General features: G+C 35.8%; 2 protein-coding genes across 2 annotated transcripts; one reads left to right on the top strand and one right to left on the bottom strand.

The window, feature by feature from the left end:
* Positions 1–42,883: 42,883 nt before the first annotated feature.
* Smp_057120 (hypothetical protein) lies at positions 42,884–60,268 on the top strand (the record flags this gene model as incomplete). The annotated part of the gene is made up of 13 exons (XM_018794068.1): positions 42,884–43,076; positions 43,113–43,233; positions 44,256–44,478; positions 45,540–45,818; positions 47,499–47,762; positions 49,576–49,807; positions 50,794–51,095; positions 51,326–51,931; positions 52,497–52,714; positions 53,376–53,763; positions 56,267–56,545; positions 58,340–58,666; positions 59,808–60,268. The coding sequence occupies 13 exons, from the start codon at positions 42,884–42,886 to the stop codon at positions 59,868–59,870; spliced, it is 3,495 nt and encodes a 1,164-aa protein (XP_018648517.1). The 3' UTR covers positions 59,871–60,268.
* Positions 60,269–64,297: 4,029 nt separating this feature from the next.
* Smp_200960 (uncharacterized protein) lies at positions 64,298–64,894 on the bottom strand (the record flags this gene model as incomplete). Its single annotated transcript, XM_018794067.1, has 1 exon — positions 64,298–64,894. One exon carries the CDS (start codon positions 64,892–64,894, stop codon positions 64,298–64,300), a length of 597 nt encoding a protein of 198 aa, XP_018648516.1.
* Positions 64,895–72,089: the final 7,195 nt, after the last annotated feature.

The raw sequence follows: 72,089 nt of genomic DNA, 5'->3' as shown, positions 1-72,089 counted from the left end.
CTGAGATTTTCCTGATATTACAGAAGAAAAAGAGAGAACACATCGTATCGGAAATCGTTTTTAGGTTTTCCGTACACCAGAATCAGATCACCTTTTAATCTGTGATAAGACAAAGTGAAGAGATATTACTTTGCAAGCATTTCTGTATATTTTGAACCTTGGAATCCTAGAATTGGTTGGGTGATGTCTTCTATCCATTTCCCAAGAAGCCTGAATCATATTTCAAGCAGAAGTGTCAATTTTAAGTGATATAACTAGATAAAATTAATCCCAATAAGTCTGGAACTTCAACAAGACTTAATCAAGAACTCAAATTCGAAGTACGCAGCAAGAGATTGTATTGCATTATTATTATAGTTTTAAATACAACCTTAAGTATTTAACAGTACAGTCAGTTTGTTGGTTATTTACTATACCAACTACACGTTGATTTTCGGTCTCTATGGCTATAATGTAGTTTTCTCAACTGTTCAGCAATGTGATCTTATTTTCTTCCTTTATATGATATCGGGAATTATCTAAATAATTTTCATACCGGTTGGTACCACTCCTTCTATCGATAGAGGAAACCAGACTAAAAATAAATAGCTTTCATCTAGATAGTCGAACGGGACACTCGGAGAACGAGTTTTTCAAAGTCTCATATCAAATAACAGGCAATATAATGTCTTTACAAAAATGGTAAGTGAATGAGTACTTGAGCTATGATGTCTCGACATAGCTAAGATGGATTACATACGTTAGCCCTCACTTGCACTGGTCTGGCACGCAAGAACACATCTGCGCTCCACTCATACATCACAGGCCCTTCACATGTCCAAATCACATTAGACTCTTAAATTAGTCTCCTTTTTTCTTCTTTAGAGTTGTATTGGATATGTGTCCCTAACTGTATGTCCCTCTTTACTTTTTACTTGAAGTAGACAGATAACTCACTGTACCTGCCGATACCGCTTAACTATGGTCGGTTGCAATGGACGCTCACTACAGTCCTAAAGAGTTGTCAAGAGAACCTCACAATCTCCTGTCTACTATCAGTGATCTCGCATCGTTGGAGTAGATAACCCTGTAGTGGCTTCGTTAATTGATCACCTCCATAGCCTTTACGACATTGATTTCAACGGTACTTGAAATCAAAAGGTAATGAGAACCGGCAACTACAGTTTATTACCGGATGGTGCAGATCACAAAGCTGTAAACACATCAAGCAAACTAGAAGCGGGGAGGCAAATGAGCATATATGAGCAAATACACCGGTAAATTTATGGTCAAGTCTCAAGAGGGAGCAGAAGGCACAGAAAAAGCTAATGATAGAATTTTAGTGCATATATACATGAAGACAAGGATGAGTCATCCAGTGATATCCAAACAGTCAACATTTTGGCTAGAGTCTCTCATGAGATCTAGCGATCATATTAGTACAAAGAAATATTCGAATTGTTACTGTTCGAATAACATTGTCTGTTAACTAAGTTAATAAAAGTGCCTAACCAAAATTAACCATAATCGAAATTCGTTGTAGGATAGTTGACGTAACCCATCAACCCGTTAGGACAGTAAAAAGTCTCATTCGCACTAAACTAATGTGAGATCGTTGCTGTCTATTCTTCATCAGTTTTCTACCTTAACATACAATGTGCTGAATTATCATTAATTTTGTTCCACCATCCATTACCTTATCTATAACTATTATATTACTGAACTTTACCGCCTACGTTGGTACATATTTATCTCTCATTATACCCTAGTTAGTGCCTGTACTTTGTTTGGAAACCCATAATTTATAGTATAATCATTTACACCATTTCATCAATGCTTACACACAGTCCTTAATTTGTGTCACCTAATAAGCTGTAAAATGGTAATTACAGACAATGAACGACATAGTTACTAGCGTTTCTTATCACTACACTGTCTTTTGCTTTTACTTTTCATTCTAACAAACAGTAATCTTCATTCTATCTTGGACTTCCTTTCCATCGTTTGAACACACTTCACCTTGTTACATAACACAACCAATTGTTCTCCATTACTGTATTCTTTTATCTGAAGGCTCTAGCTACATCTCACTCAAGCTTTAGCAGCCAGTATGAGTTTTATCTACCGATCTATCAAATCTGTCTATTCAACTACTACCTGTTAAGCATTGTTGACGATTTGTATTCGAATTCCTTGTTGCTCCTTCGTTTCTCTTTCTTCAACACCACGCTCTCAGCGCATAAGGATACAGCTTCTTACGCCTGAAACAAACATGAAGTACGCATTCTCAAAAGTCTCAACTTATACCAGGCACCCTTTATATTTCCTTCATAACAACTTTCAACTTCTTGTACAGACGCTCAACAGGATGAGAGTTCTAACACAACAATGCTGTGCTTGGACCTATTTATGCGTTTCCCATTGTCACAACATGGACGCGATATCATTTTTGAAACAGATTATAGAGACTGCACTCATAGTGCAATACTAGAACATAAACGTGATTATTGACCCTCTGTGACATCTGCCTAAATGTAATGCCTTTTATTTTCATTGATTTCATGTATTTAACAACTCTACTTGGGAAGCATCTTATATGCAAACCAATGGTGTAAATTACAGAACATGCCCATGAAAATAGCTTGTATCTGCCTCAGCAGCAACATAAATCGTTTAACGTATGAATAATATGTGGCTAATCAAATTAATAACTACAGCGGTGTTATGTAAATTTTCCGTGTGTGTTGAGGATGCAGGAAGAAAAGTCTACCAACGTTAATCACTTCCTATACACTTAAAATTTATTACTTCAGCCTTTATGCAAGTCAGTTCTGTGAATTATAGATCATACCTGTCAAAATGGCTGCTGTACTCTGATAATGAAAAAGAAACTGCTACACACTGAGGGAGTGGTTCTGATGCTGTACAAATAACCATCTAAAACACTCATAAGATAGGGATCATGTGGATCCAGAACCGTTGGAGCATTCTTCAAAACAAGGAAGGTGGGAATCATAATGAATGTCATCCGGTGTTGTGCACCCGCCAATGATATCAAGGAAGAAGACAAAATACAGTTTAACGAGATTCTTCAATCGATAACTTGGCTTAATATTAGTGTCAAAAGACAGTTATTAATTGGTTGGAGATAAGACTCAATGTTAAGAAATAAATTAAGGATTTTTATCACAAACCGACATAAAATATAATGTCAAAATGCTACTTAGCTATATGGATGAATGAATTTCGAGCCAAGATCTGAGACTTGCTATCCTCAACTCAATTGATTCGCTCACAAATTATAAACCTGCTGGTTCTTCACCACAAAAAAAACCTGTACATTACACTGTTAGTCAAAGAATGTGGTATTTTGAGACTGTAAATTTTATTTCACCTGGTTCAAAACCTATTTGCTCAATTCGTTTGACTTCAAAGTGACTGAGTTATGTTGAACAGGATCCACCACCACTGCGATCACTTTTAATGGCCTAAAGACAACACTCGACACTTTATTTCTGTAGTAGATTCATTACCGAACTTCTACTAAAATTTAATAATCAACAACATCTTTTGACTAACCTTCTGTTCATCCCATCATAGAAAACATTTGTAGAGATAACATAATTTCATTGGTTCTTGGGAGAGAGAAAGAAGGTATATTAGCGTGAGGCAGCTAGGACGAAATTTCCCCCAAACCTTGCCGCGCTTAATAATTTGCAGAAGTCCTTGCTCGAAATAAAAGTAACGCATGAAGATTCTAGGGTAGAAGACCCAGAGAAAGATTTTGTTGAGAAGCGCTTTAGAGAAAAGATATAAAAGTCCAATCAGGACGTGACATTTCCTCAGAAGATAAAGCAAATAGGAAGATTGCTTTAAGTGAACCAAAATCTGACGATAAAATGATAAGGGAAAGCTCTGTTCTGTGAGTCTTCGTGCAATTAGGGTTTAGAAGCAGATGTCGTCAAGACCTGTGTCGATAAATCATTCTTTTCAGGAGTCTTCTATGCTCATTGATTAGCAAACAAAATGGTAGAGCTTCAAAACTGCGAATCCGAAGAAAATTTGATGTCGATTCCAGCTAAGGAACATGTCCACTGACAGAGTTGTGTGAAAGGGAATTTGAATTATTTGATATTTATTATGCACAGACAGACTAAGCTGTGGGGGAGGTGAAGTCATCCTGTATCTGTAATGCAGTTTATACGAGCTTTGAAGACGGTAGAACAAGGTTGTGAACTTGTACACTCTTGGTTGAAACACAAAGAGCACGATATTGAACCAACATACCATTGTCTTTAATAAATAACAATTGACGCACTCCCAACTAAGCTAAAATCCTAATCCAAACGAGGAAGAAGCGCCGAAGTATGAAACTTCCATTCATTCTCCATAAACTAAGAAAAAGTAGGAATAGAGTAATTGAAGACATCACTTGATAAATTGCTAGAATTCATAATCACCCTAGCTTTATTCCAAAACGTCTGAGATGTCTATCGGGCTTCACCTACGACACTCGTCTCTTGTTCTGAACTTCTTACTCTCGGAGATGAGGTTAGTCAAATAAGGTATCTTTGAACTATAGGGAGAAGTGGCCTTTTAATTACTTACGTGTGTCACTAAACGTAGAGCATTAGCTGCAGACCAGAAATCTACAGCGCCACTGTTCCGAACGTTCTTTTCAGTTATAGTTGAAGGCTGCTCATTCTCTTGACAGCTGCTTATCGTCGATGCAACACGTTCTTCGTCCTGTTTCACTTCCTATTCCCTCACGGATCACAAGTTAGGCCTTGACTTCTTCAGTGGTTTCTTAATTTCCTCAGAATGCGGTCTATCCGTCTACTGGCTAATTTTCCCAGTTTCCACCTCCACTGCAAGCTGGGTTTTTTTCACTCTCAGGTTACGTTATTGCTTATGGTATCTGAAGTAACAAATGTGGAGTATCCATTATTATTTCTGTTATTATTATTGTTCTTATTCACAAAAATCTTATGGTTACATGAATATTGTGAAGAAACCAATTCGGGTTTCTTCAGAAATGCAAAAATAAACAGGTTTCAGTAATGTTGTCGCAGCGATTTCCGTATTTCAGTTAAAATAAAGAAAGGAAAACGAAAAAACAATAGGGATGATAGAAAAATAATATATCAGGTCCTATGTAATTAAGAAGAATATCAGGTTGATTTTGAAGTAGGAACGGGAAAAAGCATGGAATTGAAATAAAGGAAACGCAAAATACGTAAATAGTTTAATGAGCATGTTTGTTGATATAGGACAAGAATAGACGACTTTGTATGTATCGCAAAATGAATAACAAAAAGAAAAGACAAAAAAGATTATAAAGAAATAAATAAATAAGAGTATAACTTATTAATCCAGTGGACAACAACCTTATTTCTAAGATAACGTGACTTGACCCCCCATTCAGAAGGCCTCAGCAAACCTACTTTATAATCTTTACCTTATTTTTTGTCACTCACTCTATGCTTTCAATAGAAACAGCTATTTCTTTACTTATGCTTATCATATATAGCATACAAAGCTGGTGTTTACGTGCTTAATAACTAGTATGAAATTCTACGAAAGTTAATTTAATACATCTTTTCATTTATGGTCTGTAATTTTCGTAGATAGGCTACGCTATCTGAAATTTAGAAGAGTAAATCAATAGTGAGTTCGAAAAATGTATCGTTTCACCCGTTGGTTAATATTGGTTTGAAGAGATTTTCACAATCGCCTCTAAGCAGTTGACTTGTGTCTGTTAGTGAATACGAATAATTAGGCGGTGTAGACTAGTAGATGTATAGTAATTATCTGTATGACAAGTATTCACATTTACATCCATAAGTGGCAAGGGTATCCATAGTTAAAATTAGTGTATGTGGTGAATAACTAATACAGTTACTCTACAACTATGTATTTCATGCTCTGTTTAAATCTGTTGTAAAAACACAGTATAATTTCACACTGTGTGTTTCAAATACGAATTCCAGCTTGTGTCTTATCGAAGTTATAGATTTATTGTGATTGATATTGTAGCTGTAAATAATTCCCCAATATTCAATATTACTTCGTTGGATAATTTCAAATTCACATTAACTTAATAAGAGCATAACCACTGTGAGAGACAATTTTGCAAATATTCTTGAAATATCTAAAAAATATTTTAAAACTTAATAGCAGTCAACTTATTATGAAATCCAACTATAAAAAATTAGGATTATCCGACGAACAACTGTCGTATTATGAAAAATAGGAAAGTCTCACTACAGTGACCTGCTCAATATATAATCGTAATACAATTTTGTGTATGATAGTGGGTGTGAAGAGTGTGGCGTTTGCTATCATTAATGATTAGTTCTTTGAAATTACAATTTATGGGCGACCTCAGAACGATGCCAAGTTGACTTTGAGAAAATTCACAAACCTTCTATATTCTAATCAGGGTTATAAATTTATGTGAAGAGTTAGAATCGAGGTTTAGAGTTATTAGTTAGGATTAGGAATTATATTTCAGGTTTTTGTCACGAGGTGACATCAGCTATAACAGCAAAGTACTGTTTAACACATGTTATCGGCGTTCATTTGGAATGAGGAGAGATCTAAAACAGTGGCATACAAACCAGGATCAGTAAACGTCTGAGGAGGAAAAACACGGCATTCCAGCAACAACGCATGTATATTTTCAAACTTCGAACAACGCAGTCCCACTAATTTTTCAGTGGCCGTGAACCATCGTTTCTGGGTCTAGCGCACTAACTGTTGGTATCCGGAGAAAGTTTTGTCAGCGCACCCGGTAAAAGCCCTTCAACGAACCACGAGCGCATAATTTCTTCTCTTCCACTAATGTTTTTTCGATAAGACGCGCAAATACCTATCTGGTGTAATCCGTGAAAATATTCAACGGGATCCTCTCTGGGTTGTTGACGATGATGGAGAAATTGAATAGTACTTTGTTGAGTGCCCACAGGCACAGAAAAGCACTCGTTCATTATCCTGCAATTAAGGGTTGATGGATTGTCTGCCCCATTGATTAAGATAAGTGTTGTTCTAGACTTTCCTATATCATTGTAAATTACTACTTAAGAATGGTAAAATAGACGTCTATAGTCTATACAAAAAACTTAACTAAACATTTTCAAATGCTGATTTAGTATTCAGTAGCAACACTAAAAGGGAAAAATTAGTCGAATTCTTTACACATCTGTACGATGCGTTTATATCAAACCAATTTTAATTGATTTCACAACACAATCTACTACTATCATCTGGTACCGCATACATCGTTTTGATCGGTTTTACCATATGAACTTTGCCTGCCAATAAGAACGATTTTACTTATCAGTTTCAAATTTTCACTGAGTTTCTCATGATAATATACAGGTAGGTATATCAAAAATGTCGCATCCTGTGGAAATAACTTATCAGACGAATCCTACTCTTGAGTTACAGCAAGCCAATTGTTGAACATGTTTGGGCAAACATTAAACATTGACTTTTTTGAAACCACATATACTTTTGACAACTTGTATTTTCGTTGTCGAAGATCCGGTCGGTCAGTATTCTGCTATTTTGAGGACCAAGTCAGACACACCAGTAAATTCACAAGCCTGATTCCATACCACTAGCTCCTAAGGAACTTTGTCAGCTCGTTTTAAATAAGGAGAACGTAACAGCTCAACCTACTTAGCTCCATCTTGTAGTTAATATCCAATGACTTTTTGCCCTGGTGCTATTCAATGTCGCTTAATCAATTGTTTTTCATGGCATAGATACGTTCAACATCACGAATAATCTAGTTAGATTTCAAGGATATTTCACCCACACAACAAAGTTGTTAATTGAGTGTTCTATCGAAATTTTCCGTGTATTCGTCGCCGAATCTGCAGTAATAAGTCTGTAGTGACCTACTTTTGTGACGAGAACGTTATTGGCACAATGGAAACAGTTATTATTATAACCAATTGTGCCAGTGGTTGTTTTGCTGTACTTATTTGTTTAACTGTACCAAACGCACTTTTCTTTCCTTTGCCTGTGACCTTGCACGAACTTGCTTACACTCGGCAGTTCCGCTCGTAAAATTTGGTACGTCTCGGTATTCTTTCGATACCACGAGATCGCCAACAAATATATCTTATTGGAACCATTAACAGCCTTCTGATTTTTGGTCTACCGAGGGATCCACGTCTATACCTGGCACATAATCTTCATGTAGTAGTGATCACAGTCAATCGCGACTCCACGACATCTACAGGTCTGTTTCTTGTGATCAGACTGATGGCTAAAGTAAATCTTATACCTAAATAACTTTTTTCATCATCAGTATCTTATCATTACTTCATTTAATCTCTCCTAGAGGCACTATCAACTAGCCAATTTAGTAAAGGACGACTCTTGACTTCATTGTTCACCTTTTGAATTTCACAGTACTTAACTTTGTCAAAGTGCACGTGTTCATTCATCACTCCTCATCCTTACACAACCCACCGCTAATTTACAAATTAATGATACACCTGTTTCATTTATTCGCAACCTGTAATTTACGACGTTACTTTGGCAAATAAATGTTAATACACATGACCAAGTCCTGGACTTTGGAATCATCTTTACCTAAGCATAATTGTAGATTTATGAACCTAATGAATACGTAATCCTTAATTACTGCAAGCAACTGTTGTGAAGCATACATATAATATTTTCGCAAATTACTAGATCGTTTTCAAAACGTTTTTGAATAACACTTGCGTATCTTTTCCACCACAGTCAATTCAAATGCTGTCATTTGTTAGATTAAATCCGGATGCGAGAACCTCTGATTTCATGCCTACAACAATGAAAACAATTAGAACATGAGGGGTTAGTTTCAACATTCCTTGACACCGAAAGTCAAATACTAATCAACTAGTGAATATTGTGCGGCCTTAAATTGCAGCATATGAGAATTCGGTCTACAACTATTCTTTAATTTTATGGACAGCATCTATAAAAGATTATCGGTACAACTTGATACTGAACGTCCATTTCTTGGGGACAGGAGAGGCAGAAATGGGACCACAATGAAAAAATCAGGCCATAACTTGGTGCTGAGAAAAGATTGCAACGCTCGGGTTAAAAATTTAATGATGGTTATTTTCTAGATAACGCCACACGAAACCATAAACAAACTCGAAAAATCTGTATGGGTAACGGCGCAGAACAATACAACCTGCGTGGTAAGATTTACTAAAGAGTGTCAAGACGGGGGTTTGGTAATAATACAGTAACTGAGGCCTACAGTGGATGCTTCGGTAAACATTTAAAACTGTTTCGGAAACAAAAGACATGCCCTATTCTCTAGCATCTACTATAGTAAGAAGTAACGCTTGAGTGTAATAGGAGGAGTCAGAATGGTAAATGGAAGTGAGACCTGGTCACTCACTTTGGGATGTAATGGAAGTAAGGATTAATATATTTGTAAAATCTCAGCGAATGAATTTGTAGCAAATCCAACGTTTCGCCTGGCAATCTGGTCCAAGCTTTTTCAAGGAATTATAATCAAACATCAAAATTATCGAATATAAATAGGTACATGGTTCTTCGTTTCATTGTACACTGAATAGGTCATCCAATCAAAGTTAATAATGTCTAGACTAGGTATATGTATTAGTCTGTAAGAGATTTGTGATGTGAAACGATAAGTGTTCATATAACATATTGTATAGAAATGTAAGTGGTGAGAGGAGAGATTTAATTCACAATATATTGTCTCTTGTCGGGTGAATTTATAAGGAAACGTACAATTTTTAATGTATGATATGAATCACATATGTCACAGCATGTATAAAATGAAGATAAATAATCAAAATAAAAATAAAAGGGTGAAATCCAAAGAGGAAGAATTTAATTTGAAACTGAATATATGTGTCATTTTTAATGTTCCAATTAATTGCTTAACGTATTTCGATAACTGATTATTGGCGGCCTGTTTAAACATCTGGGCTACCTGTTCCTGTCATCTAGATATTTCAACAAGTTATCCAATTTCGTTTGTTTTAATACATCATTATGCCTATTAATCGCACAACCTATTCAGGTGCGTTTCTGAAAAGAGTAAGACATTTCGCTGTAAAGGTTACAGAAAGCCTAATCAGAGATATCGTGGTTGCTGGCAATATGCAGAGAGAAGAATGTACATTATACAGATGTCGATTGACTGGGCTGCTCACTTCTAACTGGTGATCACCCAATATTTATCGTCAGGAAGACGAAGAAGTAAGAAACGGAAATTTCTTGAAGTACTTTGTGGTGAGAATTTTGTATTGTACCAAAAATATAATATTGAATAAAGCTAATAATAATAAAATAAGAATCATTGAATGTAATTGTTGTCACTTAGATAATACGATAAAATGGTAAGGAGTTCAGGTTTTTACTTATTAATGATTAGCTGCCATAAATACTGTGAAACTATTTGCTCTAATTTAGACGAAAGTTCTTATATATGGAAGTAAGGATTGTTTGAGTTTCACTTGAGTTAGTGTGATTGTATAGCAATTTTAGGACAGCATTTGTGTGATCTGTTATAAATATCTACTGTTCCGTCTAAATAGTTTATGTAGTGTTAAGTACCTGCCACTCAGCAACGGTACACTAAGTGTGATGAAAGCCGAGAATACTTACTAACGTCTGACGGTTCAAAATGCAATTCTTTCACTCTCAGTCAACCGACAATCAAGATAATGCACGATACAGCAAGCATATAATATCTAACTACGCAGTTTTACTAACGAAGAAGTGGCGATTTCATTTCACAGACCTGGTTCCTTAACTAAAATTCTAACTTCAGGGTTTCGAGCTTCTCATACAAGTAACTAGGACGTAGTCAAGTCGAACAGGATCTCTGTTTGATCTGTTATAAGGAGTGATCCTAAATTTATCGGATTTACTAATATATTTGTATTGACCTTCAAAAAACTTGGCTGGTCACTCGCTGTAATTCGAAGAGCAACATTTACGATCGATCTCATTTTGGTGTACTGCTACCATCTATTCCGAGATCCATACTAGGACAACGTGATTGAAGGCTACGTTCAAGGCAATTCCATAAAGAGGAGATTTAAACTAATTATGACGAGACTTCTTAGCCGGCACTTGGACCCGCAGACATAGATCCCTATATAGAATTATTAAAGGTTAAGGGAAATGTTAAAAGTTAGACATGTAATAAAAGTTTGCAACGATAATTTCTATCTAACCTTGTCTGTAGAGGCAAAGATTTTGTTTGTCTCAGGCTCCTTATGGTCAGATAATAGGTAACCATTCAATGCTTGTGTGTTTGTTCTCCTATGCTTGCCACTCCTTGTACAGATGTTTAGTCCTAACTTTATTATTTTATTATGATAACCTCTGACATGCTGCTTCAGGTTCCTGCACTATGACTAATACATTGACATCTTGTCAAGGCAGAATGGTAAGTGAAAATTATTAGACAAGAACGTTATGCCTTGAAGCAGTGCATTCTTTTATTACAGTCTTAAAGCTAACAAACAAACTTCTCCCCACTTCGGCTTTCCCTCCATTGTTCGAACCCATCCCAATTTGTTAAACATCACAACTCATTGTTGTTTTACAGAATGTTTTGTCTTCCTATCTCTTAACTACGATTCGTTCTGAAAACGGCAACAAATACAAGCTTCCATGACAAATTTATGCTGTACTGTCTGGGGTTATTTCAATCAATCAGGAAGTGCTGAATAGCTATGAAACACTCAGCAACAAAAAATATTAAAATGACAATGAAAGAAAGACTTCAGTCTAAATAGTCAGCCTTCATATGTCAAATTATTATTTGTAGAGGAGGAAATAGTTCACGTCTATGTATTGGAAGTTACAAGTCTTATGATAAACCTACGAATCGGGGCCTAAGCCTGTATCACAAAATCCTATTGGCTGTAAAGCAATGCTTTGTCACCGTACTGTTAACAAACTTAAGAAACCCAAACTTGAGATTTAGATCAATATTTAGAAAGAAAGAATATAATCTGGCTTTTTTAAACACTCGACTTCGCGCCTAATCGCTCCAGGTTCTTTATGACGCTGCCTGTTCTAGGAGCAGGTATGCTTTGTAAATTATCTTAAGAGTAATTCCAGTCATATACATAAGATTATTGCTTTATCCTCGAGTTTATTTGGCCTTAAATTACTTGATCTAGGATTACAAACTTGTCTATTGTACGTCTTAAAAACCCACTACAGTTAAGATATTTTTATTTAACATGTTTTAAATCATACACTTTTTAGTACAACTAGTTAAAGGACTGACACGCTGTGTGAGAAAAGCCAGTTGCAGCATTTTGTTGCTCTTGCAAAAATAGGCTGACCTTCCCTCTAAATAAGCACATTTTTTAGTAAATGTTAAACCCACTTAAACTCTTGTGGTTATGTGTAAAGATTGTATTTACCGGAGTCCCAGAACTATCCATTAATAACAAGATGTAAGCACTAATGAGTTATATCGACAGATGGTTTTCAGATTATATTTCGTATTTGATGTTCGATATTGAATACGCAGATTATACTCTTCTCATCGAGCACTCGAGAGCTAACCAAAATTTAGAGTTCGACTTGGATCAAAGGACTTCTGCTTGATGACAAAACTGATTGACCATCTTACAAGGCTCAAAGATACTCAATTAATGAAATGGAACAGAGTAATTAATTGGACTAATTTGATAAAGTCTGAAAAATGATTGCAAACCAATGTTTGTCCATGTGAGTAAAACAACTGATGTCAAGATGAATACACTTTAGCGAGACTGTTGAACTGTTCGTATCCCTCATAATGAGGTTGCTTGGGTTTTAAGGTGGGGATTTTATATCGACTTACTTAACTAGATGTATCTCTGACCACTACTAGCCTCTTAATATATATGCTTACTGTCCTAAGCATCTCGGAGCTTCCGACTTCGGACTTGAGGCTATCCGTGATTGTTTGAACTCATATAAGTCTGTTAATTTAAGTAGAATCAATCACAGTTTACTGAAGGAGTGCACAGACCATTTTTACTTCTTTCATGCCACTCTTTTTGGGAGTGCGTAGCGACTGAGGGAAAACACCGGTCTTTAATCATATGGTAATACAGACCGAATGTTTTTTAACCAATAAGATTTACACGAGAGGTTGGATGACGGGTGAGTCGTTACACCCGTAAGATTGCATTTGCTTTTCCAAGGTTCCTACAAAGCAGTGGCCCTAACTATCACAATAGAGAGGGTCAGAATGGACAACAGTGTGACTTCGTCACAGAATAATCGATATTAGACTTTCGAGTTACGCCTATTCAACCATATTATATCAGGTCTATTGGAGCAGTATTGTAGATAAGCTCATGAAAGTTGGCCATGCTCCAAAACCTTATAAGTCCTCTTGTAGAGGATGGACCATCCTCTGATGATAAAGGGACATCCCAATACTTGTACGCAGAGAGGAAACAAATTTCGGCTTCTGGTAAAAGATTTTATTCCCTGCTTTCGGAACTGAAAAGGCACATGGAAAGGTATGGCTTTTTCAGAAAAAACCTCCCCAACTACCCTATCCTGTCGGGATCACAACATGCTCATCCCCCCTAATTGGGCCAATCTTGTCCTTATAGTTTATTGACGGCCTATCATTCTATTACATGTTATTTTGCTCTGCTACATGCACGCGATCTTAAAATATACATAAATCCACGGGGATCGAAGGAAATTAAATTTTAGGTTGTGAATGGAAGACTGAACAAGCAGAAACATTCCCTCTCACAATATCAGTAAATTAAGAGCGCTAAAGGCACTTAGAAGGACGATTTCAGTGTTAGATTTTTCGATGAGACTATAACTTATGGACGACCCTACTACAACTTCAAAGAACCATGTACCTATTTATATTCGATAATTTTGATGTTTGATTATAATTCCTTGAAAAAGCTTGGACCAGATTGCCAGGCGAAACGTTGGATTTGCTACAAATTCATTCGCTGAGATTTTACAAATATATTAATCCTTACTTCCATTACATCCCAAAGTGAGTGACCAGGTCTCACTTCCATTTACCATTCTGACTCCTCCTATTACACTCAAGCGTTACTTCTTACTATAGTAGATGCTAGAGAATAGGGCATGTCTTTTGTTTCCGAAACAGTTTTAAATGTTTACCGAAGCATCCGCTGTAGGCCTCAGTTACTGTATTATTACCAAACCCCCGTCTTGACACTCTTTAGTAAATCTTACCACGCAGGTTGTATTGTTCTGCGCCGTTACCCATACAGATTTTTCGAGTTTGTTTATGGTTTCGTGTGGCGTTATCTAGAAAATAACCATCATTAAATTTTTAACCCGAGCGTTGCAATCTTTTCTCAGCACCAAGTTATGGCCTGATTTTTTCATTGTGGTCCCATTTCTGCCTCTCCTGTCCCCAAGAAATGGACGTTCAGTATCAAGTTGTACCGATAATCTTTTATAGATGCTGTCCATAAAATTAAAGAATAGTTGTAGACCGAATTCTCATATGCTGCAATTTAAGGCCGCACAATATTCACTAGTTGATTAGTATTTGACTTTCGGTGTCAAGGAATGTTGAAACTAACCCCTCATGTTCTAATTGTTTTCATTGTTGTAGGCATGAAATCAGAGGTTCTCGCATCCGGATTTAATCTAACAAATGACAGCATTTGAATTGACTGTGGTGGAAAAGATACGCAAGTGTTATTCAAAAACGTTTTGAAAACGATCTAGTAATTTGCGAAAATATTATATGTATGCTTCACAACAGTTGCTTGCAGTAATTAAGGATTACGTATTCATTAGGTTCATAAATCTACAATTATGCTTAGGTAAAGATGATTCCAAAGTCCAGGACTTGGTCATGTGTATTAACATTTATTTGCCAAAGTAACGTCGTAAATTACAGGTTGCGAATAAATGAAACAGGTGTATCATTAATTTGTAAATTAGCGGTGGGTTGTGTAAGGATGAGGAGTGATGAATGAACACGTGCACTTTGACAAAGTTAAGTACTGTGAAATTCAAAAGGTGAACAATGAAGTCAAGAGTCGTCCTTTACTAAATTGGCTAGTTGATAGTGCCTCTAGGAGAGATTAAATGAAGTAATGATAAGATACTGATGATGAAAAAAGTTATTTAGGTATAAGATTTACTTTAGCCATCAGTCTGATCACAAGAAACAGACCTGTAGATGTCGTGGAGTCGCGATTGACTGTGATCACTACTACATGAAGATTATGTGCCAGGTATAGACGTGGATCCCTCGGTAGACCAAAAATCAGAAGGCTGTTAATGGTTCCAATAAGATATATTTGTTGGCGATCTCGTGGTATCGAAAGAATACCGAGACGTACCAAATTTTACGAGCGGAACTGCCGAGTGTAAGCAAGTTCGTGCAAGGTCACAGGCAAAGGAAAGAAAAGTGCGTTTGGTACAGTTAAACAAATAAGTACAGCAAAACAACCACTGGCACAATTGGTTATAATAATAACTGTTTCCATTGTGCCAATAACGTTCTCGTCACAAAAGTAGGTCACTACAGACTTATTACTGCAGATTCGGCGACGAATACACGGAAAATTTCGATAGAACACTCAATTAACAACTTTGTTGTGTGGGTGAAATATCCTTGAAATCTAACTAGATTATTCGTGATGTTGAACGTATCTATGCCATGAAAAACAATTGATTAAGCGACATTGAATAGCACCAGGGCAAAAAGTCATTGGATATTAACTACAAGATGGAGCTAAGTAGGTTGAGCTGTTACGTTCTCCTTATTTAAAACGAGCTGACAAAGTTCCTTAGGAGCTAGTGGTATGGAATCAGGCTTGTGAATTTACTGGTGTGTCTGACTTGGTCCTCAAAATAGCAGAATACTGACCGACCGGATCTTCGACAACGAAAATACAAGTTGTCAAAAGTATATGTGGTTTCAAAAAAGTCAATGTTTAATGTTTGCCCAAACATGTTCAACAATTGGCTTGCTGTAACTCAAGAGTAGGATTCGTCTGATAAGTTATTTCCACAGGATGCGACATTTTTGATATACCTACCTGTATATTATCATGAGAAACTCAGTGAAAATTTGAAACTGATAAGTAAAATCGTTCTTATTGGCAGGCAAAGTTCATATGGTAAAACCGATCAAAACGATGTATGCGGTACCAGATGATAGTAGTAGATTGTGTTGTGAAATCAATTAAAATTGGTTTGATATAAACGCATCGTACAGATGTGTAAAGAATTCGACTAATTTTTCCCTTTTAGTGTTGCTACTGAATACTAAATCAGCATTTGAAAATGTTTAGTTAAGTTTTTTGTATAGACTATAGACGTCTATTTTACCATTCTTAAGTAGTAATTTACAATGATATAGGAAAGTCTAGAACAACACTTATCTTAATCAATGGGGCAGACAATCCATCAACCCTTAATTGCAGGATAATGAACGAGTGCTTTTCTGTGCCTGTGGGCACTCAACAAAGTACTATTCAATTTCTCCATCATCGTCAACAACCCAGAGAGGATCCCGTTGAATATTTTCACGGATTACACCAGATAGGTATTTGCGCGTCTTATCGAAAAAACATTAGTGGAAGAGAAGAAATTATGCGCTCGTGGTTCGTTGAAGGGCTTTTACCGGGTGCGCTGACAAAACTTTCTCCGGATACCAACAGTTAGTGCGCTAGACCCAGAAACGATGGTTCACGGCCACTGAAAAATTAGTGGGACTGCGTTGTTCGAAGTTTGAAAATATACATGCGTTGTTGCTGGAATGCCGTGTTTTTCCTCCTCAGACGTTTACTGATCCTGGTTTGTATGCCACTGTTTTAGATCTCTCCTCATTCCAAATGAACGCCGATAACATGTGTTAAACAGTACTTTGCTGTTATAGCTGATGTCACCTCGTGACAAAAACCTGAAATATAATTCCTAATCCTAACTAATAACTCTAAACCTCGATTCTAACTCTTCACATAAATTTATAACCCTGATTAGAATATAGAAGGTTTGTGAATTTTCTCAAAGTCAACTTGGCATCGTTCTGAGGTCGCCCATAAATTGTAATTTCAAAGAACTAATCATTAATGATAGCAAACGCCACACTCTTCACACCCACTATCATACACAAAATTGTATTACGATTATATATTGAGCAGGTCACTGTAGTGAGACTTTCCTATTTTTCATAATACGACAGTTGTTCGTCGGATAATCCTAATTTTTTATAGTTGGATTTCATAATAAGTTGACTGCTATTAAGTTTTAAAATATTTTTTAGATATTTCAAGAATATTTGCAAAATTGTCTCTCACAGTGGTTATGCTCTTATTAAGTTAATGTGAATTTGAAATTATCCAACGAAGTAATATTGAATATTGGGGAATTATTTACAGCTACAATATCAATCACAATAAATCTATAACTTCGATAAGACACAAGCTGGAATTCGTATTTGAAACACACAGTGTGAAATTATACTGTGTTTTTACAACAGATTTAAACAGAGCATGAAATACATAGTTGTAGAGTAACTGTATTAGTTATTCACCACATACACTAATTTTAACTATGGATACCCTTGCCACTTATGGATGTAAATGTGAATACTTGTCATACAGATAATTACTATACATCTACTAGTCTACACCGCCTAATTATTCGTATTCACTAACAGACACAAGTCAACTGCTTAGAGGCGATTGTGAAAATCTCTTCAAACCAATATTAACCAACGGGTGAAACGATACATTTTTCGAACTCGCTATTGATTTACTCTTCTAAATTTCAGATAGCGTAGCCTATCTACGAAAATTACAGACCATAAATGAAAAGATGTATTAAATTAACTTTCGTAGAATTTCATACTAGTTATTAAGCACGTAAACATCAGCTTTGTATGCTATATATGATAAGCATAAGTAAAGAAATAGCTGTTTCTATTGAAAGCATAGAGTGAGTGACAAAAAATAAGGTAAAGATTATAAAGTAGGTTTGCTGAGGCCTTCTGAATGGGGGGTCAAGTCACGTTATCTTAGAAAGAAGGTTGTTGTCTATAATGAAAAAGATATTATGTATGGCATAGACTTACAAAGCTCATGACTTCAGACCATAGCCGTAGCACTCCATAAACAAGAATTCACCCTTAAAGGTCCTTGCAACGTAGACAAGGTGAATTAATGAGCTACATCTCGAATATTTTATCTGATCACCGGAACGATTCTCACTGCTTAATAGTTACATCCCCAATAAATACAAATATCTTCGTCATTAGATGTTTCAGTAAGCTCGGGAATTTCATTTTGTAACTGAGTTTATTTATTCTCTACAACCGTTCCTGCACTTTCATCAGTGAACATAGTTACATCCAGATCTATATTTTGGGAAGAATCATTTCCGTGTTCGCAAACCTTTTGCATTTATTGGTCTGTAGAAACGGGCAGTGTTTTTATGGTTCCCAAAAGAATGATTAACTGCGTTAAATGGAAAACTCGTGTAAAATCCAAAAACTGGATCTAGATCGTCGGATGCATGGATGAAAGCACATGGTAAGCCTCTGAGTTTAATAGGTGATTGTAAAGGTACTTTACGACCAAGTGATTATTTGACAAACTTCTATAGATGTTTTAGTCTAAGTAAATGACATACCTTTGGATAGACATAGTCCTTCAACTCACAAAATTTCGGATTACTATAGATCACGACATATTTATGTACCTTTTTCCTTTATTCATGCATTCAGCACCTGCTTCTTAAAAATAAGCGGAATGTGCAACGCAACGCACGACACATGGTTTGAACTGTACTTTTTTACTATCCTGTGAGTTAGTTCCACGATGACCATATTATTTTGTATCAACGGCATTCCATATGGTCCAAACGCCTTCATCGACCTTTCTTTTTTAGTAAGAATAATTTGTGGATAACGAAAAAGTGGAGGGCTGTCTTCTTCAATTATATTTCTGTCGGAATTAAATTTATACGGGAGTAGATTTATATTTATCTTTTAAGACTTTTCGTATATATCAGACAAAGAAATAATTGATATGTTTTAGATGAGGTATCCTATTAGTAAATTATCTGTGAAATTCAGTAAATGTTCCCGCTGATAAACATTACGTAATATTTGTACACGATATAAAATATAATGCGTTTCCGGAAACCTGGGTTATAGTACATTGTCTGAGGCTGGTCTATCCTCAGTGACGAAGGATCACACAGGTATCCCCGCGAAAACACTACCTCGGAAGAACGATAAAAAATTTGCAATCACCCAAGAAAATTCTCCGATCGAAAGTTTAAATTCTATTGCCATCCCCTTCATGGTGGCATCTAGTGTCACCATCTCGTATATATGTCTTTTTAGTTACTCGTGTAGCTATCACCAATAACTACGATATCCGGGCATTGACGGGCTGAAGATAACATATTGATCTTCCTATGTTTTAACTAATACATGCAGACAAACGCTTTTTGTGTTATATGTGAACTCTCATCCATCTTAGATAAAAAGACGGGATTCAGAGTAAATCTGCAACTGTTTTTATGTCTCAATATACTTCTGCGAAAATTCACGTGAGTGTTCTGTAGTACAGAAAAGTAGTTTTTTAACTAGTCCCCGAAACCACACTTACAGGAATAGATTGAGATTGTATACAATATCATTAAGTCACATGTTCTTCCTGAATTTCATAAATTTTATGGGAAGCTGATATTAGAATGCTAGACAAGTTTGTGGATGCACACTCCGACATACAGAGAAGCAGCAATTGTTAGTTAGGGGAGGATTAACATAAACCAACATCCATCAATACCTATAAATCGTTAAATCGGATTTACATTTATAGCCGCTTTTCTTACAAGCCTATAAACAATCTCGAATGTAAGCTTATCAGTAAAATAACTGTCATTTGTTATGTATTTTAAGTGACAAGAAGTTAAACCATCCATAAACAAATCTGTCCATGATCTGTATTTTACAACAAAATAAGATTTTATGGTTTTGACTTACCAAATATTACAAAAGCTTAAGAAACATTTCTAGTCTAATCGTTTGTTTTCAGCGTAGAAATTTCAGCACTTCACGTGCTAGACGAGAAAACACATCTCTGTAGTTCCATTGAACGCGTGATTCATGAAACGCATCGCATGATGTTAGCAACATGAGAAATATAAAGAGTTTGTTGATGAAATCCATCATATCTTCAAATCCGGATTTAATAATAAGCTGTGAAGTTAGTTGTATAAGTCAAAGTAACCATTTCGTTTCTGAAATCCATCTTGTTTTCAAATCATTAAGGAATCTAATGCATTCTGACATATTAAGCATGTTGAATTTTAGTTAAATTATCCCTATCGAGCTAGTCAATAATTCCATTTTGGCTCATGTTATTTATAATACACAGTTAAGCATTTTCAACTATGAGGTTGTAATCAGTATGCTAGTTTGCATATTTGAATATTGTTTTCGTGCTTGTTCAACTTCCGACTTCTGATATGTCTTCGATGATGATTGCAAAACCTTAACATTCGCTTCGATTTCCTTATTCGACTCTATCAAATACTATTGAAATTAGCCATGTAAATGGACTTATTATAATCAAAGATACTTACTATTAATGCGTCGTTAGAGTTCTATCATATCCATCAGCCCTATATTGCGAATTTATGATATTACTGTAATTTACAAAACATATCATATAACCTAATGGGAACCTACTGTAGACGTACTGTTACATCATGTCGTCAGTGATTAGAAGATACCTGTCAAATAATTCTGATATGAAGGATGTCTACACTTTGCATCCTATCTTCATTCAACATTAATATAAATTATATGAATGCAAATATTTGGCTTCATAAATGGAATATATTTTTTAGATTTAATGTAACATCCGAATTTATTACACGAACAATTTGCAACAGAGAGTTTGCATGTAAATGGAAAATAGTTTTACATACAGAAAAATTATAAGAAATGAATACAATTTGGAAAGGAAAGAGAAAGGTGATGAGGACTTTCGCTAGGTTTACTTAAATGTGGCTATTGTAGTATATTGTTAGTTTAGTTCCATAAGCGTCTGTAATCGAATCTTTGAATTCACTTATGTCGTATTATATTGCATGTCAGCTTTACTAGATTCAGTACTGTACATGTTTGTTTATGGAACTTACGGGCTTTTTGATGTATCTACTTATGGTAATTTGCTTTCATCTTAAAAACATTTTGTCTGTAACTTAAAGATACAGCCTTATCATATCAGATTTCTACCGTGTACGCAGTTTGTATTACTACATAGTTGTTCACTAACTATTGGTTATTATGTACATACCAATCACTTAGGATAGATCAATCACATTTGAATATCAAATTTTAGGAACACATTTCAATGGGTGAACTGGGGGAGTTATATATATATATATATATATATATATATATATATATATAGACAGTATGAAAATTTTACAAATTTATTAGTTGCTTATATCTTCTAATGAATTGGTTTCAGTTACTTATCGCTACAGTCTACTTGGTAAAGCTTCTCGACTGTCAGTGTATTCCGCTACCGAAAAGAAAAGCTTTGCTTCTTGGATGTTCAAATGATTTCGGACAGTGGATAGTAGTGAGAAATGATAAAACTGAAGTCAGGGCACCCGTCATGAAGATAGTTATGCAGAAAAATGAAACAGAATTATGTAAATCAAGATGTTTACTTCAGGAAAACTGTACTACAGTGTTTTATAGTAAGGTAAGTTAACGTTCTCCATTACACATTCAGTGATTAAAGATTTAGTTGATATTCAAGTAGTATATCTATTATTATTAAGTGCTTTTAATAATAATTGTTCCTAAGCTAAAAATATTTCGAAGGAATTGGACTATAAGAAATAAAGAAGTGCATTTTCGCCGAGAATAATTTGCTTAAAGCAGTGTTATAGTTGAAAATCTTCCATACAACTTAACAAGGGGTGAATCATAAGAAGTAAGAAATATCTTTCAATTAAATTACATAGTTCTCAAGAGGAATTTTAAGAATAAGATAAACTTTATAAGCAAGTACTGAGACTATATTTCATCATTCTTTGACAAGGTTTTTAACCTGTTATATAATTTATAAACCAAGGAAGCTGTGCCACATGTGTTTCAGTGATATGGACTACGCATTGTTATCAAGCAGATAACTAAATGAATGACATTCTTTGTTATTTCTATGGTTTGTATCATTAACGGAAACTTTTAATTGTTCTATGTTTAAAACTGTTGATCATGCATCCACGTCTGTTGGGAACACAAGTACGTGATATGCATTGATCATTCAGGAGTTAAACCACTAGTGCTATTGGTTGTCTTTAACCTGAGAACCACTGAGCGTACTCATCCTCGTGAAAACTGTCCATATATTCTGCTTTTTGTTTACAGTTCTCAGTATCCTTGTATTGCGCTGGTTTCAATAAATTTTCGAACGTAGAAGAAACGAGAAACATACCTTCTGAATACAACGAACTATATTGTTGTTGTAAGTGCACACTTGCAGTTAATTGTCTTTAAGTCATAACTGTTTATTTTAATATTTCATTTAAGTTACCCATGATGTAAAGAAGAATAGCAATCTAACTGTAAATGTTGATACGGCTGGAAAGTATGGTTTTAGACCGAAGTTTCATAGATAGGTTGAAGCTCTTAGTTGATTAGCAGATTTTACTGCAAAAATTGTATTCTATGTACAGGTGCAAAAAGTGGTTCTGGTTAGTGTTTAATTTTAACAGTCTGTAAGACGAGGTATATCGTGCTTTGCTTTTAAAAGCTGGATATCGTAATTAGAAATATACACTTAAGTAGAATTATAGAATAACAAACTCGAAATTTAGATTCTTACAGTGAAAACTACAAAAAATGTCATTTTCAGAATATAACTATTCAAAATATTTAATTATATGAACGCTTTATTTAATAAAAATGACTAAGAATATCGTCCGTGTTCAAAATGAGTGACCACCCAAACAGTATATATGATGCAATAATTCAGAATTTGGTGAATAACTCCGGTATATATATATATATTTCTTGTCAGTTATTATTTTGAGTTCATTCCAGAAGAGAATCCATACAGTAATTTCATAACCTCGTTTATGTTAAACTAGCGAAAGTCCTCATCACCTTTCTCTTTCCTTTCCAAATTGTATTCATTTCTTATAATTTTTCTGTATGTAAAACTATTTTCCATTTACATGCAAACTCTCTGTTGCAAATTGTTCGTGTAATAAATTCGGATGTTACATTAAATCTAAAAAATATATTCCATTTATGAAGCTAAATATTTGCATTCATATAATTTATATTAATGTTGAATGAAGATAGGATGCAAAGTGTAGACATCCTTCATATCAGAATTATTTGACAGGTATCTTCTAATCACTGACGACATGATGTAACAGTACGTCTACAGTAGGTTCCCATTAGGTTATATGATATGTTTTGTAAATTACAGTAATATCATAAATTCGCAATATAGGGCTGATGGATATGATAGAACTCTAACGACGCATTAATAGTAAGTGTCTTTGATTATAATAAGTCCATTTACATGGCTAATTTCAATAGTATTTGATAGAGTCGAATAAGGAAATCGAAGCGAATGTTAAGGTTTTGCAATCATCATCGAAGACATATCAGAAGTCGGAAGTTGAACAAGCACGAAAACAATATTCAGATATGCAAACTAGCATACTGATTACAACCTCATAGTTGAAAATGCTTAACTGTGTATTATAAATAACATGAGCCAAAATGGAATTATTGACTAGCTCGATAGGGATAATTTAACTAAAATTCAACATGCTTAATATGTCAGAATGCATTAGATTCCTTAATGATTTGAAAACAAGATGGATTTCAGAAACGAAATGGTTACTTTGACTTATACAACTAACTTCACAGCTTATTATTAAATCCGGATTTGAAGATATGATGGATTTCATCAACAAACTCTTTATATTTCTCATGTTGCTAACATCATGCGATGCGTTTCATGAATCACGCGTTCAATGGAACTACAGAGACGTAATTTCTCATCTAGTACATGAAATGCATATATAGGAGATTGATTACACTAATTCTGCATAAAAATTATCAAATGAAACCAATCGGAAATATTCCACGAACAAAAAGCGATGTCGACCTAGAAGTTGAAATATCGATTTGGAAATGAAACAGAATTCATAAATTCATCTGTTTGTGAGTAAATTTACATAGTGATAAATTTATCGGGTTCATGTATCGATTTTAACAATATAATCTGGTGAATGAGTTACACTAAAGTCTATTTAGATATCACTTTCTACATTCCGTAGATACCTAATACTTAGTTATTTTTGTATTTCTCATGAGCAATCACCACAACAGTATTTTAGGACAGCATTTTAATGAATGTCAAATTCATCAAGAATTGATTTCAGGAAATAATGATTTTATGATTTGGGTTTCGACAGTCCAAAACTATAATGCGGTGTAGTGATTTATTCCAATCAGTTTTATTAAAATATACACGGAGGGTTTTTACTCGAATTTTAATTACTTTTGCAAACTTTTCGCTGGAATAAACCTATCTAGGCGTATTGATCATGTAGTGCCGTACTTCGTTAATCATTCACCTCGTTAACCGTTATAATACAAGTCTTAACGGTACATAATATCAGAAGGCAAAGAGAAGCGGCAACTACATTTTTATTGACAAATAACGTAGACCAGAAAGCTGTAAGCACGTGAGCAAATGTAAGCGGGCGAAGCATACATGACACGTAGTGGAGATGGCTGGTAAGCCAACTCGAGAGCGAAGCAAAAACAATGCGTATTGGAGATGGCGGGGAAGCAAACCCATTTTAAGCAAGCGTTAATCAACACTTATAGTCAGACAAAAATGAATGACAGACATATGATTAATAAGATACGTAGTGTGCATACACATACGCTCATATAAAAAAGTAGTCAAGATTAATAAGCGAATAACCAACATGATCAAAATATGACTCATAATGTATAGGTGAATCGGCTTGGCCAGTAGCTAGAATAAAGTATATTGGCTTGACATATAAACTGATACTACAATCACAGCTGAAATTGGATGTTTTGCCGATACTTCGAAAACAGAATTCATGAGAGTTACAAATATGACTAAGGAATAGCTGTTATTCGCATGGATTGATTATGAAATAACGGAAAAGCAAAGTCAAGGTGCTTTGAGAAACCACAGTAGTCTTAAACCCACTTTTTTCAATTTGGTTTCTCAGGCGCCAATAAACAGAAGATTAAAAATCTTACTGACCAGAATGGTTACTGCAGGGAAGCTTAATATCTTGTATATAGCAATTTGTTCTTTACTCTAATCAAAGATCGATATGTACCCTTTTTATGTTACTGGAAAACGTCTACACAAATTTCCATGTACCTGCCAAACTGGTTACATTGCTAGAACTGAAAAAGGGTCTTATTTTTAATACCAAAAACATCTAAAAACATCTCAGGTCAATGGGATTAAAACGTTTCTCGGTTCTATTGTGAAACATCCCTGTGACATGGGGTATCAAGTTAATTTGTTCAAACTTTTCAGGATCGTAAATAGACAGTCTAACCATAGTTATTAGACGTCTAAAGCCGGATTTATGTATTCAAAATAAAATAATTGTAAATTTTTCTTTACCATGGTGACATTCTCATCAGTTAACACATCAATTTTTCTATTTTTATACCCTATTTTATCTCCCTTACTTCTTCCAAGTTCATAAAATTATGTTTAACTGATTGATCTAAACTCATACCTCCCTTAAATGCTGTTAATTTACTGTTAAATAACTTCATTACATAATCAGTTAATTATTTTAGTCCTATGTTCTCTTGTCAATATGTCCGACGATTCAAAGTTCTATCTCATATACTATATTTGTTAGCAACGGTCTCCATACGTCTTCAATGTCATCACTCAACAATGATGATACATATCCAATTCTACTATAATAAGTATGTTAACTTGACAATGGTATCAATTTTAAAACATTATAGATTGCAAGCAACTGATGAGTACCTAACGAGATAAAATAAATTCATACTATTCTACTTAATTCTTTGTTCTTGCTCTCTTAAAGAAATATTTATTAGCTTGTATAACAAAACTTTCAAAATTTATTTATCCTAGTGTTTTGCCTAAACACAAATACCCAATAGTTTGATCTCAACTTGTATAAGAGTAATCCTAATGTTATTACTTAAGATTGGTCAATGATAAATAAAAGTTGGATTATTCCATTTGTAAGCAGTGATTATTACAACCTAATCGATATAACTGACATCATTTTCATGTGAGTTAGAAGTCATAGATTGAGTTTAGGCACTGATAAATGATCTTCATCTATAATTATGCAATTTTTAGACATAATTAGCATCTCAACCAATCCAAACTATTTGTTATTAATACTAAATATATTTTGAATATAGATGAATATCTAATGTGAACAACAAAAATGTTCGTTAGTATAAAATCAGAATGAACGAATATGACACATTATCAATGTGATGTCATTTTAAGTTTGAAACAAATCCAGTTGCCTGAACTTTCTGGTTAGCGTTTTTTTAGTGAGTTGGTTTTCTACGGGGTGGGGTCGCTAAAGCCATGCCCAATCCTCCTTCTTTACCCGGGCTTGGGACCGGCAGTAGCACCCGGAGAAGCTACAGGCGGAGTTAGTTGCCTGAACTGCAAACATAAAATACCATTCCTAAAAAACAATAATTCATTTATATATTAAACATATTGTTCATTATTTGAATAGCGAATAATAATAATTGTTTAAATCTTCCAACTGTTGTTAAGTTTTAAGGACTTGCAATTCATAACACAATACAGTGAACATGAGTAGTGAACTAATGAACTCTTGTTCTATTACTCTTCTTTGCGTGATGAATGAAACAATGTAAAGTAGCTGAATTACGATTTAAAAGAGAAATTTGATTTATCTTATTATATTGTTATTTATCTTTTGTTCACATTGAATAATGTTATGATTGACAACAGAATTCAATTTCAGCTGTATACACACTTAGGTGGTAAAGTTCATTATCTGCAAGTTACTCACATATGTGAAAATAAAAAATAATTGTATTGAAATGTTTTTGTAGAAGTCATGTAGGCTCCTTGACAAATTGTTCCGAATAGAGAGACAACTCTCAGATATTTTTTTGATTTGCTTCACATATCATTTCAACTAGATACGATTTTGAGAGTAGTTGTAAGGCAAACGTTACTCATAATTAAGCATATTTTCTATAATACAAGACTATGTCTTATGATTGTTACACTTTATTCCGTTACTGATCATTCATTCTCAAATAACAATAATAATAGATACGTCTTATGCTTCCGACCACTTATAATTTTATCTTTTGTTCAGTCAAAATAATTTACCAATCTCGTCCACTCAAATATTTTATGCTGACTTTCTAATGATGCCTCTTGTTTTCCTTAAACTTCTTCATGGTCATAAATAGGCTTGTAATTAATATTGTTAGTATTAGCTTAATCAGTTTTAGTGCGAATGACACATGAGAATACTTTTTTTCCCAGTCGTGTGTGACAGCCCTTCACATCTTAATAATGATTGTTGATGCTTCATTGAATAATACTTAAATATGTGTTCACATAACAAGTTATTGAATTACTGTTAAAGATAACTTAGTTCAGTATAAAAGAATCTGATTATTAACCTAACTATAAATAAATCATATGAAATATAGTGTATCCCTGAGTCATTTTGATTTATTTTTAGAGTCAAATCAAATATTCTCAATAATCTTTGGTTTGTACTTCAATCCTTTTTTCCTGTATACAAGTTCCGGCATAGGTTTAATTGAGGTTATCGGAATCGGTTAGGGAGACAGTTTTACTTACGCCTGTTACTACTTATGGAGCATAGGCCGCCGACCAGCATTCTCCAACCCACTCTATCCTGGCCCTTCCTTTCTAATCCTATCCCATTGTTGTTCATCCTTCTCATGTCTGTCTCTATTTCTCGGTGTAATGTGTTCTTTGGTCTTCCTCTTCTCCTTTGGCCTTCACGATTCCATTTGAGGAGGACTTGCCTTGTGACGCAGTTGTCTGATTTCCCCAATATGTGTCCTATCCACTTCCAGCGCTTTTTCCTAATTTCTTCCTCTGCTGAAGTCTGGTTTGTTGTCTCCAAGAGTAGAATGTTACTGATAGTTTCTGGCCAACGGATTCGAAGTATCTTGCGTAGACAACCGTTAATAAGCACCTGCATCTCCCGGATGATGACTTTCGTAGTTATCCAGGTTTCCGCCCCATACAGTAGAACTGTCTTGACATTTGTATTGAAAATTCTGATATTGGTGTTGGTTGACAATTGTTTTGAGTTCCAGATGTTCTTCAACTGTAAATATGCTGCTCTCGTTTTGCCGATCCGCGCCTTCACATTTGCATCTGATCCATCGTGTTCATCGATAATGCTGCCCAGATATGTAAAGGTTTTCACATCTTCCAAAACTTCTCCGTCAAGTATAATTCGATTGGTGCATGCTGTATTGTATCTGAGAGTCTTGCTTTTCCCTTTGTGTATGTTGAGACCTACTGCTGCTGACGCTGTTACTACACTGGTCGTCTTCTCAATAAATGAGCATAGACTATTCAAAGCCTTGAACCTACATTTCGTGCTACTGGGGAGTAGTTAGTAAGATTTAGATTAGTATCTACAGCCAAATAATATAACAATCATGCTTGTTCGTTGAACTTAAAAATTTACGGATACACTGGATACTTTATATCTTTTTACGGCATACTGTTTTCAATCCTACGAATGAAGTTACTTGTTGTTTTTTAGACTTTTTAAAGGTTACTTTCAACGCAGAAAGTATTACCTGTAAACGCTCTTTTCATTACATCTATTACTTTCTAACGAAGAAACCTCATTATAGCATTGGTATTTCTTGAATGAATGACATTAACAATGCTGTGACTAATACTATATTTAGACTCACGTATAAACAGAAAATCAGTATGATAAGCAGTGAACATTTCATACATATCGACGTAGTATTAAGTAAAAAAGAGTGCTAAAAAGCAACTATAATTAGAATAGTTTGTTTGATTCAAATGACTCGATAACCAGTGTAATATGAAAAATAACAGTGCAATATTTTAAATATTCACACACTTAACGCTTCACTTACATTATTCAGACATAATTATACTCAAATATATTGTTTGTTTTTGAGTTTCATACACTATCCACACAAGACGTATAGTTTACGATGCAACTGATAAAAGGTTTTAAGAGTAGTGAAAAGATATTTCGCTGTAGACAAACTTTGTTCAATGAACTGAACTACTCTGTAAATTGGCCAACATGGTGAATCGTAATCTGCAAAATGTGTACGGGAAATGTGTGTAAAGAAATAATGTTCATCGCTGATAAATCTCACTGAGAATTAAATCTATGTAGCTTATAAAAATTGATAACTTGTTATCCAACATCTTCGACGAAAGTTTAATATAAATAAAAATATTGGTAGATTAAATTTGCTAGATAAACAAATAGATTTTAACTATTTTCTTGGCATGATACTTATTAGACTAATACTCCATTCCGTGAGCCTTACATGTTTCAGGGGATTAATTTTACCGTTATTGCTAACATTATTTTCAGATACATTTCTCACTTACGCATATTTTAGACGAATGGAATAAAGCCGAAGCTAATGTTAAAATTTCAAAAAAAAACGTATTAATCGATTTTGTTATATAAATTTCGCTTTTCAATGGGTATACGAATTTCATTATATATATGTATACCTATTTCAGCCGAAGAGAAAGGCATGTAATGAAGATATGATGAGTTTCATGAAGATACTACATTCTTTTGGTCATATGAAAGTAGCAAAACGTAGTCCGTTTAGAAAACTAATTGAATATTCCTATTGGGACAATCAAAATATCTTGCTTGCCTTATTCATACATCTATCATCAATCTTTTTTATTCTACATTAACACATTATCACTTATTTTCATCAATAATAAGATTATTAGTAGTTTATTTAAAACAAAGGAAGAAAACAGTGTAAAACAAAGCATCATGAAAAGGAATTTCTTTTCTTAAAGTATTTCTAATTTAATGTACCTCTTTCTTTACTAATTTTTGCTTCTATGGGACGAGTGTTAATCGAATGAGATAAAAAGCTTCCGAAAAACAAACTAATTTTATGGATAATATTTATCCAATGGTGTTTGTAAAACCTTCTTAAAAAACCATTACCAAATTAAGTAAAATGTGAATTTAAAATTAGAATAGTAAACGTTTATGCACTTTTATCCAGATGGTTCACTTTTTCTAGGATTGTCTTTTTCAACTTCATTCGTTTGAAGTATCTAAAAATTCGAGGAAATGCCTACTATGTTTAAAATGTGAGATTAGTGATAAAAGATGTATCTGACTTGCTCACAGAATAATTGATCCCTTTGTAAAGTTGAATTGCTAATATTAGTCGTTTACTTGGTGACTTTCTGTTATGACTTGACCAAGGCCGTCGCCAATTTGTTATAACGCGTGAGTGTGTGCGTGACCAGTTAGTATATATGACGTTATAAGACCGCCAATAAGAGAGCCGTGATTTATCGATCGCCCAATGATACACAAAAGCTGTATGAGCAGTCTTGAGTACTTATCAGTCCTGCTATCTACCTAGCCAAGCCAGTTAAGTCCAGAACACCAATAACAGCCTCTGGAATATGAATCATTATTCACAAGCATACTGGGTTTATATACCAAACAAACTGACTACATCGTACCGTAAAATGGAAAATAATATTTGTACACGATTTAGCCAAATGTGACTGTGAATAGAGGGCAAATTAATCAATAGACTGGTGATAACTCAGGAATGGTAAATCGTATAATAATAGTACATAGGTCAAAATAAAGCTCATAATAAGAGGAACACGAATATGAATAGTTTGGTTACTTGACAATTATACAACAGGAAATATACATATCATATTAGTCCATAAATAGTCCTCAAAAGTTGCCATTCACAATTCTCTTCGGGATACAACACTTTCTATTTAAATTTAAAACATACTTCGAAGTCCGAAAGACTGTATATGTTAGGTCTGTTTTACATTCACTATCCTCATTCACTTCCATTCGACTCTTTTGTGTATTGTTTTATACTACTTATTAATATCCAGTAAATAGTTGTATTTCTTGCAATTTCTAAGCTTTTGTTGTGACGCAAGTTTGCCGTGTAATATCCTTAAATATTTGCATATACTTCTAAAATTTATTGTATTTATCATTATAATTACTTTATCTCAATCATTATAGCAGTGATTTACAATTTTGTGCGATCGTTTAACCCTTGTTTAGATGCACCAGTTTCCATATTACTTACTCTTATTTCGATTTTTGTTTGTTAATAAACCGTTATCAAGTTTAGACAAACTCATCGGCTGTTATTATTATTATTATCATTAGTATTATTATCGTTATTATTATTATTATCGCAACAATGGTGATAACACTAATGAGGATAATATTTGTGTAAACCTAAATACCTGAAACGATGAGCTGTACACCATGATAATAATTTACAACTTTACCTTGCTTACCAAATGCGTCTCATCTATAGCAGAAAATAGATTAAGTTGACCTTCCTAATGATTTGTATTTTCTAATAAGTATTGAAAGTGTGATGAGTGAGTCAAAAAGGGAATATTGATTACTTCATATGTTTTGAAATTAATATCACCACATATACTAAGGTAACAAATAAAGTATAAATAAGCCTTGACGAAAATATGCAAGGGTCTAGTATGACTGAGCTGAACGCATCGCTTAGTTTCCATGCACAGATGATTCACAGTATTGTTAATATTGTACATGTTTATGCAGAAGCTGTCAAAGTTTCATACTGCAGAAAAACATTTTATTTTTTAGTCCCATTTTATCATTATCAAAAATTATAATTAGTCAAGTAAGTAAAGTTCCAACGGTTTCTGATATTTCAAGAATATTAGTTTGGATTACGTCTTATGAATACAATATGTAAATCATTGGTTTAACTATACGAACTGAATGTGGCAGAAACGCAGTTAACGATGAATTAAACTAGTTCCTTTAAAGTTAACTCCGCCTGTAGCTCTTCTAAGGTTACTGCTGGTCCCAAGCCTGGGCAAAGGACAAGGGTCGGGCATGCGGTCACCAACCCATCCCGTAGAAAACAATCTTCCTAAAGCAAATGCTAACCAGAACAAACAATTCAAACCATTTAAACTCTACCATGGAAGTTGTAGGATCTTCATTCAGAAGAGTTATGACGCCTCACGGTGAAAGCAGTGACTCTACAGGGGTCAGAATAGCTGAGGAAATGAGGAGATACAACTTGACGGTTCTCGGAATCAATGAAAGCCATTGGTTCCAAGATGGACAGAAAAGGTTAGATTAGGGAGATACGCTAATGTGCTCTTATCATGAAAAAGAAAATGCTCAACACACACAAGAAGTTGCACTGATGCTGTCCAAAGAAGCACGAAGAGCACTTATAAGATGGGAATCTCATAGATTTAGAATCATCAAAGCATTCTTCAAAATAGAGGAGGGGATCACAATTAATGTTATCCAGTGTTATTATGATAATTAGGAGTATGTGAATTAATATACAAACTAGGAATCCCAGAAATAAAGTCACTTAATCAATAAGAACTAGATGCGCACGAACGAAAGTGATTTACTCGGAACTCGAAAGTAGGCAGTCATTAGGTGCAAAGGAATCATTGGTTCATTCAACCACAACAACAGCCAAAGTTTAAACTGGAATCTGAGTTTCTGTAATCGATTTAATGTCTTCTTCATTAGTTCATCATGTTTTTGTCCGACAATATATTGGATGTAGATTCTGTACTATCTAGAATGCACTCATTAGTATTAGACTTAACAGCCGAAATTGGAACAGAATCACCTGGTTTCTGGAATTGTATTTGATCAACGTGACGGTTGTGTGTACTCAAATCACTGGTATCTAGAATTTTAACCATGGATTTCCTAACATTTTTCACCACAATCCTCGTGGCTGGTCGAAGACCATTTCCACGATAATATGTAACTTTCGCAGATTCGCGTAATAAAGGAGGAATAACAACACGATCATTTAGACACAAAATATCATCAGGAGTAGTAGATAACTCGTCCCACTTTGAATAACAGACAGGAAATCTACGTTTCAGATAAGCATTCTAACTTTCCCGTATAGCACTGAGTATACATCCAAAGTATGGACAGGTTTCTCCATTGAGATCTGGACATAATACCAGCGAAGGTTGCACTAACAACTAGTCTGAAGTACAAAGCAGGTCTATCTTGTAATGACTGTCAAGGAATGTAGTCACCGTGTTGAATTTGTTTGGCACTCCTGTGCTGAACCGTGTAGTCATAAGCACTCAAAGCATTACTCCATCGTTGAACCAAAGCAGCTGAGGAACGTGCTAACAGTGGTGAACCTCTTTCCAAATAAGTATTTATAAAGTCTTTTAGCAGCCCAAAACACAGCTGATGCTTCTCGCTAAGTTTGTGAATAACCTTGCTCAGTAACAATAAGTTTGCGTGAAACACAGATAGCTGGCCTACCTTCCTGTTCCAAAACTGCACCAATACCCACAGATGCATCAGTAATAAGTACAGAATGTACACTGGGTGAGGAAGTTCGAAGAACAGCATCACTTTGAAGAAACTTTAGCAGACTTCGTAGGCATGAATCTTGTTCTTCACCCCATTTGAATGAATTAGATGTCAAAATATCAAATAAACAGTTGGCACGACAAGAAAAATAGGAATAAAACGAGAATAGTATTGAAGAGCACCCACTATTGAACGTAATTCTGTGGGATTTTTTGAAGACGGTGTATTTGTCAGTGGGGCTAGTCGTTTCATATCTGGTCTAAAACTATAACCATCAACTACGTATCCAAGGCATTCAAAACTAGATACCCAAAATGAACACTTATTTGGATTCACTGTAATATTCTTCTCAATTAAACGACGCAATAAAGCAATAAGTCTCTGGTCATGAACTAATTTATCAGCACCATGAACAATGAGATCATCTTGATAAACTTCAACACCTTCAGTATCGCTGACTACCTTATTCATAACTTCCTGAAATATCGCTGGAGAACAACTAAGACCAAACGGAAGGAAGTTGTATTTGAACAGACTAAAAGGAGTGTTAATTGTTGTCAAGATAGATGAAGATTGATCTAAAGGGATTTGAAGATAAGCATCTTTCAAGTCAACTTTCGAAAACACTTTGTAAACCCAGTATTGACAGTTCTGTTTCGCTAACTAAACATTCACAAGGCGTGTATGAAGAATTCTCATCTCCGATTGACAACTCACAGCATCCTTGTATGGGAAGTTTGTGTCCATTATTCCCCAGTGCTGAGACTTCAGTGGGTCGTACCACAACGGTAGTATCAAAAGATTTCAAGTTCTTGAATTGTATAATAGACTCAGGCGAGGCACACAATCGACTCTGCATATGGATATCATCATTAGAAATAGTGTATAAAGATAAGTGATCATTAGGAACAACCAAATTAATGGGATCACAATTACAAGGTTTAATACTACTTAAAGCGAAATGAACAGTAGTTTTGTATACTGACTGAATGTGTCCTATCTTACCGAATCAAAAACATTTAGCATTGTGAAATGCACATGAATTACAAGGATAGAATTTGCCACAGGATCAGCATTTACCAAACTTGTGCTCACCTTTGTGACCTGCTTTAAAATTTCTTGCTGACCATCTTCCATATTTTTACGATAATAGGAATAATTAGTAAACGAATGCGAGTTTGATGGACCCTGAGTGTGTATTTCATCGTGATGACTGAGCAAATTATTGAAAATTTTCATCGACTGGATATGAAGTCTACTAATTGCTTCATAGCAGATACATGAAGTTCTTGCATCTTGTAAGGATCATTTCGGCATTCTTAGCAGCTCTCTTTCCAGATCTGGTATGTTAATTCCTGCAATTAATCGATCACGCAGCTGTACATGAAGTTAATCACTGAAATTGCGTTTGGCAGCTTTTCTTTGCAAATCAAGGATGAATCCCCTAACCTTTTGGTTATTCTGACGAATCATCTTATGAAATTTCGCTCTCTAATCACATTCAAAACCGGTGTTTATTACATGGCTAAATAGTAGTTCCTGAAGAGTTGCAGAAGGTAGTGAGATAAGCTTTTCTGGAGGCTTCTTTTCCAGTAAATATGTCACAATTTTATCACTTCACATTGTAGAATCACCTATATAGGCGATCTATGTAGAATGATTGGCGGCCTTCTAGAGTTAGAGGGAAATGGTGTAACCATAAGCTAACGTCGAAATCACACCTCGTGGTAAGCACCTAACGTGGATAACCCCTTCATCGTATTAAGGTTCTATGGATGTTTTGAAGACTGAACAACACAAGGGACGTTATTATGGAAATATATTGGTAAGAATGAGTATAGAGAAGGTAGTGAGACTACCACCTCATGAGTCAGTCCATGGCATACAGTTAAATAATGCGTGTCGATTGTCCTTGACTGTGACGGAGATCAATCATCTATTCGATATTCAGTGACCCAACTCTCAGATGAATTGGCTAGGGCTCAGCGAAATTTCACTGGCGGTATAACATATTTCTTGGTCATGGTTCAGACTTCGAATCTTTCCATATATTCCTCAAAAGCTTCAGAATTTGAAAGTATGTGCAACTGTTCCATCGTAAGCTCCACAACGACGCGAGTGTGATAATCAGGGGCATTTGCATTATTATACAAACTAGGAATCCCAGAATTAACGCAAATTAAAGGAGGAAAACTAGATGAGCACAAACGGACGTATTATATTTGGAATTCAAAATCAGGCAGTCATCAAGTATAAACGAATCATTAGTTCACACAAACACCTCAATTGTTCATCAACTAATGATTGCAACGACAACGACAAATATCAGCCCCACGAGAGGCTGCAATCAATCATAGTGAAGTGCCCAGTAAAGGCCCTGACAATCCTGGAGTGAGATCTAGATGTCAAAGTCAGAATGGAGAACACCGAGTATGAAGATATCACAGGACAACATGTACTGACAGAGAGAAAGGAACGAGAATGACGAGAGATTCGCAAACTGATGTGCCTTCGACAAATTGATTATACGAGACACGATATTCCCATGCAAACGCACACAAAACGTTACATAGGTCTCACCGGACCACACCACGGATAACCAGACAAATCGTATTTGCAGCAATAAAATGTTCGAAAGGTCAACGGAGGACGTGAGAACCAGGGGAGGATCTGATATAGCTTCAGATAACCACCTGGTGTTGGGCAAGACGAAACTTAGGCTGAAGAAGTATTGGACAACTGGACAAGTTTATTACTATTATTATTGTAATTGTCATCCTGAAAAATAAGTACTTACTTGCGATTATACAGCTTTGAAAATGAATTCGCCGAACAGAGAACTCTTTGCTGGACTAGTTCTTCTTACTTAATTAGACAAACAGCATTACAAATGTTCAATAAAGCTTCCCTATGAGATACTGACAGACTCAACTAATTCAAGACAACTCTCAGAAGCAAGCTCCATGCCCTACAAGATCTACTCAGAGAAGAGGAAACTACCATATCGAACAAGTGTGAAGGTATTAAAGAAACACTAATGTCTATGTGTCAGGTTGTTCTGGGCCGCAGCAAGCATCATCATAAATAATGGATCTCTACCGAAACCATAGACGAGATTCAAGAAAGGAAAAACACGAAAACGGCAGTTAACAACAGCCAAACAGGAACAGAGGAAGTGAGGTCTCTAGCTGAATACACTGAAAGAAGCAAGCAAGCGAAGTGGAATATGGGAGCCGACAAGCAGATATATGTTGAAGGGCTAGCAACGACAATGGCGAAAGGTTCATGGAAAGAAAGTGCGAGAAAGCTATTTGACTCGACGAAGAAACTAACAGGGAAATTTAGCAATCCAGAGACTTCTGCCACTGAAAAGGAAAGCAAGCCAGTCACTGAAATTCAGGAACAGATCAACGGATGGATAAAACACTTTGAAAAACTCTTGAATACATCAGCTCCATCGAATCCACCGGATAACGAAGCAGCAACTATAGACTTTTCTTAAATGCCACTCCACAAACGACGGAAGAAATCAGGCTGGCCTTCAGACAAATCAACCGCGAGAGAGCAGATGCTCCTGACAATTTACCAGCTGAAACACTAAAGTCAGACATAGAAGTAACTGCTAACGTGTTCCATGTCCTATTGAGGATGATTTCAGAGGAAGAATGAAAGCCTACAGACTGTAAAAAAATAAAACCCAACGAGATATTAAAGAAAGGAGATATGAACAAGTGTGGAAACTACACAGGTATCACACTATCATCGGTACCAGCAATCGTTTTCAACAGTGTTGCTGAACTGGATGAAAAACGCAGTAGACGCCCAACTTCGACATCAGCGGGTTGGATTCCGTAAGGATCGGTTGTGCGCAGACCATATTGAGACACTATAGATCATTGTTGAGCATTCACTTGAAGGGAACGCATCACTGTACATCAACTTCTTTTACTGTGAGAAAGTATTTGACAGTATGAATAATAATAATATAATAATAGTACCTTATGGAAACTCCTTCCACACAGGGAAGATCGTCAACATCATACGTAATCCATACGACTGCATGGTCGTGCCCAGGAAACAGCTAACAGATGCCTTCCAAGTGAAGTCCCGAGTTAGACAAATCTAGTCTCTCCCTCCTTCTCTCTTTTCACTGGTGGTTGACTGGATTATGAAGATCTCTACATCTGACGAGAAGCACGGAATGCAATGGACACCTCGCATGCAACTAGGAGTTCGCAGATGACCTGTCCCTTCTATCTCATACACATCAACAAATGCAGGTTAAAACAACCTTTATAGCGGAAGCCTGCCCACCAGTAGGCCTCAACATACACAAGGAAAAAAGCAAGACCCTCAAATTCAACATGGAGAACGCCAAACCAATCACACTTGATTGAGAAACTCTGGAAGATGTGGAAACACTCACGTACATGGGCAACATCATCGATGAACAAGGAGAATTAGATGCACACGAATACTTCGAATTATCGTAATCTCACATGCTGTATCAAACAACATATATTGCTCAAAATATACACACTATCATTAGAGGCGGGTACATATCCTGAAGCCTGGAAGGTAACGTATGTTCTTCCCAAACACAAATCAGGACCGAGAAACCTGGTCGGAAACTACAGACCTATAAATATCACCCCAGTTATTTCGCGCATAATGGAAAAAGTGATACAAAGTCAACTATCAGATCACCTACTTAAGGAAGAACTAATAGACCCAACACAACATGGTTTCATTAGAACAAGATCATGTAGTACATGTCTGATAGACTTCTTTAACGAGGTTACCCGCATACGTGACCAGAAAAAGCTAGTGATTATACTTTATTTCGATATAAAGAAAGCCTTTGATAAAGTACCCCATAATCTTCTAATCAACAGACTCCAGTCAGTTGGAATTATAAACCCCCTATTGCAATGGATTAAGTCTTTCCTCACAAACAGATACCAAATAACCAAGATTAACTCTACAACATCTACACCTCGACCAATAACCAGTGGTGTTGTGCAGGGTAGTGTCTTGGGTCCATTGCTGTTTATAATTTATATCAACAATATATGCAAGTGCTTTACCACAGGTAAGACCTACTTCTACTCTGATGACTTAAAAGTCATCTATAAAACTGACATTGGTGATGTACGAAGTACTATGCAAACGATCCAACATGAACTCAACAAAGTAGACGACTGGTGCAAACGCTGGGGGCTAGAGCTCAACACAGAGAAATGCGGTTGGCTATGTATTGGAAACACGTCACTTAAACTAAAACTAGCACTTAACAAAAACCCACTGCTCAGACTGACATCAGTAACTGACCTTGGGGTACATTACTCTGACAGTCTTAACTTCTCTGAACATATCTCAACTAAAGCATCTCAAATGCGGAGATTGCTTGGCTGCATCCTTCGTAATTTCTTTCAAGACGAAACTAAAGTCATCCTGTATAAAGCCTGCGTAAGACCCATCGTCGAATACTGCTCGTTCTTATTTTCCAACCTACGCCTATCTGATTTACTTAAGGTGGAAGGAATACAGCGAGACTTCACTCGCAAAATACTTAAGAACGACCAACTCACTGACTACAAATCCAGATGCCATATCTTAGGACTAGAACCCCTCTGGAAAAGAAGGCTTAGGTCTAACTTAATTCTTTATTTCAAACTCCTTAAAAACCTTACTTATTCCAATTGTAATATAACTCTCTACCAAGACTCACATGGATACAACCTTCGAGACAAAGTATCCACAGTCAAAATTGAAAAACACAGATCAAGAACACGTGAAAACTTCTTCCTTATCAAGTACGCATTGATATGGAACAGTCTGCCTTCCGAAGTACGCATGGCAGACAAATTACATACGTTTACAAGACTCATTGATCAAGCCCTCACCTGCATAGATCTGGTGCAAACGAACACATCCACGTCCCACACAGACATCATAGGCTCTCTACATATATAGACTGAATCGCCTTATTTCCCTACCTTGTAGTTATATTAGATACTTTCCCCTCACTAATTCTTTTCAATTGAAGTAGACAGGCAACTCACTGGACCTATCAATACTCGGTCGCTAAACGACGCTTATAAATACCCTAAAACGTCAGAAGAAACGCACAATCGACTGCCTACTGCCAGTGGTCGTACAACCACAGAACCTGTCACCCATCAACCGGTTAGCATAGAACAAAACAACCTCAGCGCGAATTTAGTGTGAGTTACTTCTTGTCTATTTATCAGCTTTTTACTCATCTGTACACTATGTTGCCTTGCCATTAATATTATTTCACCACTCGTTATCTTACCTTATCTGTAACTAATATTAATCTCCACTTTTCCGCCTACTATGGTAAACAAATATCCTACACTATACCCTTCCTAATGGCTATACTCTGATTCGTAACCTACACTTTACTATATAGTCAATAAAAACATTGCATTGAAGCCTTACCCACAGTCCATAATTTGTAACTGTCTGATAAGCTTGTAACATGGTACTTATAGAAATAGTGTTTTCCAACAGGATGTGAAACACAGAGCATTGTGTGAGGTATGATATGTATCCAAAAAATAAGCGTAAATGAGCCTAACATCGCAAAAGGAGGGAGGGTGGAGTTACTGACCAGCAAGCACTTATGGTGAAAGCGATGATTTCAATCCACCCGTGTTTGTGGGGCAGAACATTTTGTTTGTATCAGGCTCTTTATGGATGAGAACAAGTCAATAGATCTGTGATATTGAGATTGTTCTCCTACACTCACCATTCAGACTCATGTTTCTAATTTTTGTGCTGGATTAACTATTCTACTAAGACAACCTTTAACATGCTAACTCGGACTTTTACATGAAAACTCTGTGGCAGGCATCGGATGATGGAAAAAACAGACTGTCAAGGATATGGTTGCTATTTTACTCAACACTCTACTCTCTATATGCACTCTCTGTTCTTCCTCATTCCAACCTTGACTTCCCTCCTTCATTGGAACCTACTCCACCTTGATAAATATCACAACTCATTGTTCGTTATTACTGCATTCTCTCCTCTGGAGCCCCTAATCACAGTTCACTCTTGCAACATGAGCTAGTATCAATTTAATCTAATAATTTATCATACCTCCATCTGTTCCACTAATAAATGTTAAGCATTGGTTATCGTTCATAACCAAATGCCTTGCTGCTCCTTGGTTTCTTTTTTTTCTCCAGAACCTTGCTCTGAGGGTGAAGCTATGTAACTTCTGACATCTAGAACAAGCTCGACGAACGCGCTTTCCCAAGGTCATAGCTCGAACCAGGCGCTCCACAAGCCTACTTTATAACAACTATAAACTTAAAAAGCTGCATTACATAAATACTTAGCACGACCGAAACCCTAATACACTTTTTGTCGAGATTGGATCTGGTATGTAACGTGGACGCTATGCCCCTTTGGAAACTATTCTTATGGAAACACATTATATCTGAACGAATGAACTGCTATCAACTTTTATAGGTTATAATTACTAAACAAGCTTGCTTGGGATGCATACTGTGAACCAGTATATGTTGTAAATTGTAGATCATGCCTGTAAAAATGGCGTGTACCCGCTATTGCAGAAATATATTATTATTGTTTTACACACAGAAGTTCACCAGAAGTAAACATTCTTCCATAATTAAACGGTTTTAACCATGAAATTATTTTGTAGACCATCAACGTTGATGATCTATGTCGAAAGATTGGAGGCTTACTCAAGTTAGAAGGGAACGGCGTAACTAGCAAGCTAACTCCGAAGTCACACCTTGAGGTCAGCATATGACGTAGATTACCCCATTTGACGTATTAAAGTAATATGTCTGCTCTGAAGACTGTATAACGCAAAGGGCGTGATTACGTAAATATATTAGTAAGAATTAGTACAGGGATGTTAATGAGCACAGCACCGCATGGGCCAGTCCATAACCAACTGATGCGAGTTGGTTGTCCTTGACCTTGACGGGAATCGATGATATGTTCGATATTTAATGTCCCAACTGCCGGATGATTTGGCTAGGGTTCAGTGACATTTCACCGGTCCTACAATTTACTAGTTGACTTTGGAGAAATCACTGGGTAAATGCATAGTTAACCTTAGTGACTGCAGGATTAACTCTGTGGTTTGTTTAATTAAATATGTGGGTAAGTATATTAGGCTTTTGCTTCAGTTTAAAGGAAAGAAACAGCCATATCTTCATAGATTGTGGATGCTGACTTGTGAAAATGAGCTTAGAAATTTTTTATTTGCTTTCGATAGATATGTTGTTCTTTATGGGGTTAAACCATTGCAGTGTTCTTTACTGAAACACTTAATTTATACTTAGTGGTTACACCACATTTCCATTCGAACGGAACATATAGGTATTCACCGATGTAATGTGGCATACATTTTTCTCCACCAGATTTCTCCAGCTAGTTGAACATACGATGTATCAGTATCTGCTTCAATGAATTTAAATAATCTTTCTATGTGAACTTTCCTAAACCTTTTCAAAATACTAAATACTGCCTCGTTATTGATTAAAGTAGAGAGTGGAAAATTTTGTTTAGAAGATATGGAAAGAGATGTGACGACTGGACAAGAGTTGCACAAAATCATTGTTTTCGTTTTAAATAGCTATAAAATGGATTGATGAGGCTTCTCATTGACAAATTTTGACGTCTAGATCACTACACTGCTTGCTCTTAGGAACCTGAGTAAAAGGGAACATATAGAAGTGAGTAATTTACGAGTTATTATTAATGAAATATACATGAAGTCGGCGAGTGAAAGATTTTATACAGGGGAGTCACAGATATTTACGCATGGTCAGCACTTCCTATCGTGAAACGTATATGAAACAACTGGATTGAGGCGACGTAAAGAGGTTTTACAAAAATTGCTGTCAGATTTAAAAATATTTTCAATATGCAATCGGTTGTTTTTATCAGTCCGTAAAACTGTCCTGCGGACTTTTTAAAAGTGTTCGTCACAGCTGGCGTTTTCTTCCTTTGTTGATAATTTACGATAGAGCTACAACACCTATATGCTTTTAGCAAGATAGTAAACTGAACAGGCCTAATACCTAATCACTTAGTTCTCACTAACACGTTTTTGCAAAGAATTCCTTCCAAACGTTACCGAAAAATGACAGCTCAACCAGAATCATTTCAATTCAGTCCTCAATGGATTAGGGAATTATCAGATGATGCATTTAACTCTAGAAGACAGTCGAGCCGCAGTCCAACCGAAGGTCGCGTTTCCAGCAAATCCCCCAGCCTGTTCTCAAACTTCGTCCAGAAACATTCTAATTGTTCTGTTCCCGGGGATAAACGAAAAGGTTCACTTCTAAATTCGTTGACTTATTCTTCGTTAGACATGGTTGTAGGCAAAGTCTCGAAACTTGTGTGGCCAGGTGACACCATTTATGCTACTTCTGTAGCTGAAACGGACAGGCACGTTTCTATTGTAAACGTAAAATATTTATGTTGTTATTTGTCATAAAATCAGTTCAGGGTTCGAGGTTAGTAACATAGGCATTTTTAATTCATATAGGTCTAGCTCGATCTATCACAGCTAACCCTTCATATCAAGAAATCTGATTTTAACTCAATTTGTTTTGAATCCTTTCATATCTAAATCATGTTATGGCACCTTTTATGCCCCATAGTACTTATTATATCTTATCCTGTCCCTCTTATTCTTTCTCCGAAGAGAAGTATGTGACATTGCATTTCTGGTGGTTTTTCTGTCCTGAAGAGTTCTTTGCCGGTATCCATCATTGTCGTTAAATGACTATAAAGTTAACAAGTTGGGATGTTAGACAGACCCCACGAACCCTAATTTATCTATTCACTTTGTCTGTCCTTCCATTTAAGGTACACTTAGGAGTACTGTTTTAAATTTTCTCCCTGATTACTTCAGTTCACTTCAAATAAAGATCATCATTAATCTTTTAGCAATTGTTTTAAACTCAGGTTTTATCTTCGATTATAGTACAGTACGACATCAAAATCATAGAACAGTACCAACAAAGTGAAAATATTATAATGTAGAGAAGAAGGAAAGGGGTTGGATGATTGCTCAATAAGTGAATGACAATACAATTGAAAATACCGCCGTAAAAGATTCACCTAAAAGGGTCTTTCTCATTTCTATGGATTTTGTAGAGCAAAATCACAAAAGGACCTCACTGTGTTTTTCCCCAAGACTTAGTGTCGTGACAAGTTAAACTTCGTCGCAGTTCCAATCACTATCCATTCTTTTTTTCTTTAGATATCACACTTGCTATTCTATAGTTTTCTTTTCCGTTCCTTCCGAAAAACACTTCATGTATTCGGTTTTTCATGCTCGTATGCGTTATCACTTTGCCGTTTTCTATAACTTTTTGTCTTAAGAGAAAGTGTAGCAGCTTGAACCCTTATTCGTTTAACCTTATTCGTTTAATGTAAATCCCATTTCATAATTGATGTTTGCGTATATATATATATATATATATATATTTCGACCTGTTTCACAGTCAAGGACAATCTTCCCGAGAGGTGATCAAACAGTATTCACACAGCATACAGTTTTCTGACTCCATATATGGCCAAAAATCGAATGCCAACCAACTCATCAATCCCGCTAGCCATTGTGTTGATACCAGCAAACAAGCAATACAGTGGACTCAGAAGTCCTCTTTGATTTCTCCCCCCGAACCGTGTTGGCAACTCCACTCGGACTCAGGCATTGAAACGTCCGTAAGTATGCACTTGTTTTTTAAGAGTTGTGTAGTTTTAAGCTGATTCATACTTTCAGCAGTTTTAGGAACCCTAGAAAGTTTATGTTCTCTTGCTTTACGGAGTACACTTTGTTCTCTGCAGATGTATTTTCTATAGCACTTGCACTTGTTAACTCTTCGATGTGACGTATACTTTTCAGTTGTAAATTTCTGTGACTATGTCATCCCAAACTGCTGTTCTCTTCGTTTTTGTTAAAGGAGAATAACAATCAGTATTATCTCAGAGACTTCATTTCTGAGTAATTTTTAAAGTATGATGTTACTGCACAGTAGGACTTAAAATCTGGTTATGCGAGGATTCGTGAGATAGTAAGTTATCGGTACGTAGTAGATTAGTGTTTTTTTCTAGCAGATTGTGTTCCATTTATTAGGACTAGTGGTGCTACACAAAACCTTAGACCGAAATAAGTGGGATGGAGTTCAAACCCGAAAATTATTTACTGAAAGTCGGACGCCTTAACTGTTGGCCCGCCGCTTCACCTTTCCTGTTGGTAATTACCATTAATAATTGTCTTTTTGGATGTAATGATCATCAACAATAAGATGATTAAGGAATTAATGCATAAAATTATTTTGAATAGCTTTTGTTTTAGAGTTTAGTTTTGATGAAGCTGTAGTCACTGGTGTGTATGCTGTGTTTAATATTGTCTATGTGTTTAGCTTACATGGCTTCGGACTCCTAATCTGGTTTCACGGGAATCTAAAAGTAATGGTGTATATAGTCTCATCTACTTACTAGTGGCATACAGTTTTGGCTTGACTGATCATTTTAAATCAAAACTAATCACGATATAGTGGAGGTTGCCAAAAGACAATTGACTTGTCTATTTTCAGAGTAGTCCGTGATTTAGAATATCCTAGTATACCCCAGCAGTCCTAATAGTTATGTGGAAAATCAATTTGAATCAGATAGCACAATTCTTACAGTGTGAATTTTAAATTATGTTAAGGTCAGAAAGCGTGTTGTATAAATCTGCAGCTTTTGTGTCTGTTTAAGCAAAATTTACCGTTTATTTCCAGGTTAACAAAATACCAGATACAATAAACCTGAATACAGCAGGTCATTCTTTACCTTCATCGAGTGCCCGACCTCTTGAAGTGCAGCATGTAGGGGCTTCTCTCTTATCAGGAAATTCGTCAGTTGTAAGCAACGCAACGTTGAATATAAATTCTATTTTACCTAATGATGGTATCCCAGTTCCCCGATCAGATCCATATAGTCAGAATAATACTGATTCATATAATAATCAGAGTAAACGGGCTGTCAGTGCTTATTATGGAATCAATGATGCAGACAAGGTATCAGTTTTGCGTTTTACTATTACTTTTACTTAAATCTAAGCAATTTCATTTTAATAAAAACAGCTTCAGTTAAACGAACTTAATAAATCCCAACAGTGCTTGAATTAATTTCTCACATTGGGACGCACTCTATAAACTACCGCTAGATGTACAAATCAAAGCAATAAACATTGATGCTATTCGGTCCACAAAGATAACTTGACTTTCGTGTCATCCGAAGGATTTTCAAGTCTGATTTACAATGCTTCATAGAACTCTTGTAGTATTGATATTGGAAGAGTATAATTCATTTATCTCACAAGCGACCATATACTAAAGTGTAGTTGGGGACTTTCTATACTTGTCTATTTGAAAAAATCTTTAGAAAGAGTGCCGTAAAAACAGGATATGAGATTCAGTGGCAAAACTTATTTTGATTAACAATAGTGAAAAATGCTGTTTATCGACAAATTCGATTGATGCTTTTTTTTAAAATCTGATGGTAAAGACACTATCGTCGAAGTGGCTTAAACTTGTCTCTCGTAATTATACTAGTAAGTACTTTGCTTTCATTGGGGTTATCTCTAAAACTGTCGTCAATGTTGTTTTAAATTGTTACTGTAACATCACAGTAAATCATCCTGCAGTCAGTTTTCCATGGTAGTAATATTAGTATTTCATTTTATTTAAACACATAAATATTGGTACAAAGAAGCACCAGATAAATATGCGCCTCACAAATCTCATTTGATTTATGTGAGGGCTGTGATACTGCCCGGGTGCCCAGACTGAAGCAGGTGGTTTTCTTAGGAGGCCACACCCCGAGTCTTTGACCTGAAGGTCTAGTCCACAAGGCAATGGAGCATCGTGAGGAGATGCAGTCCCATGGTAGCCGGTGACCAAATAATTGGTTCATACTTCATTTGTTCCTTCAGGATACTGGAGCCCATGTGCACCATTGGTTAGGAATCAGGGTTTTCCAACTCCCCTAGGTGAACTTTCCATGTCCACCAACCCGGTTAAAGCGCCGGACATTCGCTTTTCGTCCTCTCAATTTCGTAAACAACACCCGTGGCACGAGAAGGCAGTGAGTAGGACTTCCCTGGCAGAGGCTATATATTCGCGTGGCCATGAGAGAGCATTTCGAGAGGGAGAGCGGACTCTCCCCACTCTCGGCCGTACCAGGGCATTTGGGGGCAGTAATATTAGTAACTTGTTTATCAATAACAGGGTTATTTACTGACTTTCGAGCTACACGTTTTGTACGATGGCTAGTGCTAGGTAACACAGGGATTGAAACTGCAACATCTATCGTTGAAAGCCACGTACCTTGAACAATGATCCACCACTTTCAAGTCCTGTAAATACTATATTAACAACGACGTTTACTTACTTGAATCTTTTTTCCTTGAGATATAAAAGCTCTAATAATCACCCTTCTAATTGTGACTTAATTAAAATATATGTTTATCGTTTTATGTATCAAATTTTGTTAAATTCCTTGATGTATTAGTAGTATTTCCTCGGTTGTGTTACTTTGAGTACAAAGTACAAATTTTAAGTAATTTAATTGTACTATCATATTTCAATTCATACGTTCAGTCGATAGTTTCATAACACTTTTTCAAATGATTTCTGCTTTTCCTTATTGTCATGACTAATTTGTCTCACTGGATTTCTTAACAAATTGTGTTACAGAACTTAGATTCCAGTGTGAACTCAAACGCTATATGGATGCAGCAGCATATATGGTCAAAGTCTGTTCCACAGCACTTACATGGCTTTAACCCTACTGATTCCACCTCCAACTCCGTGTCCAGCTTCTGTGGGGTTGCCGCTACAGAAACTAATAGACATTCTAGCTGCAGCGTTCCTGACGCCGACAACATACATGGTTTCTTTTCACAATTACCTTCATTTAATCGACTTGTCCAACCAAATTCAAATCAAGCGTATTCGTTGGTAAGGGAATTCACGAACAGTCCTATGTCGAGAGTTAAATGCACATTAGGCTTTTGATGTTTGCTCGTATATTTAGTCATATCCTTGCTTCATGTGTGGTGAGGTATGTGTTATGTAAGTCTTGGCATTAGGGTAGGTCTTAAATGTATGCATTGCAATGGTTGTATTTGGCGAATGTCCTGGAAAATTGTGACCAACATTTCCAAAGACGAGACGGATTATGTTAAAACTAGTTTACTATTGTCTTCTGTCCATTTCTTTCATTAGTCTAGGTTCCCACTTCTTTGTAATTCGATCACTTGATATGTTAAGGTCTAAAATCCATGTATAATAGCTGTAATTTTAAAGTTCATACTATTTCTGTGCACATATGAATTTGAAAAAATGTCTTATTAAATATTGATTTTACACACTTTTCAGTTTCGTTTGCAACAGTTTGTATGGCACTGGTATTTTCTATCTCGACTTACTACACCCTCCTCTAGTAATATGCTGATATGGACAAAATATACAGATACGTATTTGTATTATAATCCGTAGAATAAGTTTTCGTATCCCATTGAACTATGGACATTAACAATATCCCTGTAGGACAATATTATCATGAATGGCATTCACATTTGGTGTTGCTTGTCGTTAAATGATTTCTGTGGATTTGTAAAACGACGTACCCTAGTAAATTTTACTGAGCTGCTTTAGTTCTGTGAGTGTACCTGTTTTTGTGCTCATTACTCACTGAACGTTAATGTTTGTAGTTGTACACAAGGGCCTTAAGATCAACACTTTTTCAGACTATTTGCAAGTTCTTCAACCAGTCTGTTAGCTTATTAGTACCATATAATGTTCTACATTTCAACGTTGATATTTGTAATTATATTTTGTTTTCATGTGTGAAAATTTCTTTTGATCGGTCGCTAGTCAGTGTCCGTAATTGTAACATGTAGTATTCACATTCCGAATTCATGCACGCTTTGTGGTAAGCTGTTAGTAGTCGGAAAGCTCGTGTATGTGGGTAGCTGTGCAAATCCTGTCTGCATATAGTAAGAGTCATAGAAGCTTATCCCAGTCTGGTCCATCTTTGGATCTCTCGTGATGTTAATCTGACTGCAAAAGTTTTGCGTGTTGGTGAAAGCGTTTCTGCTTTATGTTTGCGAGACCTGGCCTTTTCAAGTTCAGATTATTCGACCACTCTATGTGCTCGACGATTGTTTTCTCCGAATGATTGCCGGCATCAAACGGCAAAGCCATGTTTGTCTTCTTGCGGTTCGGCGTGCGTGTTCAGGAAGTGACGATAGTTCGGTTAGTGTCGCTACATTGTGCAACATTGACTTGTAGCATGGACATGTGTTATGAATGTCATCCTAGCGGCTTCTACATCCTGCTTTATTTGCCAACTCTAATATAAGGTGAAAAGAAGCCTACTAGTGGTCAGCTCTTGACATCATGTCGTGGTGTGGAAGTGAGCTGTATAGGACTGGCATCTATCGGTCCGTTAAAATTTTGGGATCTACGTGGTGCAACTCAGCGGCCTGCTCGTAACAAAAACCATTGACCATCCCACTGTGGTCTCTTCTCTTACATTCTTCATTAAAATGAAGGGAATTTCTATGATTGAAAAGAATCTCAGTTTTATTAAGTAAACTACATTTTCTGTCAAAATTTCTTATTAAATTTTCCTCTTCGGTTGTCCTCCCTTTCCCTCATTTCTTCCTTCACAAAGTTGTTTTTATAACCTATCATATTTCTGACACCCAGTTGTGCCAGATTCTATGTTTGTTAATTAAAAATTTCGCCATTTTGTTTTGCATTTTAGTCGAATAGCAGTGTTCAACATCCTCCTAATATGCAGAGTGCAGAGAAAGGTTTCGTTAGACGTAATGGATCTGACCAGTCGGACGAGCATATGTGGCTGTATGAGGATCCACAGGGTCGGACGCAAGGTACTTTCAGTGACGCTCAAATGAATGAATGGCTTATGGCCGGAATTTACTTTACCCCAAATCTTCGTATACGACGTCAATGTGATGATACATTTTCTACTCTCGGTAAGATGTCTTGCTCTTCAAACCCATTCAATTGGTTATGCATCAGTTAAAGTACCTTTGAATTTAAAATGGTAGGTGTTTTAAACACTACAATGCTTTTACACGTAGGGTGCAATTCATTAGTAAGTTAAGAGTATTTCCTTCCATTGATTTTCAGCATATATTTTTTGTGAATTAGGTTTATTATGATTTGATGGACGGATTTTCTACATCGTAGAATGATATACCACAACATATTAAAGCAAATTAAAATGTCATAGACTATTGGATGAAATAAGTTTATAGATCACTCACTCGCCAATCAGTTTAGACCTGATTCCTAGGGTTGATTCTTAGGTATCGTACCAATACTTCAAAATCATTCAAAGGATAATGAAACAGTAGAGATGCCATTTTTCAGATCTTTGCAGGAGAGTGTATTTGGAAAATCAGTTCTCAACTTAGTAGTTGTACTCGGAAAGTTTTACAAGCTACATTACTATTAGTTCAAACTCGTCTTTTGTTACTTTTAGGTATTATTTAAAGGCTAGAGGATAAAACTGACTGAAAATTGAACTTTTTTCTTCCCGACCAGTTTTCTGTTTTCGAATATAATATATTGTTTGTTTAGAATACTCTGTTAGGTTGTTCATAGTTATCAATTAGTTCATCTAATCCTAATAACAAATCACAATAAAAATTCCATGTAAGTTTTAAATAACCTTCAAATTGAATCTTATATTGCAATTCTATATACAATAACTATGTTCTTAAAATGAAGTCGGTTTCCTCGAAGTACGCTTAGTTATTTGGTTATTAAATTAACGTTTTATCCGTGCAAGCTTATGAATTATCTTACGTAATTCTGAAATTTTATGACAATTCATTACATCTATGTGGATAAATATATTTGTTCTGTTGGTTGTTAATGTTTTACATTGAGTTTCGTAAAAATTAAGGATTAAGAATTTGAGAATGACATTTTTCTTGCTATATTTGTTGTTTAGCCAGTTACACACAGCTGTTCGAACGCGTTCCGTTTGTCTCTGGTCCTCGAATACCCCCTATTCGTGGAGAGATCAATCAAGCTATGTTGGCTCTGTCTACATCTGGTTTCTTGAATAAACCACATTTTAAAAACTCCGATAACCCTCCAACAGATGTGTTACCTTGTAATTCAACCAATCATGATCAATCAGATGGTAGTAGAGTAAATGCAAATATGGTTGGAAATTCCACAGTTGACACTAGTCGTTCATTGTTGTCAGAACCACAGCACCAGTTGTACCAGCAACTTTCAGATTTTTCCGTAAGTCTGATTTTCATCTCAAAATCTTATTGCCCATAGTGGTGTACCTGAAATCTATGTACACACTTGTAGAAAATACTGTATTCAGCGTTTTGTCCTTCAAGTTGTTGGGTGTTTTTCTAAACATTCAGTTTCTGCTTTATTTTCTTTGCAACGCTATCCTAGTATAAAACATTTTATTCGTTTATTCCCGTCTTTAAAACTAAGAATATTTCTCTTGTTTTCTTCAGACATCAGCTTGTATCGCTGCAACATCTGTTGCTGGAATATCGGTACCTACTTGCCAAGTTACTGAAGAGAGTTTAAATACAACGAATTCTAAAAGTCTTTCGTATGGCTTTATCAACACGTCAGTTCCTGTGAGTGCACCTATGTCCTTGTTAAATAATTCAATAAATAATCTGAGAATTCGGGACAATGTGGAAGTAGATTTTAAATCTGTATTAGACAACCCTAATAATGTTCAACAACACAAACCGACCATTTCTTCAACCTCCACGTTCATGAACCTAACTTCTTTGATTCCAATGAATCCATCGTTCCCATCTTTTAACTTGCAGTTCCCCTCCAGACTTCAGGGCACTAATGGAACTACTATGGATGATCTTACTTCAGCAGCTAGTTCATTTCTATCTCCAGGTTTTTGGTCCGTTTTAACCCAGTACTTAAACTTACATCCTCCATCTGCAAATCAGACTTCTACTCCAATGCAGCAGCTCGCAGAAACAGCACAATTGGCGGCTCAGCTCGCAGCTTTGGTTGGTTCTCATAGTCCTGATCAAACTCCCATGCAACCTTCTCAGGCGTTAGCTTTAGCGCAATTACTTATTGCTCGAGTAAGCTATGACCCTTAGGCAGTTATTGTGCTTCGTTCTTTTCGGTATTTTGCAACTGTATGATTTTGCTATGCTCTAATTTTACGTAAGACTTGGAATGCTTATTTCGTCCTTATTTAGTTTCATAGGGACAAAATAGATTTGTTAAATGCCGTAATATTTGTGATTTGTTATAGATTAAGTTTATAAATCATTTAAGTTTAGGGATACATATTTGATAAAATAGTAGTTTCAGTTATAGCCGTTACATAAAAGACTTTTAAAGTCACAATACACAACCCTTGAAAACATATTGTCTCAGGAGGCATTAGTTTGTCAGGGAAGCATATAAACTTGCCGTCGAATATCGTGTAGCATATTGTTTCCTTTAATGTGATATTTCTGGACATTTCTAATGTACCAGTTCCCTTCACACTTTTATTATTATTTTGCTCATCGACGAGGAAAGCTAAACACCAATCAAGTTTTTTAGATTCATAACGTGGAGTCCTTTCTTCCTTCATAATCTAGACTAATACACCTACTGTTTTTGTCATATCTTAGTCCTATTTTGTCTCATTTTTAGGGAGTTGGGTTGGGTAGTATCAACACAGAAACGCCTGCTTCTAATGGTTTGCTCACTTCTAAGAAGGATAAACCTTCTGATAACGAATGCATTGCCAATTCATCGATCTTCCATACTTCGGAAATCAGTGCTGTAAACGAACGACGTCAAGAATCTCAGGCACAATGGCCTTCTCTTGGTTCTACACTAAATCAAAATGCATCTCATTGTAGTGAAGGGTAAGAAACTTTTCTTTACTTTTCAAATTCATTGCATTGAAGTTAGGTTTGTTTATTTACTTAGTTTTTTATGCGAAACTGATTGTATGCTTCATATTGTAGACTGTAGTAACTTTCCCCAAGTTTTTATCTGGTAAACAACGTTCTTAAATTGTTTTATGATGCATTCCCGAGTGCAACTAAATTATTGTAGTCAAAGATAAATAAGATAAAATTACATTCACTATAAACATTGTATTATTCACTTGAAACTAATCATTTCCCCCCAATAAAAATATGATAAAGTAACTCCATTTATCAAGCTCAATTTTATTTATTCACCACACTGCGTGAGGATTGGCGATAATATCCAGCTGTCCAAACCCAAGTAGATGAAACAGTGTTCAAACCGACCTTCTAGCCAAATTCTGAGTGCTTTAATAACTAAACTGCCTCCAACTAATTATACTTCATCTTCTAAACTAATTTATACACAGCTTTGCTTTTAATAAACCAATTAAACAAATGTTCTCTGAAAAGCAGTGTTTCGTTCCTCTACTATTGAGGCGCAATATTGAGATAGGATTTTAGGATTTTGAAGAAATGGGGTTTAGTTACTTGTGTAATCTCACGATCACTTATTTGTATGTTGTTTATTTCAGTGTTTTTATCCTTTTTGTAGGCGATTCAATCCAGTACCGCTTAACAAGGTATCTAGTGAGTTATCTTATGGGAAAAACTGTGGGAACGACTCATCAGATAATACTTCTACTGTCAGTCAAAATCATCATAACTGTCGTCCAAATTATTTAGACAAGCCTCAATCTACGCCTTCTAAGCCGTCGACTAGTCCTCGACCGACTAATGTTAAGTCTAAAATACAACCAGATTCAACATTATCTGAACCTATCCAGTCAATTTCTTCAGATGGATATAACCGAACTCAGCAAAATGGCCGAGGCCCCAAAAATACTGAGGTTTGTTCTGGGGGTTCTGTGCGCAGTACAGAGCAGAAACAGACTGCAGTTAGTTCATCTCGAACAGGGTCAACAAATCAAAGCAGAGTTAAGGTTAGTAAAATATACGTCCGTTGTTTTATTTCGTAAATTATCTTTTTCACTACTTGTTCTGTTCATACTATTGCATCCGTTTTTGTTAATTAATGTAATTATTTGTATATCATAGATTGGAGGGCATTGTTATTATTTGACACTACATCATTCAAAATTTAAATTACTATAATTTCGGGATTAGTTTAGAAGTTGTATAAACGAGTTTTTTCTTGGGCATAAATGGACATAGATAAATATACTTGGGTTCGCAGGCTCATAGCTTATGTTTGGACCCTCAATTTCCTTTCAAAATAGACATATTATAAATCGTAATATTTTCCGATGACTATAATATGGTACTACTTGAGTAGTGCATTCCTATTTTTGTTGTTACTTAAGCTTTGGATAGTTAGGGATATTTCTCATGTTTTGAATTCCTGTATCTGTTTCTGCATGCAGTCTACAAAGTACCTGTTAGCATCGAAAGTCTTTTATAGTTTAACAATTCTTTTTTATCTGCCACTGGTGAAAATTTCTTGATGATAGTACTATTTCATCGGTTTTTGATACTATAACACACTAAATGTTTTTATTTTACTATGGTTGGTGGTAAACCACTACGTAGTCAGTTTAGGCCCTGAGTCTCATTTCCGTTTGTCCTGATTCCATTACGATAGTTATCTTTTGTTTTCGTATTCCAAATGGTCCCATGTTTCCATACGAACAATATTCCATATGTAACAAAATTATAATTGTATTTGGGGGAGATGTTATATCTTTTGGTAAGACCAAACAATCAGCTAGCTAGTGAGGATTTGGGATGTAACGGTTTTGGATTCTAAATTGATACACTCTGCGTTTACTATACACCTGTGAGTTGTTCGTAATAACAGTGAAAATCTCAAAAACGAAATGCCACTCACTGATTCATTCATTAACCACTGTTTTTGTCAACTTTTAATTCTGAAAACCTACCCTCGATTTATTTAATTCTCTTCAAAATTTGTATTGGAGGATTTGTGAAGACTTATCATAAATCACGAACCATTGAAAACCTGAAAACACAGGACGACCGTTCCATCGTAGTATGGGACTCTTTAGCAGTGCACATCCGCGACCCCGCATCCGAAAATCGGAAATTTTTTTGAACTTATCAGTTCTATAACTGCGTAGCAAATAATTGTGTTAAATTATTATTCGGAAATTTAACTGTCACAGGCCAATAGTGTTGTTTGATGATAATTACTTAATTTAATTTTTAAACATCATTTCTAGTCGGTAAATTCCAATGTACGCTGTAACTTGGAAGATTGGTTTTGGTGTTTTCATTCAGGTGTGAGTGTGAAAATATTTAAATAATCTCGAATATATCAACTTTTTGACACGATGTACTTGTGGATCCAAAGACGCATATATAATTGAAACATTGATCTCAGAAATAGTATAATCTTCCCTACCCATCGTTATTTATTCTGTTGTTTTCTATGTCGTCTTAGTTTTTGTTTTGGACCTTAGACTATTATGGTCTGTTAGTATGCTTACTATTTGGACGTTAATCATTTTGTAAATGTTTTTGGAAAACCAAATCGATCAAAGTTTATATGCATGCAGTGTCTATAATTATTTTAAAACAAACTATATTAACTGGTACTTGATCTATTATCATGTGTCCTTTCTATTTTAAAATCCTATCGACCCCAAATGCCCTGGTATGGTCGAGAGTGGGGAGAGTCCGCTCTCCCTCTCGAAATGCTCTCTCATGGCCACGCGAATATATAGCCTCTGCCAGGGAAGTCCTACTCACTGCCTTCTCGTGCCACGGGTGTTGTTTACGAAATTGAGAGGACGAAAAGCGAATGTCCGGCGCTTTAACCGGGTTGGTGGACATGGAAAGTTCACCTAGGGGAGTTGGAAAACCCTGATTCCTAACCAATGGTGCACATGGGCTCCAGTATCCTGAAGGAACAAATGAAGTATGAACCAATTATTTGGTCACCGGCTACCATGGGACTGCATCTCCTCACGATGCTCCACTGCCTTGTGGACTAGACCTTCAGGTCAAAGACTCGGGGTGTGGCCTCCTAAGAAAACCACCTGCTTCAGTCTGGGCACCCGGGCAGTATCACAGCCCTCACATAAATCAAATGAGATTTGTGAGGCGCATATTTATCTGGTGCTTCTTTGTACCAATATTTATGTATTTAAATAAATAAATAAAATAAATCGACCAATGATTTCAAAATCTCACATTGCTTTCTGGAGTAGTTGAACAATAGATGTGCATCCTTGTTTCCTCTTTCAGATGTCAACGTCATGATGTAGATCTCTCATTCTCCTGAAAAACCCGTTTTTACGATTAGTTTTTTCGAATAAACGTAACGTTATACTGCATTAATCCTTCAAACATTTTGAACTTTTCCACTCGCAATATTTATGCGAAACATATTTGCAGACAAAACTCTTTGGACAAGCATCATGCTCTGATTTTTCCCCTACTGTCTTTGAATATTCATGCTTTTAGGGGTCTAAATCAAATAATGTCCGATCACCTACAAAGGTAGTCGTTCAGAATAATTCCTTATCATCCCAAATATCCTCTAGCGTGAATATTCGTCCTATGGAAGCAGCTTGCACCCCAGTTGCATCAAATTCGGAAACAGATCCTGACCAGACAGTTGAAGATGAACTCAAAAAGCTTACTCAGTGGTGTCAATCGAGGCTTGGTTCAATGCCGATGCGTGAAAAGGTGGATATTCCTACTGTTGTTGAGTTGTTGGCTACACTAGATGCCCCTTACGAAGTAAGGCATATTTTGATAGTCTTTACATATTTTACCATAGTTTTTTCCATTCCTGTGTATTTTACACAATTAGGACTGTCATTTATTCCTATGTTGTACTCTTCTAGTAAACCCGTCTTGAGAGCAAAAATTTTCTCTTACTTTTATATCTATTGATTACGAAATCCAATTGCTCTGATGCTTCATATTTGGTTGAACTACCACCTTTTTCATTAGCAGATTTTCTGTCACCGGTAAGTCCTCAGATAACAACTAGTTCCTGAGATAATTGACCGTTATTACCAGTTTAAAGTTCCCGGTATCGTTATTGGGTTCTCAATATGAGACCGACATCTAATTTTGATATATCAATTGAACTTGAACTTCGGGTATTATATTCATCAAAATCTTCTTGCGGAGTCTCTGTATTTGCCTTGGCACACGACTCCATTAGTTATGGGTAATTATTATCTCTATCACGATACATTTACCGACTATTCACACAATCAATTTAAACTGTAATAGAGTACCATGTCTATGCCTAATAGCCTATATGTTCGATGATTTATTTCGTGTTCTATTTTAACGAAAATATTCTGTATGTTTTTATCACTCGAAACATTCATCGCAGTTACCAGGGTAAGTAACGTGTTGCTATACTCCATCATGTTATGATGTGTTTGAGAGAAATCAGGAAATATCTTGATTTACTGTTACATAATTGTCACAAAGATTTATCGATCAAGTTTTCCTACAGACTAACGTAATTATAAGATAGCATCTAGAACTGAAATTCCCTACTTCAGATTTACTTGTATTATGACTTAAGACCCTGTTAATTATTACGTGGCAAAATCGTCAATCAGAACACCAACTTATATGACCTTGTCTCTGTGCTAAACCAGTGATGCGTTAACCAGCTTGAGCAGCCTAGAATCAACTCTGAGTCTTTATTGGTTCTCTGTATATTTGCTTCTCGCCTTGCACAGCCCGTTCAGCCCAGAACACAAATATCAACCTCCGCTATATGAATCGTATACTTCAGATATACGTAGTTTACGTACAATAAGACCAGACTGCGTCATACCATTTCTGGTAGAGTTTTGTTCTCTGAGCTGGATGGTTTGGTCGTAAAGGTATTGTCGTTTTCTGAACAACATCAGAACAAACTTCAGGTAAAAGTGAAGTGTTTGACTTTTTCCACATATCACTCACAGCTTGTCCTGTGGATCTCAATCGTAACTGGCTATTATTGACCTTTAACCCGTCATGGTTCACTTTGTTTTGATTGTATCACCATAAAATGTAAAATAATTATTATACGAAATCAAGCTAAAAGTGAATTTTATTGTCGGCCTAAAAGTATTTTAGCTAATGTATTATTCTCGATTGTTTCATTCCACTAAGACTTTAGTAATGTCTAAAATGTTGCAACTTACATAGTTACCAACCTAGCGTTTATTTTCTTCATTCTGAAAATGTGTTGTTTAGTTATAAGTAAAAACACTATCTATTGCTGTCAAATTATGTTATTCATTCAAACACTTTATATATTTATATATGGCACATTCCTTAGTTAATATAAAAATAGTATCAACCACATGGTTCAAATGTAGGTTACTTGGATTCAAAACTGAAATCAATAATTTAATCACCGTTAAGTGTGTATATTTATTAGAAAAATTATCCAAAATAACTCTGACTGGAGTTTCTCGGTAAATATTTTCAAGATATTTATAAAAGCGTATGTTTTAGACAACGTTATTTTTTGTCTACACCATTGAATCTAATTGTTTATATATCAAATCTAAATAGGTTGAACGAATGGTCCAGACATTTTTAGGAGAAACTGCTCGTACAGCTCAATTTGTGAAAGATTTTCTTGATCGTCGTCGACCTTTTTGGCAGTTGCATAGGAAACGACGGGAACAAGAGAGTACAATCCAAGCATCAACAGGTCAAAATTCTTCTAATCAACCCACAAGTACAGTTCGATCAACTGAGAAAAAGAAACGTACTAACCCGAATGATACCGCCATTAATAATACACAGCGCCAGAATTCAAGCATTTGCAATGGGCTGAGTTGGAATAAATCAGATTCTACTCACTTATCTAACGTTGAACAAATTCAGGACAACCAGGTTGGAATTCTAAGTATCTAGGTTTTCGCAGTTCTTCAACTGATCTGTATTTTTTTTCACTGATCCAAATTTTGATTCCTTCCCAGAAGATTAGCACTGTTTTTGTTGGTTTAAATTGTCAGAATCAAACCACTTCCTAACTTTTGTTAAAATTAAGCGTTCTACTTGTGGAAATGAAGAGCAGCTAATGCCTGTTACGGCGGCTGATAGGATATTAGCCATTTGTTATCGTCATGTGGGCTAAGTTAAGATAATCTAACTGAAATTAAGAAATTATCTCAAATTTCCTGTTTACGATCATTGTGGATATTAAGTAGCTTGTGACAAATAAAGTCATCATTTGGAGAGCAATACATTCATGTATGCGGATGCACTCATGTCAAATTTTGATAAATACTACTATTGGTTTGAAATAACGAAACCCGTAAGCTATATTCCTTTTACACTGTGTCATAGTGCCCTTTTACTTTGGGATTCGCCTGTAGGGGAACAAGAGTCCTCAATATTTGTAAGTTTGCAATAAAAATATTCAAAGCTTATTGCTAGCGAAATAACTAGTCTATTTTCCATTGATTGATTGATCAGTTTATCCATATAATCAATTCTGCGAAGTTAGTCCTGTTTTTTGGTATCAACATTATGCTTCCCCTTTGTTATTGTCTAAATATGTACATTGAAATAGGGTAGTCTAAGCGGTAAACAGGAAATACAACCCCCCTATCTTGGTGATTATAGCGTGAAACTCCTAAAATTCACTTCGTGTAACCACTGGACAGAGTTCCTTCTTAATGTTTACATCTTAAGTACTATCGATGCTTTTTGAAATAATGACGTATGTTGGCGAGGTATTTTCCTAAATGAATTGGAAAAGTGGTGGGCCTATCGGTACTATTCAGATATACTACTGTGAAACTTGCAGTAGAAGTATAGAGCAGGGAACATTCGGCACAATGCTTATTCCTTATGATCTCCGTTCATAATAGATAGTGCTTGTAGTATACTGACAGTTTGTGGTTGAAGTCTCATATCCTGAACATATTTATTTGTGTAGAATGTTTTCAGGCGTATGTTGGTAACCTTTTGTCAGTTTGTTACTATTCATGAATACACTGTCTCCTTACAATTCTCTATCTTTCTTCAGTGGCATCACATCAAACCTAAAGGAAGTCATAATCGTAAAAGCAAAAAAGATAAATCTGCGTGAAAATATGTACGCTGTTTTCCACTTTTCTTTCAACACACCTAAGCGACTAACATCCCCATGTTCTTTTGATTCTATCGCTTATCTCAATCTCCTATTACTTTTTTATAGAGTGCTGTTATAAGGAATGTAAATCGTCTACTTTTTTCTCCTTGAAACTGTTATTCACTCTCGAATGTTGTACTTTATAGTGACATTTGTCTTTTTTTAATTGCTTATGATAATCGTGACATAATGGCGTTTTATATGCCGTCGTAATATTTGAGTTTTAGCTGGCTGTAATTTCTCTCTGATATATTTTCAAAGCTGGTGTTTGTGTGTGGTTTCCTTGAATATTATTTTATTTGACAGATGAATATGTGTATATATCTCAATAATGGTTACAATGCATACTTATTTTCAAATTTCTGTTTTACCTCCGATCTAAGTATTATATTATATATAAAATACGGCATCATAATTTATGAGCTAAGTTTATTTGTGTTAACCTGTCTACTCTTAAACTCTTTCAAGTTTGAAATATTATGAACTCAACCATCGTTTCTGTACTATCGTCATTTTAGAAGCTCCTGAATTCTGAAACTACCATGAAATAAAATAGTCTTTAATTTGTGAGCGATGAGATTTGATTATGTAAGTAAACTTCAAACAACATGAAAAATTGACCATCTACCATGAATTTGTTGTATTGTTCACGAAGCTTAGAGAATTCTCCGCCCGGTATTTTATCTGAAGATAAATTATATTTATTTCTTTACGTATCTGACAACCGTTTACTTTAAATAAGAATCGGAAACAATAAAGCTGCTCAATATAGTGAATCATTTGCACCTTACTCGATACCTTTTGTAAGTGAATTTTGATCATAGCTGTGATCTTTCGGTTCATAGACATAAGTGAAATTTACAATACTATTTCATTCGATTACAATTTGTTGCTTCGTGGCTCAAGACAATAATCACGACATCATTCAAAAAATGCTTCTTAAAAGACAAATTCCATGTATGATACATGCAAGTGAGAACTTCACTCTTGTAATTTTCTCATGTAGATGATGTCGCATGAATCATTTGTTTAGTCTTCATTAGGTTAAGTAACATGAAGATCTCACCGATTCGTCGTTTGCACTTGTTAGAAGATAAGTAATTCCTAGAATGATTTATATTCTACAGATTTATTTATGAAAGATCGCTTCTAGAAATTTAATTGTTTTTTGTCAAACTAGATTGTATGGATCACATGAGAGTCCATCTGACCCTAACAATGTGTCTAATAATTTGTTATAATCAGATGACATTGGCTTGCTCATGATTTGCTTCGGATGTTTATAGCACATTAACCATTAATATTAAAAGAAGTTATAACTAGTCATCAGTTGAGACAAAATTCTTCTGCAGCATTACTGAAGGGGAAGTGTATTTGTTAATTAACTAAATATTTAGCGTAACTCTTGTCTTCTAAATTTTTAGCACAATAGATATTTTACGGCTTGTGTAGAATGTTACTTCATAAAATAATAGTAACTCTAATAAGTGGCGAATAAATCCAACTTGGGGTCCCCCTTCTATTGATTAAGCTATTCGTCTCATTAAAGAGTTTAGGTTTTCTCATGAACTGTCTACTTCACCATACTTACTCGCACCTGTTACGAGTCGTGGAGGAGCATAGGCTGCCCTCCAGCATTCTCCATCCAACTCTGTCTTGGGCAATCCTTTCCAGTTGCCATTCATCCTTTTCATGTTTGCTTCCGATTCCCGACGTAGTATGTTCTTCGGCCTTCCTCTTTTCCGTTTCCTTTCAGGATTCCAAGTTAGGGCATGCCTTGTGATGCAGTTTGATGATTTCCGTAATGTATGTCTTATACTTTTCCAATGCCTTTTCTAATTTCCCCTTCATTTGGAATCTGTTTTGTTCTCTTACATAGTAAGTTGTTGCTTTAGCATAACACTTCAAAATTATTACTATACAGAATCGTGTTTGGAAATATCATTGAGAAAGTCCTTTTAGTTCTTTGAGGCTTTTATCACCAGTTACTTATTCTGTAGGTACGTAAACACCTACGGAACTATTTGGACGATATATGCACTACGACATTTATTCAAATGGTTTTTCAAAGTCATAACAAAATGGAAGTAACGAACGTTTCATCTAAATGTGATAGACTGGTAGTACCTTGGTTTTGTGACTGCATTTGAAGTCAGATTAGACCCCATTTTGTTTGATGATATTTGTCTCAGAAGTTGTGTAGTTATGGATGACCAAAAATGTTGAAAGCTAACCGTTTAGGGAGCCGCAATTCACTATAGAGTACCATACTTTTTATCAGAGATTGGTCAATCTAAACCTTTATTGTTTCAGAAATACTGCAACATTATATTATCCAAGTTTGTAAGAAGACAATTAAACAGTAGTATATGTCTGTATTCATTGGGCAAATATTGTGACTTATGTCTTATTAGTCTTCGCAAGGAATCCATGTCTCGGTGCATACTGCTTTTTGAAAAACTTCACTGTAGTGTGCCGTAAGATGTTCTTTGTCGAATTCCGTAGTATTAAGACATACCATTTTATTGGTTTATGAATAAGGTATCACAGGCAGTTGCATTTGAATGTTAATGATTACGCCACTACAGGCATCATTATTTGGGTCGTAATAAGGTGAGAATAAAGCGGCGGGATTATTATTATTAGTTGGACTGTTACTTTATTTTGACACTATATAATTCAAGGTCAGTGATTCTTAGCAAAACTTAAGTTAATTCTCTTTGGGGAGCGTGAACTCCAACCTTGTTGTTCAAAGAGCGATGAACATTGTCTGATCACAGTTAATAATGGACTGACTACTACTCAAAGTAACATTGTAAGTCGCCAGGTGTCTCATATAACGTTTACGATATTTTTCCCCATATTCGTACTCAAAACCCTGCTAACCATTTGACGAAAATTAGTAAGGTCGATAGTGACTATATATGGATTTATGACAGCTCCTCTAATACCATAATGTTTATTTTTAGAGATTATCTGTTGCTGTCCAACTGACCTATTGATTAACCTGTCTTCGAGTGTCTCTATTTCAGGTTGCACATGATTCAACATGCTTACGAATATTATCAAATATGTCCTACTTAAAGTTGGAACACAATTATCCATAAGAATCTTTTATATCTGACAACTAGTCTAGTATATCCCAGAATGTAAATTCACACTATGGTGGAGTTTTTTTTACCTTTAAGGCTGTAGAAACAAAATGTTAAATCAAGTTTTCCATTTCATTTCTTTAATATTATGATGCAGTCTGAAATTTACATGGACTTATGATTCTTTACTAATTAAGCTTTTCTACCATATTGTTATTTCTCGGTTGATTTTTTTTTATCTCTGTTTTATCTGGCAAAATATCATGACCGTGGTTACATCGTCTAAATTTGTGAGAATCACCTTTCCTTAGGATTTCACATACTATCGTTATCAGTCCGCCACTTGCATTGTGTGGCTTTTAATATTCTTAAAATTTCTTCTTTGATTACACTGTATACTTCACCTCTTTTAATTTGCAGGAATTCACTTGATTTCATATCATTCCTCAAAATCCTACTTATTAAAAGTTGAATACTTCGAAAATTAGGGATAATGCGTTCAAGTAACAGATTGAGTTTTAGTGCCTATTTTGTGAAATCTTTATGATAAACACCACAAAGTAACAGCTTATTACTTTCTCTTCATATAGTACCTTATATTTTCCTTTTCACTTGCAAGGGTAGTATCACCAGGCCGTAAAAGCTCTGGCTTATATCTGTCGACGATCCTGTTATAGAATTGATTCTAAACCTATTGGTGACTGGTGACAGAAAATGCTAAATTTAAACAAATCAACGAGTAAATAAGACTATGAATAAACCTTTCATTGATATCTGTTTAGTATTTTGTGATGTTTAAGAGTATTTGAACTATAGTATAAACTAGTAATCCCAACAATAACGCAATTTAATCAAGAATTATTAAATGAACACGAACGAATGTACTGTATTTAGAGTTCAAAATCAAAACAGTCATCAATAGAAAAGAATCATTGGTTCATTCAAACAGCATACCCGCCACAGCTTAAATGGGAATCCAGATTTCTGCGATCAATCGTACCTCTGCTCTTTAGGTTCATTACATTTCTGCCCGATTGTGTAATAGATGTAGACTCTGTACGACCTAGAATGCACTCATTAGTATTAGAATTAACAACCGAAATTGGAACAGACTCACTTGAGTCCTGGAATCGCATACAACCATCATGTCGGTTGTGTAGTGGAACCACTGATATTTAGAAGTTGCATCATAGACTTTCCAATACTATCCTCTCCCACGAAATAATGTTGGGTCCTTACGCCGCAATGTTATAACCAAGCTGACGTTCCCAATTTACATTATCTTGTTGTATCTCACACTTTGATTATTATATGTGAGTATCTGAGGACACTTAATTTGAGGCATTCCATCATGTAACATTGACTTGCATAAAAATTATGGTACATATTTCTTTTCCTCTTCATATTAGAATACACAGATAAGTATGCATTGGTATGTGTAACTAACACATGTGATTCATCTAGGCTCGATTCACTTGCGAAACAATCGAATGGGAAACATGCATCTGCCTCATATTCATTAGAATAATCTTGGACTTGATTTGGATTTTCTACCTGTGCAAACTTCATATCTGGGCAAACTGGTTTTGTGGTTGCTTCGGGAAAACTTGCTGTCTCCTCTGATACACCATACCATTGACCAGGGATTTTACTCGACACACATTGGTTTGGAGAATATCCAACATCTGATACAATAACATCACAAATATGACTAGAATTCGACTCATTCGGAACATATTTATCACATTCGTTAGGAATATCACTAGTGATAAATTCATTGTGACGACGAATAACATTTAATAGGATATCAGAATTTGGTTTTTCTAAAATATTTCCCTCAAACTTATTAAGTTTCATTGGAGAATAATGGATTATTAGGAAAATCAGCATTTACCAAAACTCATTCCGGTGTTTGATCATGATTTGACTCATTCAGGATATCATTCTTAGAGTTGTAAGAAATATGTGAATTATTATGACAAACCATATCTGGTACAATAACACGAGAAATCTGATAAGAAGTTGGTTAATTGGGAACTTTTGTCTCACATTGATTCTGAGTTTCATTCAACTCTGGACTGCTATGTGACGTTATACCGCTTCTAGAAGCCCTGGATAAAGATAAGTGATGATTAGAAACATCCAACTTAGTAGGATCACAAATTTTAGCAGCAGAATCATTGGTTCAGTCAAAAACACCACATGTTTACATCCAAAGTCAATGATGAGAAACTAGAATCCACTTAGCATCTTACTGACTCACTTCGAAGATCCAAACATGCATTTATCACTCCCTTCATTATGTTCGAACACTGTGTATCGGTAAGTAAACTTTATTTAATCAGTTCCAATCATCCAGTATAAGCTAAACACATAAGGTTAAAGCCTTCATGATGCGACGAATTTCTTTCACTTTTTCCAGTAAGTGTGCTGCACAAGGCATTCGTGATAAAAATACTGAATACCATAGTTGATAGGCGATAGATTACTTAGAACAATTATGTAAATCGAATTTGATTTTTACACATTAAATGCTCCATAATAATAACGGAGTCTTAACAGACATAACTTTACTGTCTGAACATTTGCACCTGTCACACAATGAGAACCGGCCAGAAAGTTATCACTAGTCAATCCAAAATCTTATATAGTAAAAGACAATATCCTCAATAAGATAATGGATTTTAATTTGTAACCCAAGTGATAGGTAGAATGTTTACAAGGACATGGGAACGTCATCTGGTGCTCTAGTGATACACTTTAGTATTATACTATGTTAAACATCGATGAGAAATTTAACAAGAGGGATGAATTACAATAACCATGTGATGACACGGACACAGACTAGAAAATATTTGCCAAAGTGCGCTTTCTGTACAAACTAATGATTATTTGGTACTTGATTGACCGCTAATCCCGAATTCCAAATATAATACGTCCATCTGTGCTCACCTAGTTCCACATGCTGTAAATTTCAATATTTCGGGAATTCCTAGTTAGTACAACAACTCGAATACTTCTAAATATCATATTACCGTCACGATGGAGTTTGTGATTAAACAGTTTTGTACACATTCAAATTCTGAAGATTACATGAAGAGGCTTGAAATCTGGAGTATGATCAGGAAACATGTTGAAGATGGTAAAATTGTGGCTCATTTAGTCACACTTAACGGAAAGGATGTCTGCAGCATACAAAAAACTTTGGCTTCCTTAGATAAGCCTACTGTACCTCCCTACTCAACTCCCAAGTATCTACGACTACAAAGTCATGTGAAGTGTACTAATTTCAAACGCCGTGAAAGAGCAAACTTTCATAGGATGATTCATCAGAATGACCAAAGGGTTAGACGCTTTATCCTTGAATCGCAGAAATAAGCTGCGTATTTTAATTCTAGTGATCAAATTCATGCTCAGCTGCGTGAACGATTAATTGAAGGAATCGACATACCAAATCCGGAAAGAAATGTCATGTCAAGTTTACCTTTCAAGATGCTAGAACCGTGTGTACTGATTATGAGGCAGTTCAAGAAGTTGACTTCCAGGACATCATAATTTTGCCACATTACTTAGTTGTCTTAATCCGACCTGTACTCAAGATATAGGTAGGAGTTTAATTAACATAATTCTCATAAAAACATGGACAACAATTCATTGAGTAGTTGCAAAGCAGCTGACAGAGGTGTGCATAGGTTTGGTAAATGTGTAAATGTCATCTACATAATTCATTTGTCTTTTGTCATATGAAATGTTTCAAGTGTGATAAAATGATCACTTTTTGGAGGTTTGTGAAACTACTGTCCATCTCACTACAATTCATATTATGTTTTGTAATCCGGACCCCAATAATTTGGGTGATTTTAATGATCATACAATTTTCTTATTTACAACCTCCAGTAATTCACTTCATATTCAAAAATGGTTATGTTTGTCCAGTGGTGCTTTCTACGATTATGTCGTTGACATTGGCAGTATCAAATCCGTTGTTATAGTTGGAAAGTTGAAGTCAATAATACTTGATGCTATAATTAAGCCGATCAAGGTTTTTACTTCGAGTATTCGTGGTCATAAACGTCCTCTTCATGGGTGTTGTAATTTGCTGATTAGGGACGGTAAACTTTTAAATTTTAAATTCCATATCAGTGATTGTGGACAATCAATCTTGTGTCCAGAGATTTTTGAAAATGCATCAGGAACAGCCTTCTTAAGTGACCACTGAAGACGGCCGTAGTGAAGTGCTTTTTGACTTGATAATCACAGAATCGAATTGCGAAGAATTAGGCACAAAGTCAAAGCCATCAAATATGTCACAAGTATTTGAAGTTTGACAACTCCATAATGTGGTGTTTGTATGAACTAAAGATTTCTTTTTACTTGATGACTGCCTGATTTCGAATTCCAAATTCAATACATTCATTCGTGCTCATCTAGTATCTCAAGACTGAATTGCGTTCTTTCTGGAATTCCTGGTTTGTACCATAATTCAAATACTCTTAATTATCATTCTTAACTAGTAATACCTTTATAATCGAAGTATGCCAACGCAGTCAAAAATGACAGAGTTCAGCGATATTTTTAGAAAGCTATCGGTATGTTGAGCAACGCTTGGTCCACGCTGACTAATAGTTGAAAGTGATGTGTAGCACGTTGTACCCACTCGTGATCTGGTGCGAATGTATGACAGAGAGTCCGCATCTAGGTGATTCCACCAAAACTAATGCGGTTAGTACCAAATGTCGAACACTTTCAGAGCTAATGATTTAGGGGTTTTACTTTCTGTTCCGTCATCTTGTTTTCATATGTAAATAAGTGTCAAAACCTTGAAAACAAACAATAGTTCTTTTACTGCTTTAAAATACAAAGACTCGGAGAGAAAAGAAGATATCGTCTTTCATTGCAGAATTTCCTCACAGTATGCAGAGAAAACCACGATGAAATGGTTTAAACAAAAAAATCTCACGGGAACTCTTGTTCCAAAATCTATAAAAGGCCTGTCGAAACAGATCAATAAACTTACGGTTTATATTCGATCCAGTCACAATAACCGAATACATTACATGGGCCTAGGCGAGTCTGTTCAAATTTTTGTCGTTAATTTTAATACTAATGAGTACAATCTAGATCATATAGAGTCTATATCTGATACACAAGACGAACCCAAAGAGAAGTACAGTTGATTACAAAAGTTTTGTCTCTAATTTAGGCTGTAGCGGTTGTGCTATTTGTACAAATTAATGATTCTTTTATACTTTATTTCGTTCCGACCACGAATTCTAGATATAATACGTTCATTTGTGCTCACCTAATTCTACTTGCTGTAAATCGCACCATTTCGGAAATTCTTAGCACATTAATTACATTTAATGATTGTTTTTTTGAAAGACATTGTTCCTCAATCTTCAAAGTTTGTCATGTTCTATACTACACTCATGCTGGTATTACCTTCTCTGGTCACTAAGTGGCTTTTCATAAAGTGAGATTCAGTTGTCTTCTTTTTTCATCTACCTGAGCGCAAGCAATTAGGCTCCAAGTTACTTCAGCGTTGATACAGACTTGACGAGGTTCTGTTGGTTGTATCATACACACATAGTTGGAAGTCGTCATATAGAAATGTGATACTTGAAATTTGTGTTTCATGATCACGAACTAGCCTTCAAACCTAAAATTTGCACTTAATGCTTTGAAACGTGTACACATCTGACTATCACCATGGGAAGTTGAAATTAATGGGATCGTTGTGCTTATTTCTTCCTGTTTTTCTATTCGTTGTGTAAATATGGATGTTTGCATGATATAAAAATATACAGATACCATTGATGAAGGTGAAAGGCCTCATGTTGTGTGATTCATTTACATTACAGATTACAACGATAACTACATTCTAAAATTGGCGAGTACGAAAGAAACGTAGTTTTTTGTTAAGGTTATAAAAATAGTTAATATTCCTACCATTTTACAGAAAGTATGGAGTAAGAATGTTCCTTCTTCATGACATCATTTTGGAATCAGCAAACCAACGATAGACTCAAAAACACCATGTTGCCACCAGCCACTATTAGGCAGAATATTGCCGCTCGTTCTCGAATACATGTCTAGACTATGGTCATGCTCCAATACGAGCACACATCTGTTTGCGCACCGCTAGACTCAGAAAAGCCACATTAGAAACACCCACTGGAGCTGGACACAACGACAAGAAACAGCAGCGACATATATTAGTGATGTGGACGAAATTGCTACGGAAAGCCAGTGGATTACTCCCACATATATCGCACTTATAGACTCTCGTAAAATTATTCCATCACGCTCCGAATACGAGAAAGAACGAAAAATAACGATAACACAGGTATTGTAGCTTGAAAACACTTTACCAGCAACACCCTCTATAATTAAATCGTGTCCACCCAGTGAAATCATAGGTCAGAAGTGAGGAGGTTGGAAGACATATTTGATAGATTATCAGTATATCGAGAAGTGACTGGTCTAAACTGGCTTGTGATCGCAGAAGTTGGACACGGCGTTCCCAATCGTTATCTGGTGCGCATGCATGACCAAGCACCTTCATCTAGGTGGGTTCATTAAAACTAATGTGATCAGAATCAGACATGGAAGACTCACAGAGGTATTGTTTTTGGAGATTTATTTAACGACACAAATCACTCACCCCTATTGAGGGTAGTGATGACCTTACGACGTGGCCAGCCAGAAATTTAAACCCAACGAGTTTGTCGTTGGTAAACACTCTTTTGATTGCTTGCTATGTTTAGCAGCGTCTGATAGTCTTTCCTTACTATAGGGGGCCATGAAGTAATAAGGAAACAAACTACAATCAAAATTTCGGTTCCTCATAAACTTCACCGTTCTTTTTATCGTCTTTTCCAGTGTAGAACATCAACGTTGATGTTCTATGTCGAAATGATTGGGGGCCTACTAGGGTTAGACGAGAATGGTGACGAACCAACTAACGCTGAAGTCACGCCTCGCGACCAGCCCTTACGTGGATTGAACCATCGACGCATCAAAGGATAATGGACGCTATGGAGACTGTACAACACAAAGGACGTTATTACAAGAATATATTAGTTAAGGTACAACTACGGAAGTACAGAAGTGAAAGAATAACCACTGCTGCGTGGGCCAGTCCATGGCGTACGATTGATTTGTGCGCGTTGACTATCCTTGACCTTGGCAGGGATCAATGATCTGTTCGATATTCAGTGACCCTACAATACTCCCCCACCAGATTCAACGGCCGTTTGAATCGATACCAAACATGTTGGGAGTAGTCGCGCGCCGGAGGTTGCCAGACGATTAACATGAATCCTCCGGGTATTGCTGAGCTGTAAGAGAAACGGAAAAGAGGCTGCAGAAACTGATCGGAAAGCGAGTAATAACACGTAACAAGGACGTTGGTTGAATGTTAAGCGATCAACCATAGAAATAATAGAAAAAGAAACATGACATTTCAGAGTTTTATCAAGTCGTGTTGAAATAGATAGCTCTGACAAGTGGTTGAGTTCGGCAGATGAAAAACGTTAAGTTTGCCGCAAGAGTAGTGATGTCACAGTGATAGTACGATAAGTGTATTATCAATCGATGCCGATGTTTGTACTGCCCTCGGTACAGAGTATTAAGTCAGTAAGTGTCGTTGACAACTGTTCGTAAGCGTCGATTTCTAGTTATATCTATATTTAACAGACTAACTGTAAGTACAGAAGTATAACCGTGAAGATAAGTCGTGGTTTCCTTGTGCGAAGCTTCTGATCAACTTGCAGTCAGTTTGGAAAAACTGATAACTGCTGTGAAAATCAATAAGGGTCGAAGAAATACAGATCGAGGGCGAAGGTGGCACGATGAAGTTTCTAAAAGATGATAAACGGTGAGTGCTGCACGTGTGTTTGATGAGTGAACCGAAAAATGTCGAAAAGAACATAAGAAACCAAGAGTGTCACTCTGGACTCATGTCAATGATATCGGTGAAAAATGCTGTCAGTGTTGGGGTCGAGACGACAATATCGTTGTCAGTTTGCAGGAGATGCGCTCGACTGCGTAAACCGATGATTCGCGTGAATGAGTATCGTCAAACCACCAATTGAACTGGACAGGCTTTAGATCGTCGAGTAGTTGAACAGCTGATTGATGTACCGAAACATCTATTAGGTAACAGCCACGCGGAAACAATACTTCATAAGATGAAAAAAATACGACGTCGAATTTGAAATAACTACAATAGTTCGGATGTGTTGTAATGTCACATCGAAGTAACATCCTTTCGTATACTGACATTTGTACTGAACGTTCGTTTGGGCATCGTTAATATAGCAATTGGATGTGTAATAGCAAACATATACTATCGTGGGGTTCGTGGAAAGTTTTAGAGGTCGTTTAGATTTTTTCCAAACCCGTATTGCATGTGAATAAACCGAAGAAATTGAAGTGACTTTCGTGCAATAAGGAAATCGAGCTATGATTTACCGTGTGAGATAACGGCATATACAAAGTGTGTCGCAAACATTAATTAAAATGGTAACCACCAATGTAACTAAAGTTAAGGTTTAGATAACGTGATCGTTTCGTAAAAGAGCTTATTATCTAGCGTTAAGTGACAATATTAAGTACGATGAATGTCTGGTAAGGACATGGATTAAGATTGCTCGTGTACACGTAATACGTTTTTCCACAGCATGTTGACTTACGAGTCATAAATGTACATAGTTTCGACTAAAATTTGACGGCAGTGACAGAATATATGACTACTCGAAGTGAAAGTAGCCTCGAAATGTTATTAAACATCAATATTATACGAAATTAACTAACGCAATTATGAAACTCGCCTGGGTTACTCTTGCTCCCAAGTAATTGAGATTTGTTGATTAAATTCGTAGATTACCGAAGCGTTGTAGACTGAATTGGTATACGTCCAAATTTAATTTGAGCCAAACACGTAACATTGCCTGGCGAAACAGTCTAAACAAGATCTAACATTGCAGGAAATTTATAGTTCAAACTCACCGTAAATTTTTAGCATTCGTATCCTCTGATTCGCCATGGAACTCAGCAATTGGAAATTAAGCAGGCAGTGGTC

This window comes from Schistosoma mansoni, chromosome 1 (genome assembly GCF_000237925.1).
Source record: "Schistosoma mansoni strain Puerto Rico chromosome 1, complete genome".
In the NCBI taxonomy this organism is placed as follows: domain Eukaryota; kingdom Metazoa; phylum Platyhelminthes; class Trematoda; order Strigeidida; family Schistosomatidae; genus Schistosoma; species Schistosoma mansoni.
This window is presented reverse-complemented; position numbering and strand designations above follow the sequence as displayed.